At 48.0% G+C, this 70,727-nt stretch overlaps 2 protein-coding genes across 15 annotated transcripts; both read right to left on the bottom strand.

The window, feature by feature from the left end:
* Positions 1-1,073: 1,073 nt before the first annotated feature.
* On the bottom strand, positions 1,074-39,896 carry L3MBTL1 (L3MBTL histone methyl-lysine binding protein 1). 14 transcript variants are annotated; one of them, XM_081257351.1, is made up of 22 exons: positions 39,871-39,896; positions 33,532-33,677; positions 33,134-33,360; positions 32,658-32,799; positions 32,186-32,336; positions 31,922-32,057; positions 31,163-31,247; positions 22,668-22,756; positions 21,843-21,947; positions 20,847-20,982; positions 20,417-20,508; positions 19,005-19,156; positions 16,880-16,956; positions 16,232-16,317; positions 15,938-16,048; positions 15,346-15,460; positions 14,452-14,551; positions 14,073-14,270; positions 13,933-13,982; positions 9,311-9,468; positions 8,816-8,878; positions 1,074-1,716 (listed from the first exon to the last, which is right to left on the bottom strand). In XM_081257351.1, the coding sequence occupies exons 2-22, from the start codon at positions 33,665-33,667 to the stop codon at positions 1,519-1,521; spliced, it is 2,607 nt and encodes an 868-aa protein (XP_081113477.1). In that variant the 5' UTR covers positions 33,668-33,677; positions 39,871-39,896; the 3' UTR covers positions 1,074-1,518. The 14 variants fall into 14 exon arrangements, with proteins under 14 accessions (XP_081113477.1, XP_081113483.1, XP_081113485.1 ...); XM_081257357.1 differs by having other exon boundaries at positions 20,417-20,643; XM_081257352.1 differs by having other exon boundaries at positions 1,591-3,876.
* A 9,013-nt stretch (positions 39,897-48,909) lies between these two features.
* On the bottom strand, positions 48,910-54,783 carry SRSF6 (serine and arginine rich splicing factor 6). Its single transcript, XM_081257879.1, has 6 exons — positions 54,522-54,783; positions 54,147-54,295; positions 52,729-52,853; positions 52,370-52,578; positions 52,046-52,129; positions 48,910-51,949 (listed from the first exon to the last, which is right to left on the bottom strand). Exons 1-6 carry the CDS (start codon positions 54,626-54,628, stop codon positions 51,586-51,588), a joined length of 1,038 nt encoding a protein of 345 aa, XP_081114005.1. The 5' UTR covers positions 54,629-54,783; the 3' UTR covers positions 48,910-51,585.
* Positions 54,784-70,727: the final 15,944 nt, after the last annotated feature.

Here is a 70,727-nt window from a genome sequence, read left to right on the forward strand (position 1 = left end):
CCCCTGCATCGGCAGGCAGACTCTCAACAACTGTGCCACCACGGAAGCCCCTCATCTCTTTTTTTATTCCACTTTTGCAGCAATATCAACTTTATCTTTCAACCCTTGTATTGAAGTATCTCTGCAATCACATTTGAAATTTCCAAAGGTCCCTACTTGTCACTCAGTGTTTCTTTTCCTTTTATAGCAGCCATGGCTGGTAGACGATTAACTTTGGACAAATGGAAGGATCAATTATTCCACTATGATAGTAGAAAAGAAGTAGGGATGGATGTAGGTAGGAGGGGGCTGGACGATGAGGCGGCTGGAAGGTGGGGTATTCCTTCTGAGGACCCCCATTTTCTCTGTGACATAGATGGTGAGGACATCTATTGAGACAACTAGGAAGGTGATGGGGTAGGTTTGAGGAGCATGAAAAGGGAAGTCAAACCTAATCCACCACCCGCCCCCCCAATTCCAGCTGCTTCCTGGGCAGCCCTAAGGGTTGACATTGAAGCCAGAGATCATCAGTCAACCATGGCACCAATCGACTCGGTAAGTTCCTGGTTAAGGCGTGGAGACGATGGGCTCTTGGACAGCTCCATGGTTGGTATTCTAGCCAAGTAGTCTGGCTACAGCAGTGGGGCAAAGGAATTAGGGATGTTGACAGAAAGGCATTGATGTGATTGAATATTTCTGCCACTTCCCCATCAGCTCATACTATCTCTGGGAACCTTAACAAATTCTAACTGTTCAGCTTGACATTTCCCCACCCCAAAATTTGAGGTTATTTTAAAAACCAGAGGCTTCATTGAATTTTCTGCCCTTGACCATTTATAAACTGTCAAGGATCAGGTCATTTTCACACTGTTTTCACGGGGTTCCCATTGTTTACATTTCTCGGTGTTGACAAGTATACCCATTTATCTTTATCCTTTGTTTTTTATCTTTAAAATAGAATAAAAATCAGTTTCTTTAGGACCCCTAACAGCAAACAGAATGCTTTATCCTCTTCAGTAATGGCACAATATTCATTTTGTGTTTTCTGGATGTTGGATCATGAAAAGAGAAACAGACTCTGATAGCAAATCATCCCGTTCTTCAGGTTTATTTATGTTGTTTCAATACACTGACAAAATACACCACATTTTGTTTGTCACTTTTGCTCTCTCAAGAGTGACTTTATCTTTAACCAGAGGATTCTCTTAAAGAACACGCACATGTGTGTGCATGCACACACGAACACTCTCACACACACACACACTCTCTCTCACGAGGCAAGTACAAAAAACATTAACTCCACCAAAGTGCATGTGAATGAAAGTGCAAACAGGCTTCATTTTTGAACTCTGGGATCATTCTCTCTGCTTCATAAATTAAACAGAAAGCGTCTCACTGCCCTAGGCCGGGGCTGGGCAAGGGCTGGGAGAGGCTGCCGGGGCCAAAGGGTATGTGGTTCCTGCCGCGGGAGAGCAGGGCGGAGGGCACAGGGCAGTGGTGCCAACTCCCTCCCCTCACCCCTCACCGCGCGCCCCCAGGTCAAGGTGCAATGATCTCATTTGGGGAAGGGATAGGGGTGAAGGGGCGGCGGGGTGGACAGAAGGCAGATTTCTTTCCCCCTTTTTTATGATTTGGTTTCTTTCCAGAGTTTGATGTTGGCGCAGACAGTGCTGAGGCCTCCAAGTTCGGAGGCTTGGGGGTCCTTTTCTCCAAGGCCCTTGGTCCATCCTGTCTCTCCTGTAGACAAGCATTAGGATGGTGGTGGACAGACCCACATGGCACAGCCGTCCCAGCTGCGCTCCTTAGAAGCGGAGAGGCCCCACAGCACAGCTGTGTGTGCTTGCTGTCTTCTCCTCACACCAGAGTCAACGAGCATCTCTCCCCAGCTTCACAAGAAGCACACGAGGCCACGGAGCTGGTGGGTTTTACTGCCACCCAAGCAACCAAGAGAGAGAGGCTCAGCTCGCTCCTCCTTACTCCTGGCCAAGGGGGCCCCAAGCCTCTGTAAACCCAACCCCCAGCCCGAGGCAGGGCCCGGCCGAGCCCTCCCAGGAAGGCAGGGCCTCTGAGGACCGTCTGCAGCCCTGCGGCAGCTCAGCTGGGAGAGCTGAATGGCTGCCCTGGCCAAGCTGCCTCTGTGACAGAAGGTTCCCTCCTGGACTGGGGCAGGGACTCAACAGAGCTTTGGGTTTCCCAAAGATAAAGCTTCATATTTTAACAATAATAGCCCTTGACATTTTCCCAGCACCGAGCCTCACACCTGCACCCTGTCAAACACTTCCAAGGGTGCCCTACACGCACCCGCACAAACACATCACATGATGGACAGGAGGGGTCTGGGGAAGGCCCCCGGCTCCACAGGAGCTTGGCGGTGGCTCCGCACCTCCATGTGTGGGGCTGGCTCTTGCCGTGGCCTCTGCCCCCGCCCCTGTAGGCTGGGAGGCGGGTTTGGCCATGGCTCAGTGGAGGCTAGGCCCCCTCTTGGACAGAAAGGTCAAAGTCCCAGAGCGCTGGCAGGCACCTGGCTGGCAGTGCAAGACAGATGGAGAGTGGTAAGAGAGGCTTAAGGGGCATGGAGACTTCGAAGATAGAATTCACCTTCTTCCCAACTCCCAACTTCAAGGGGTGTTTGTAAGACTCCCCAGGAGCAAGACATTTAAGGGACAGGTTGAATGTGATGCCATGGGGTGTATGTGCCAGGCAGAGTGCTACATCCCCACGGCAGGAGGCCTGGCAGGCATAGGGCCCTTACCCCCCGGGCAACACATTGGCTGAGACCCATGGCTGCAGAGAAGGATGCTATACCCAGCTTTGAAAGCCACCATGCCTGCCGGACTGCCCTGCTGGCCCAAGGCCCGAGGTTATATGATGTATCCTGGGGCTGGCCTCACCCACCTAGCCAGCCAGGGTGCCTCCTCTCCACACTTGACACAGAAGGGGTGTAAGGGGGACATCGTGGAACCTTAACCTCTGCTACAGAAGTTAAACAGGTTCTAACCACCCACTCTACTGGAAACAGGATGGGGCGTGGGACACTAAAATACCATGTGGTCCAGAACTGGGCGTGTTGAAGAAGGCATCCTGGCTCAGAATCCCCCACTTCCAGGCAAAAAAGAGAAAGGCAGCCAAAGCCTCCCAGTGGATCCTATGAAGACATATCTCTGGGGCTCACCCATCTAAGGGGTAAGAGCCAACGGGGTCTGGCTGGGCTGTGCCCAGGAAACCAGGCAGCAGGATGTGGGCAGCAAAACCAGCAGACAGAAAGAGGGGAGGTGTCTTTTTGAATAAATACATTTTCGGCAGGGTCGCTTCCTGATAGGAGGAAAGGAAGCAAGAGCGTAGAGAGATGGCAAAGAGAAAAGGGCCTGAGATTGGAGGACTCCTGTTCTACCAGACTGTTCTTAACGGCTGAGAGAAAGACCCTTTGGTGATGAAACAAGTCGCTGGAGATGCGGGGCCGCCATGGGTGGGGCACCTTCAAACTTCTCCATCAGTGGCGCCCCACCCCCCCCCGCCCCGCCCAGTCTCACCCTCACCGCTGTGCCCGGTGGCAGATGAGCTCTAGGACTCGGGGGCTAGGACTCCATCCTCCCCAGGGTTCCTCTGCTTCCGTGTACCTCGTACAAGGCAGCCCCGGAGAGAAGGACCACCCCTGATAAGGGACAGAGGGTGGCAGGGGCACGGATGGGATGTGAGGAGCTCAAGCCGGGAAGGAAGCAGCCGCTGCAGAGGGAGATATTTAAGAGACCGGCCCCGGGCCAGTCACTTTAAGGTGTCGTCGGCGTTTTTGAACATGAGAATGGCGTTATAGATCTTCAAGGCTGGGCCCAGCTTGACACTCATGATCTTCACAATGTCCGCCTGTGTCAGCAAAAGGAAGGCCTCGCCGTCAATCATCTGAGGAGTTGCGGGAGGGAGGTGGAAAGCGGAGAAGGTGGGGAGGGTCACGGGGAAGGAGGGGGTGTGCGTGGGGAGTGGAGAGGGAGAAAGAAAACAGGAGTAAAGGACAGATGGGGGGAGGGAAACAGGAGGGAGGGGGAGGGGAGGAGGAAGGAAAACAGGGAGAAGCAATGGGGAGAGAGAAGGAAAGAAAGATATCCACTGGTTTCCCCACGTCCACGCGCGCGCGCACACACACACACACACACACACACACACATGCACGCACATGCGCTCTAGCTCTCTCTCTTTCCGCTGGCTGGTCTGGATTTCAGTATATGTTTACATAATGTCCTCTGAGTCCTCACTGACAGCGGCTTCAAAATACCTGCTGTTGCTGTCCCCACATAAGGGACAACCTTGGCACTGCGAATAGTAAATAAGCAGACACCGAGGGCATTCCCACGTGCTGCAGGCTGAGCGCTACCATGTTACCTGTGAGCTATTCTTGAGAAGGGAGGGGGGGCGGGGAAGGAAGAGAGGAAGAGAGAAAAAGAGAGATTAAATCTGAATCTAACCAACCTCTGCACCTGACATCCAGTTTATAAGAAACACAGGGGAGGGCTTCCCTGGTGGCGCAGTGGTTGAGAGTCTGACTGCCGATGCAGGGGACGCGGGTTCGTGCCCCAGTCCGGGAAGATCCCACATGCCACGGAGCGGCTGGGCCCGTGAGCCATGGCCGCTAAGCCTGCGCGTCCGGAGCCTGTGCTCCGCAGCGGGAGAGGCCACAGCAGTGAGAGGCCCACGTACCGCAAAAAAACAAGAAACACAGGGGAGAGTGGGCCTAGTTAAACGACACCACAAGGAACCAGTGAGACAGATCTAGAAGTTCACATTCACCAAGACTGTTTCCAATGTTGCAAAAAAAATAAAAAATAAAAAATAAATTAAAAAAAGGAGAGGAAACTATTCTAGAATAGAAGATATTTAAGAGACATAACAACCGAAACCAACTGTGTGGACCTTGCTTGGGTCCTGGCTCAAAAACACCAATTGCAAAAGATACTCTGGGCATGAGCAGGGAAATTTGAATACAGGCTGGGTATTAGGTGATATAAAGGAGCTACTGTCCACTTGTTCAGTGGGATAACAAGGTTGTGGCTATGTGGAGAAAGACTTTAGTTTTTAGACATGCGTGCTGAAGTACTCAGGGGTGAAATGTCAGGATGGCCATTATCTACTTAAAACTACCTCATCTGGGACTTCCCTGGTGGCGCAGTGGTTAAGAATTCACCTGCCAATGCAGGGGACATGGCTTCGAGCCCTGGCCCGGGAGGATCCCACATGCCGCGGAGCAACTAAGCCCACGAGCCACAACTACTGAAGCCCGTGAGCCTGGAGCCCGTGCTCCACAACAAGAGAAGCCACTGCGATGAGAAGCCCATGCACCGCAACGAAGAGCAGCCCCTGCTCGCTGCAACTAGAGAAAGCCCGCGTGCAGCACCAAAGACCCAATGCAGCCAAATAAATAAATAAATAAATAACCTTTCTTAAGAAAAACAAAACAAAACTGCTTCATCTAAAAATAGGTGAAGCAAATAATTGTTAATTCTCCGGGATAGGGAGATGGGTAGGGAAAGGGAGGGGAGAAGCCCATTGTGGAGGAGGGAAAGAGATGCAGAGAGCCAGGGCGGGAGATGGGGCTGGGGTGGGGTATGGTGAGCACAAGCACCTTTTCTCTCAGCGGGTGGGCCTGGCTGGGCTGCGGAGCCTCTGGGCAGGAGGGCCATGTGGCTCCTGGTCCCACCATTTGGCTTGAAGAATCCCCTCCTCTGGGTACTGGGACCCCTTTTTTGAAAAGGTATCATCCCTCCTATGCTCCCTCCTTAAGAATCATGGCAAACAAAACACTTCTATGGTGTTTCTTACGTGGCCAACACTGTTCTTAAACACTTTTCGTATATTAACTGATTTAATAATTCTCACAACACCCCTCTGAAGCAGTACCAGTATTAATTACCCCCATTTTACAGATGAGGAAACTGAGGCAGAAAGACTAAGGAATTCGCCCTCATCACATGATGCTGGGCCAGGCACACAGCAGACTTCAATAATTATTTGCCAAGTAAATTAAACAAATGCATGAGAGCTACCATAAAGGTGACAAAGGGAGGACTGGGCAGACTTTTCTTAGGCCCATCAGTGCCAACCACCAGACTGAACAGACTACCCCTAAGACCGTCGATCCGATATGCTCTGATTTCTCACTCATGAAGCATCCCTCTAATGAATGGTCTGTGTCCCGGCTGGAAAGAATCCTGACTCTTTTCCCTGAAAGCATCAGTTCAGCCAGAGAAAGCCCATTCCTTGGAGCATGGTCCTCCCTGGGGAAATGGATGACATGGACCAGATCCCGGAGAAGGTAATTCTCAGACCCTGCAAAGGTCCTCCTCTACCCTGAGACTCTATTTGATGCCGGTGAACCACCAGCACACCTTCCCCGCTTTTGCCATTGCTTTTTTGTTTCACAGATCATGCTGAACTGAGATACACAGCAGATGTTCCTGGGAGAGATAGACCTTTTCCTAAAAAGGGGAGGATGCCCAAGGATCAAACTCTGGGGTGATGCCACAGCTGGCTAAACCACTGCACTCAAAGAGCGTTGATTTGTGACCTGTTGTCACCTACAGGAAGATCGCTAATGGGTGTCACGTGCTTCTGCTCTGTCACATTATACACATGCAGTGAAGACTTGGTGGAAGACACAGAAAGCTTAGTTTTCAAATGTACAAGTTGGATGAGGCTGGAAAGCCCTATGAATATCAGAGATGACAGAATCAAGATTTAAAACAATGAGACTATGAAACCAACGAGAGAACATTTAATAGGGATAAATGTAAAGTTTTACATTAGACTGAAAAAAAAAAACAAACCCAGTGGTACAAGTAACACACTGGAAAATTTGGTTAGACTATAATAGATAATCGACAGAAAAGGCACTTGGGGGACTTTGATGAACTCCAAACTGGTGTGATGTGGCTGTAATAAAGCTAGTGCAAACTTAAGGTTTGCCAACAAAAACTTAGGGTTCAAATCTGGAGAAGGAGAAAACAATGCAAATGCCCACTAACAGAACTGTGGGATTTTCACAAAACAGAGCACGGCTCAGAAATAAAAAGGAGCTAATTACTGGTGTACACTATAACATGGATGAACCTCCAAAACATTACACTGAAAAGAGACAAACGCAAAAGAGTACGTGCTGTATGATTCCACTTATATGAAATTCAAGAACAGGTAAAACTAATTTATGGTGCTAGAAATTAGAACAGTGGTTGCCTGTGAGAGCTGACGAAAGGGGCCAGGAAAGAACTTTCTGGTATGATGGAAATGTTTTATATCTTGATTGACATATTAGGTTCAGGGTGTATACAGTTCACAAAACTTGTAGGATTGTACTTTTAAGATGTGTGCATTTCACTCCATGCATATTTTAACTCCATTAAGAAAACAAAACATCTAGGTGTCAGTTCATAGGTTGTAACAAAGGTCCCACTCTGGTGGGGATGCTGATAATGGGGGAGGCTGTGCATGTGTAGGGGGCAGGGGGTACGTGGGAACTCTCTGTACTTCCTCTCAATTTTCCTTGAACCTAAAACTGCTCTAAAAAAAATAAAGTCTTTTTAGAAACAAAAGCATCAGACATACAGGGGAGCAGCAGCCCAGTGTGTTCTGTGTTGGTCAGACGGCATCTGAAACTCGGGGCATAGACACATTCTGATAAGATCATCAACCCAGAAGGCAAGCACCCAGAGTGGGGAGGAGTTTGGGAGCGCCACCACCCAAGGGTCGATGAAGAAACTGTCTGTGTTGGGCCTGGATAAAGAGATTCTTCCAGGGAAAGAGGAATATACTTCTTTCTCCTGGGCACCTGACCTGGAGGTGGCATCTATGGGGAGCTGGAACTATGCTCTCTTGGGTTAAGGGGTGTGTGTGTATTCTTTGGAAGGAAGACCTAAACAAACTGAAAGGTCCCTTCCAATTTCAAACTCTACGAATTAGGAGAGTCATGATAAAGCCCTTTATTTGAGGACAACTACACATTGAAAGCCAGAAACACCATGGATTGAGCTCTCCCTGTATCAGGCATGTGGCTACAGTGATGTGATTTGTATATTACTCTACAGCATTGGTATATAATAATATAGATGCTGATGATATAGTTACACTAGACATTCTGGTATAGTGATCCACTCATCATTTCCAGCACTCACATGGCCCTGCAAGACAGTCATCATTATACCCATTTTATCTCTATTTTTTTGGCCATGCTGCATGGCTTATGGGATCTCAGTTCTCCAATCAGGGATTGATCCTGGGCCATGACAGTGAAAGCGCCCAATCCTAACCACTAGACCACCAGGGAACTCCCCATCTCTATCTCACGGATGAGAAGATGCAGACTCAGAAGAGCTCCAAGCAGCAGAAATGGGATTCAAATCCACCTGTCCACAAAACTAGTGGTCTTTCACCTACAGCTCACTGCTTCTCAACTTTGGTAAGCTTTTGGGTCTTAATTTTAAGTGTGTGTTAGGGTCCTTGCAGTAAATGGCAATAGCTGTGCCAGTCAAAATACACTTTAATTGACTGCCATCGAGGAAGTTAAGTTTGGAAAACAAAAGTTCGAGCAGAGAGCACAATTTTTGTTGTGAATGGAATCCTGTTTCCAGGATGGTTTCCTTCCTGAGGATGGTCTGAACAGAGGGTTTGGTTCCCAAGCTGGGCCATGGTGCGTACCAGATTTTTCCCAGAGACGTGGGTCACTATGACTGGTCCCCCTAGGTGGGACGACAGAGGGCCCTCTCTAGCTGGGGGCAGTGCTGGGGAGGGCTCCTGCGTCCTGCTATCTCAACGATGGTGACCCTCCTCTGTCCCCACACTGCGCTTTGCACCTTACCTCATCTTTGAAGAGCCGTGCTTGGTCCTCACAACCTGTCAGGGTCTGAACAAAGCCGAAGACCTTGGAAACCAAAGAAGACGTGTTGCCAAGGGGACGGGGCTCGGGAGAGGAGGGAGGAGGCGGGCCTACCCGGCCTTGGTGCCTCCTGGGCTATGGCAGTGTTGCTTTTTCCTATCAGCCTAAGAGGATCTTGCATCTCTATGCTGCTGGGTGAGGGAGGTGAGGCCCCTTGCTCCCGAGGCCCAGGCCTGAGCCTGTCTCTCCTGCTCGACTAGCAGCATGCCCTCCTCCCTGTGCACTAGGATGGGCCTATCAGACAGTCCCTCAGTCCCCCGCCAAGGCCCCCACTGAGCAGCTGGGAGGGACTGTGGACCGCAGGAGGTTGAGTCAGGAGCGGTGTGGGCCTCTGCCCGACAGGGGCCTTTCCTGAGCCCTCCTGCCAGGGTGCGGTGAGGGCAAAGCAGAGGGGGAGGAAGAGGGAGGGGCCCTCACCTCATTGATGGTCCACTTGGCGACTGTCGAGGCCGAGATGCCCGCCACTCCTGGCAGGAGCTTGCAGTGCTGCTCCCAGCACGCTGACAGCGACCGGTCAGGGTGGGCCGACAGGGCCGACATGAAGAGGGACTGGTGCATGACGTCAGCGGTCAGTGCTGGAAGGCAGAGGCAGAGGCAGAAGCAGAGGCTGGCGGCCGAGGCCGAAGGCTCACCTGGTCCCCGAAGCCCGCTCATCCCCAGGCCACCTGAGAGGCTGGCTGGCAGAGTGGGCAGGACCATGGCCCCTTTCGGACAGCCCTGCAGAGCCAAGGCAGTGATCCAGATCTCCTGACTCCTCATCCAGTGCTCGCCCCTTGGGGTAAAGTGGGTTCCTCACGTTACAGACTGTGTAGAACGACCCCACCCCCATCCTTCTGAGGCTGTATCACCCTGGGCCCTTCGAGGACGCTCTTCTCTCCTGGATCTGCTGCAGCATCCCAGAAACACCGCTCTCTAGATATCGTGTATCAAAACGGCCCCCAACATCCAAGCAACCTCAGCCCGGACACCAAAAGTCCATTCTGGGGCTTTCCTGGTGGCGCAGTGGTTGAGAGTCCGCCTGCCGATGCAGGGGACACGGGTTCGTGCCCCGGTCCGGGAAGATCCCACATGCCGTGCAGCGGCTGGGCCCGTGAGCCATGGCCGCTGAGCCTGCGCGTCCGGAGCCTGTGCTCCGCAACGGGAGAGGCCACAGCAGTGAGAGGCCCACGTACCGAAAAAAAAGTCCATTCTGCTTGCCCTCCTTTTCCTAAGTCCTTTTGGGCCCCCATTCTTGCAGCCTCAGGGGGATCCTGTTTGAGAATCAGGATCAGCCTGCCCAGTCTGACACGCACCCCCTACCCGCTGCCTCTGTCTCGAGCTCCACTCCTCCCCGCTACGTCCCCAGCCGGGTCTAGTTTATTCTCTGCGTACCAGACCCCGGTCTACTCAGGCACATCTGGGGTGACCCCTGACCCACTCGCCATGCTTCCTGTCCCTCTGCTTCCTGATCTGTACCTGGAACCCCTGGCTCCCGACTCCAGCCTCCAAGCGGCTCTTCGATTTGGTGAGTGACCCTGTTCTACCTGGCTTCCTCTTTGGCCAGGCTTGGTGGCTGTCTGATTGGACTTCATCTACTTCTGGCCACTCTGGCAAACCTGGCCCCTACCCACCTTACCTGCCTTGGATGGGCCACATGGCCACTGTCCCGTGGGGCTTGCCCTGCCTCTGCCCAGAACCCAAGACAGCTGGCTCTATCCTGTTCAGGTGGTAATTCTAGACTCCCGTGAACGCGGTACCCCACTGCCCTCCTCTTGCAGGCCCACCATGCTCATCACATCGTCCTTGCATCCCTCCTCTTCGCTTCAGCCTTTCACCCTGACTCCTTGCACCTCACAATCATCCTCAGAGCCTCTGGGATCCCGTTTCCAGCCCCACTGACTGTTCTTCTGTAACTCGGCCCACCTGCTGCCTCTCTGCTCATCAGCCCAAACCCGTTTGGGGTGCACCCCGGATCTCCCATGACAGCTACTGCCACCAGCGCTTCATCTACCTGCCCTCAGGTCTGGCCTCCTGTCCACCCAGGTGTCCCTCTTTGAAGCCCTGTGTCTGGTGCTCCATGTACGCTGGCGAGGAATCTGGGAGCTGTGCTGCTCCTTATCTTTCTTCCCCAGAGCACAGGACAGAAGCTTTTGCAGGCACCCGTGATATCTTATCTAACTGCAAAACATCTAGCTGCAGGTCAGAAACAGCTCCTCTTGTTCTTTTTTTTTTTTTTTTTTTTTGGCTTAAAAGCAACAGAAATGTATTCCTCACGGTACAGGCTGGAAGTCCCAGATCAAGGCACCAACAGATTCGATATCTGGTGAAGGTCTGCTTCCTGACCCACAGGCTGCCATCTTCTCACTGTGTCTTCACATGGCAGAAGGGGCAAGCGGTCTCTTATAAGGGCACTAATCCCATTCTCAAGGGCTCCTTCCTCATGACCTAATCACCTCCCAAAGGCCCCACCCCAAATACTATGACACTGGGGATTAGGTTTCAACATATGAATTTGGGGGGGGATACAAACGTTCAGTCTATAGCACTATTATTATTGGAGGTTAATAACGGTGTGCTGAATAGGCACTGCGGAAAGGCAGGGGGACCACAGTGGCAGGGGGGCAGTGGGGGTAATGCAGTATAATAGAAAACACAAACTGGACTCAGAATCAGGAAATGGGGTTAGTTCCTTACTAACTTGCTCTTTAGTCCCGGGCAGGTCATTTAACATGGGCCTCAGTTTCTCCATCTGTAAATAAACTGCTTGGGGAAGGAAATCACTGCGGTTTCCTCATTCTTTCCAACTGCTGACACTCATGGGGCGTGAATGGCCCTGTGAACAGAGTGAGCACAGCTGAGGCCTGTCCTCTCCAGGCAGTCTCCCCCAGGGAGCTGTTTCCCAGCAAACCCACAGGGAGGAGGTCTACCCACGGATGCGTGAGAAGTCTCCTCCGGAACGAAATCCAGAGTGACAAGTGTCCCCTCTGGGAGAGCCAGCTGGTGGAAACGGGAGAGGCCACAACAGTGAGAGGCCCGCGTACCGCAAAAAAAAAAAAAAAAAAGAGGGAGTCAGGCAAGACATCAGGACTAATAATTCCTGCAGTTTATCAAGCACTTCACATGGACCACCTCATTTAAGCCTCTCATCACCTTTTAAGATTGGCACTATTATTTTTTTTATTTATTTTTTTTTTTTGCGGTAGGCGGGCCTCTCACTGTTGTGGCCTCTCCCCTTGCAGAGCACAGGCTCCGGACGCGCAGGCTCAGCAGCCATGGCTCACGGGCCTAGCCGCTCCGCGGCATGTGGGATCTTCCCAGACCGGGGCACGAACCCGTGTCCCCTGCATCGGCAGGCGGACTCTCAACCACCGCGCCACCAGGGAAGCCCGATTGGCACTATTATTATTAGCATTTTACAGATGAGGAAGCTGAGGCTCAGAGAGGTGGCTTCACCTGCTCAAGATCTCACAGCATGTAAAAGGCAGTCTGCCTCGAGGTTGTGCTTTAAATCTCTGTGCTAATACTGCCTGGGTTACAGAGACTGTTCCTGAAGAACTGGAATAGTCTGGGTCCTGCCCAGAAATTGTGCATTGATCCAGGTGATTTCTCAAGGTCTCTTCTTGCCTTAAAGTGATGTGCATTCAGGGACTTCCCTGGCGGTCCAGTGGTTAGGACTCTGTGCTTCCACTGCAAGGGGTCCAGGTTCGATCCCTCGTCGAGGAACTAAGATCCCGTGTGCCCCCAGGCGTGGCCAAAAGAATTATCTATCTAACAAAAAAAATGATGCGCATTCAACTCAACTGAAACAAGATCCCCAGCATCACTGCTGTGTATCAGGACCTATGCCAGTGGCTGAAGATACAGATGAATTCATCATGCAGTGGAGGGCTCGGTCACCTTGTCCCTCCCCTTGGAGCCGTGGGCTGAGCTGTGTCCCATGCCCCTTAAAATTGATATGTTAAAGCTCTAATCTCCAGTACCTCAGAATGCGACTGTATTTGGAGAAAGGGCCTTTAAAGAGGTGATTAAGTTCAAATGAGGCTGATAAGGTGGACCCTAATCCAATCTGTCTGGTATCCTTATAAGAAAAGGAATTTTGGAGACATGGAGAGACCCTGGGGGCACACAGGCATAGAGCAAAGACCATGTGGGACACAAGCAGGAAGGTGGCTGTCTGTACGCCAAGGAGAGAGGCCTCAGAAGAAACCAAACTTGTTGATCCTTTGAGCTTGGAGCTCCAGCCTCCAGAAGTGTGAGAAAGTACACTTCTGTTGAAGCCACCCAGTCTGTGGTACTTGGTTGTTGCCGCCAAGCTAAGACAAAGGAGGTGGAAAAGCGAACTGACGTGTAGGTCAGATAACTTACATCTGTTGTACCAGCAGCGATAGCAGGAGAAGTCAGACCCGAGTTTGAAGCCCAGCTCAGCCCCTTATGAGGCGAATGACCTTGGGCAAATGACCTCACTCTACCAACCTCTCACTCCTCTTCTCTCAGCAGAGAATGACATCTATGTTACAGACCACTTGTGAGAGTCAGCAACGGTATAGGTAAAGCATCTGAAACGGTGCAGGGCCCATAGTAGGTGCTCAATAAACAGCAAAGTAGCCATTATTATTTCAGGTAATTGACACCGGAAAGGCAGATACTATTCATGTTTTCAAATGAGGAAACTGAAGCTCAGAGATGTTAACTAAGTTGCTCAAGGCCACACAGCTAGAAAGTGACAGCCATGGCCTCCCTCCCTGGAAGCCTAGATTGAGAAAAGCAGAGCTGGAGGCATCATCCCACCTCACAGTGAACCAGAAGTCCAGAGAGGCTCTGTGTCTTTCCTGGAAAATCACAGCAAAACCAGGGATGAAAAGGGGCTGGAATCTGAGGTCGCTCAAGGCCCTACCCTGTGGTCTTGCCACTGCTCTGTATCCCCAAGTATCTCGAATGCAGAGGTGGCCTGCCTGCCAGCTTCTCCGGCCCTGGGCACCCCTGGTGACTCCTCCCACCAATTACTAAGTACTCATTGTGAACGCGGCGGAGGACACAGGAATAAATGACCCAGGACTCACTCGGGAAATCTTCCTGTGGGAGCTTCTGATACTTTGGAGGGCGTCCGATCCTGGAGAGAGAGGGACCAGGTCCGTGGCAGGGAATCAGGGCCTGCCCTGGCCCAGGAGGACTCGAGGCCCTGCACCCTTGCCCTCCGCACCGGCTGTGATGGCGAGGCTTCTTCCTTAGGGAGAAGCCCGAGAGGTTCCTCTTACGGGCCAAGGCCTCCGTGTCGGACAGCTCTGCCTTCAGCCGGCTCTGGTTCCTCTCGGCCAGTGGGCAGCCCGAGAGGCAGTGGTGGGCTGTGAACTTGCCTGTGACGTGGCCAGAGCCATCACAACCAGGAGTGGGGCACTTTCTGGAGAAGAAGAAGGCTTAAGATGGGCTGAATCTGACTGTTCCCACTTAGCTCTTCCCAACCCTGGCCCCAGTAGGAGAGCGGCTGGGTGGGCCCTGGTCGGCCACCCGTAGTGGGTATAAAACAGACCCTCTCTGAGCAACAATGCCCGAGGGTCTCTTAGCAGGAGCCCTTCGCTCACCGGTGGTGAAAGCTGTACTTGGAGGTCCTGGTCTGTGGCAGGCTTCGACAGCTGAGAGGGGGACAGCCCCCAGGGGAGGCAGACCTGGGCTCTCTGGGTCCTGGAGGGGCAGGAAGAAAAGGGTCAGCACAGGGTCCTGGCGGTGGGGGCAGGGCTGGGAGAGGAGTCATGCAGGGCAGGGAAGGTCAGCACTAGGAACCAGTTCCCCAGGTACAAGGGGCCCTGAACCAGGCTGGGACACCACTTCCTGGATGGATATGGATGTCAGCCCCTCTTGGGGGAATGAGGGCTTGTCTCTCATATACTTTGTGGAAACCTGCAGGCCATACTCTCTGAAAGGAGGAGAACCCTTGGGGAGATCAACTCAGAGCCGGTGTGGGCACAGCTGCCCCCGGAAGCCACATCAGGCAGATTTTCATGGTACTCTTGTTTCTCAGTTTTACCCCCAAGACTTTGGTGATGTTTTTTAGGCTCTGCCCACATGCAGAGAACAATCAAGAAGAATCAACACCACATGTGAAACAGATGTGGGTGACCTCTAACCCCTGCCTGCTGAGGGGACCAGGATTTGATTTAGGGAGCCACGCTGCCTTAGCAAACACAGCGCATGCTCTGTGTGGCTCTGCTACTCGCTGAGAGAACTCCCCAGGGGTACACCTACCTCCTAAGCATATGCTCCCAAGTGAGCTTGGCCCTCCACACCTCCAGGCTCCAAACCCAGCAAACTGGGGAGGCCAGAAGCACTGCTATGTGTAGCAGAGACCCCCGGGGTAGGGAGGATGAGGGACCCCAGAGCTCACTGTGGGCACGCTATAGAAGGGAGAGGGGTGCCAGAGCTCGGGGGCAGGGCTGGACATCAGGAGGAGAGGGTCAGAGGGCCCTAGGGGTACACACGGAGAGGAGGCTGCAGGGGATGCCCTGTCTTGGAGCACCAGCCCGCGGGGTGGATGTCAGGGTGATCGGCATCGATCCAGAAGTCATAGGTGTGACTCCAGCCATCAAAGTGGAGCTGGGGAGGAAAGGCCCTTGGAGGTCAGGTGTTCCTCGTGGAGCCCAGCTCAGCTGGGAGGTCCTCCAGGCTCCAGGAGGCTCTCCCCATCCCTGGGGCCTGTCAGAAGCAAGATCCTGGATTGGAAGAACCAAGGGGCCAACCCCACAGGAATCTGTCTTGGCCACCACACTTGCCAAGCGTTTCACCCTTTAAGTTAGTGGCATCTCCCATCAATCCTTGGATAGGACAAGGATTATTAGGCCCATTTTATAGGCTCAGAGAGGGGATGTGACTTGTCCAGACTCACAAAAGTAAGTCACAGATGAGGCCAGACTGAGACCCAAGATCTTCGGCCTCAAGTTTAGAGCTCCCTTCCCTGCAACGCACAGCCTCCCTCAAGTCTGGCTCATGCTATGCCCTTGACCTCAACGCAGCCTACAGAAGTCCTGCCCAACTGGCCTGTCCACTCTCCCAGCCCGAGGCGCCCAGAGCCACCTTTATCCGATGGTCCTCCACATCCTCCACGCTGGCCACACGAATTAGGGCTGGGTTCCTGCGGTCCACGGCCTCCAGTTTCATGTTGACCAGGAAGCTGTGCGGGGGTCGCTGCAGGGGGACAGCGGCCTTCAGGCCAAGGCCCATCTCAGCAGAGCTGAATCCCCAAGAGGGGAGCTCAGGTGCTGTGCCTGGGGAAACCACAGCCAAAGGGGGAGGCCAGGGCCCCATCCTGGCTGGCCGAGGGCTCCTCGCCTTCCCGAGCTCAGCTCAGGGCGGGGAGAGATGACTCACCACCTTGAAGGCCCAGGCGGGCACAGCAGAGGCCCCAGTTTCTTCCAGATATTTCTCCCAACAGAAGCTGTCAGGGTCTGGGTAGTCTGGAGGAGAGGATGAGCACAATGTCCAGGCACCCAGGTGTACTGGGGGAGCTCTCCCCTCCAAGCAGGACCAGGGGCATGGAAAGGACAAAGGCCCGTGGAGAGAAGTCCCCTGGCATCACCACAGCCTGCTCCTTGCAGGGGGCTCCTGAGGCAGAGGGGTGCCAGGCAGAAGCAAGCACACCACCTCACAGTTCACAGGGCTTTCTGGGAACCCTGGCCCCTAGCCCCCTCCTCGGCTGTTGCTCGAGCCCCGGTCCCATCTGAACCCCTACTGCATGTGGGCCAGCGTAACACCCCGACAGGGAAGGATACACTTTCTTTGCTCTGGACTCCTGCTCCCTTGCTGAGGGGGGTGGTCAACTAACTTCCTTCCCTTCAACCTTAACAGAGTCAGGGTTTGACAGGCCTCTCCTAAGATCAGAGGGTTCTCAACTCCCAGGCAAAGAAGCTAAGGCTCCAGGCCACATCTGTCCCCTTACCCTGCCCCCTAAAGACCGAGCTAATGAGATACTGGTAAGGGACCAGGGAGAGGGGGGCTTGGCTCAGGCTGCAGGGTCACCTTGTGGAGGGGTGAGGGGCTTTCCTTGCTTCTGGCACCAGCCCACCGGGTGGATGTACGGGCTGCTGGGATCACACCTGAAATGCAAGCATTATTCACTGTCCCAAGAATCAATCTTGTGAAAATGACTCTACTACCCAAAGCAATCTACAGATTCAATGCAATCCTTATCAAATTACCAGTGGCATTTTTTACAGAACTAGAACAAAAAGCTTTAAAATTTGTATGGAGACACAAATGACCCCGAATAGCCAAAGCAGTCTTGAGGGGAAAAAAACGGAGCTGGAGGAATCAGACTCCCTGACTTCAGACTATACTACAAAGCTACAGTAATCAAGACAATATGGTACTGGCACTAAAACAGAAATATAGATCGATGGAACAGGATAGAAAGCCCAGAGATAAACCCACGCACCTATGGTCAACTAATCTATGACAAAGGAGGCAAGGATACACAACGGAGAAAAGACAGTCTCTTCAAGAAGTGGTGCTGGGAAAACTGGACAGCTACATGTAAAAGAATGAAATTAGAACACTCCCTAACACCATACACAAAACTAAACTCCAAATGGATTAGAGACCTAAATGTAAGACCGGACACTATAAAACTCTTAGAGGAAAACATAGGAAGAACACTCTTTGACATAAATCACAGCAAGATCTTTTTTGATCCACCTCCTAGAGTAATGGAAATAAAAACAAAAATAAACAAATGGGACCTAATGAAACTTAAAAATTTTTGCAAAGCAAAGGAAACTACAAACAAGATAAAAAGACAACCCTCAGAATGGGAGAAAATATTTGCAAACGACTCAATGGACAAAGGATTTATCTCCAAAATATATAAACAGCTCATGCAGCTCAATATTAAAAAAACAAACAACCCAATCCAAAAATGGGCAGAAGACCTAAACAGACATTTCTCCAAAGAAGCCATACAGATGGCCAAGAAGCACATGAAAAGCTGCTCAGCATCATAATTATTAGAGAAATGAACATCACAGCTACAACGAGGTATCACCTCACACCAGTTAGAATGGGCATCATCAGAAAATCTACAAACAACAAATGCTGGAGAGGGTGTGGAGAAAAGGGAACCCTCTTGCACTGTTGGTGGGAATGTAAATTAATACAGCCACTATGGAGAACAGTATGGAGGGTCCTTAAAAAACTAAAAATAGAATTACCATATGATCCAGCAATCCCACTACTGGGCATATACCCAGAGAAAACCATAATTCAAAAAGACACATGCACTCCAATGTTCATTGCAGCACTATTTACAATAGCCAGGTCATGAAAGCAACCTAAATGTCCACCGACAGACGAAGGGATAAAGATGATGTGGCACATATATACAATGGAATATTACTCAGCCATAAAAAGGAGCAAAACTGGGTCATCTGTAGAGACGTGGATGGATCTAGAGACTGTCATACAGAGTGAAGTAAATCAGAAGGAGAAAAACAAATATCGTATATTCATGCATATCTGTGGAACCTAGAGAAATGGTACAGATGAACTGGTTTGCAGGGCAGAAATAGAGACACAGATGTAGAGAACAAACGTATGGACACCAAGGGGGGATAGTGGCGGGGGTGGTGGTGGTGGGATGAATTGGGAGATTGGGATTGACATGTATACACTAATATGTATAAAATGGATGATTAATAAGAACCTGCTGTATAAAAAATAAATAAAATTAAATTTAAAAAAAAAAGAATTATTCACTGTCCCAGATGAAACTTTGAGGTCCTAAGTCTGCTGTCCTATGAGATCATGGCGACAGGGCACACCCTCATGTTACTTCTGAATGAGTGTGAGACAGATGAGGTGAGAGAGTCAGAAAATTCCAACAGTAACTAAAAACTCTAACAGAACCTTAATATCTCAGGGACAATCATGGGTCACAGGGGTTTTCTCATCTTAACCTTGGTACTTTTAGATGAAATATTTAATTGCCATCATATTAATAAATGAGGTAGATCAAATCCACAGGGCAGTCAATTGTCCCCCGAGCAATATGTCAGGGCTGGGCTGGGTCTACGTGAAGCCTCCCGCCCCCGCCATCCCCTCCCCATCCCCGTCCCCACCCCCCAGGGCCAAGACTGGGTCCTCCAACTACCAGTAGTCATAAGTGTCATCCCAGTTGTCAAAGTGCACCAGGAAGCGGCTGTCCACCACGTCGGTCACACTGGCCACACAGATGAGGGATGGGTTCATGCGGTCCACGGCCTCCAGCTTCATGCCCACCTGGAAGCCCAGGGGTGGGGGACTCTGGGGGCAAGAAGAGGGGCTGCCACGGCCAGGTCCAGGCTGGCTTGTGCTGGCCCAGGACCCACTGGCAAAGGAAGAGAGGTAGGTTCCCTGAGGGTCGTGCCTGGCGGGTGGGCAGGGAGGAGGGCGGGAGAAAGAGGCTGAGAAAGAGGGTCCCTCCGGGGTAGAATCATAAACCCCAGCCCTGAGCCACTCAGGGATTTCTGGCCTCCAAGGGACTCTCAGAGGAAGTCTCACTGTTGCAGAAGATGACTGACTAACATGAGGCTACACACTCACCCAAAGAGTCTGCCAGGCTGAGCACAAGCCTCCCCTCCCCAGACAAGCCTGGCCCAGGTTGGCCTGAGGCAGGTGGGTCCACAGTGGGGTGGCCAAGAAAGAGGAGTTGACATGTGAGGCAGGGAGCGGGGAGGGAGGGCAGGGAGGCACCTGCCACGTGTCGGGCATGAACTCCAAAAACCATCACCTCCCTCAATCTTTACCACAGCCCTAGGGAGATGGGTGTTATCACCCCCATTTTATAAATTAAGTGACTTGCCCAGGACCACAAAGCCGGTCAATGGTGGGGACAGGACTTAAACAGTTTGATTTAAAAATCTGCATCCCCCGTCACAATAGCTGGTAGAAGCCCACCGGTCACATGGGAACCTCTAAGTATGATCTCTGGGGCTGGACTGGGGCTGGGGGTACCTGCCCATTCCTGGACAGCATGGTACAGCCCCTGGCCCACGGGGACCCTGGGCTTTCCATATGGTAACAGTTGTACTGGGAGTTCCCTATATATCTCTCAAACCTTTTGCTTGGGATTAGGAGATATTTTAGCTGCGGGATAAAGTTGCTGGCTGCCTTGAACAGAGAGAAGGACAAAGGGGTGAGTGTTGGAACCAAATGGGAAAGCCTCAGTGTTGGTCAAAAGGAAGGAAAAAGCCACTCCCAGAATAGAGGCTTGGACCTGACACCAAGAACTTCAGAGAAACCCAAGCCAAAAAGAAGAATGACACCTCAGTGCCCAGGCTCGGAGGGGGATGTGCGGAGGAGAGGATTTCAGCGGTAGGGAGGAGGGAGGAAACTGAGGGAACCCCGTAATCAGCTTCCTCCTCTGGCCCTGGGCCTGCCCAGTGGGCCCCTCCCATCTGGTGAGGTCCAGAGCCCAGCTGGGGGCACCCGTAGATGAGTGCTTGTCTGCTGAGTCAGAGAGCCTGGCTGGCTGCAGTGACTCTATCCTGGGAGGCACATGTCCGCTCGCTCAGGGGCACTCACGTGGCTCTGGTTCACAAACAGGTGCTTGGGGGCAGCCTGGGTTCTTGTGCTGCGCAGGTAATGGCTCCAGCTGAACTCCTCCTCCTTGTAACCTAGGCCCCTCGGGGGGAAGAACAGAGCGCCGTGCAGACAGAGGCTGGGCCATGGCGTGCGCACCCCACACTGAAGCAGCAGAATCAGGCAGGCCTGAGGGCCCCACAAGCCTCGAGAACCTGCCCAGGGAACCCCTGCCGAAGCAGGACACAACCTGGGTGGATGTCTGCTCAAAGGGCAAGGGCAAAGCAGAAGCCCTGGGGCCGAGGCATAGCAGGATGAGATGCAGAGAGGCTGGCTGTGCAATGGGAACAGGGAAGGAGGCACCACCAGGAAGGGGTGGGGGCAGGTCTGGGAGGCTCACTGCCTCACTGGGACCAACCCAGCTAGGCCTTACCTTTGGGGGGTTGCAGCTTGTGCCCCGTCTTCTCGAACCAGCCAGCGGGATGAATGTCAGGGGAACTGGCGTTGATCCAGAAGTCGTGGCACTCCGAATACCCATCGAAGTGCAGACGTAGGCGATAGCCACATACCTGGCCCCATGAGGGGGAGGGAGGGAAGCAGTTGCTGCACTCCCCTTCCCTCACCTCTCCTGGCCCAGCCTGGCGGCTCAGGGGCTCTGGTGCTAGCAGGTTCCCCACTCCACCCCTCCTCACCCCCAGGTTTCCCTGCATCCTGCACTTTGCCCCACACCCTCCCATCCTGCAATGAGGATGGTTCACATACTCATGAGCCCTGAGCTCTGGGCACAAGACAGGTAGATTCTAAGGCACTCTCTGGTCCCTTTGAACCCTGGAGAGAATCCCAAGGGCAGTGACCAAGGCTCAGGCCTGCTCAGGGCCCCCGGGGACCTTTCCTTCTGCTACCTTCTCTCACTGCTCAGACCTCAGCAAGCTGATGGCGGCTCCTTGAGCATGGCGCCCTTGAACGTGGCATTCCACGCCCCAGTGCTTCTGCTCGCTTTGCCTCTTGTGCCTGGAACATCCTATCCATTCACAACTCATCTCTCAAGACTCAGCAGTGGAGGCCCTTCCTCTCTGAAGCCGCTCCTGTCCCCTCAGTGCCCCCCTGCTCACATCTGTCATCACCCCTGCGGGCTGTGGCTGTTTATCTGGCTGATTCCCACACAACTGTGAGCTCCTAAAAGGACAAGGGCCTTGTTGGACTCATGCCACCATCCCCGCCCTCAGGAGCGCACCTCCTCAGTAATTTCACCACCCCGACCCTTCGCCTGCTTTTTGTTCGATTTTTAGCTTTCTGCGCATTCCCCTCTCCTTTCTGAGGGCAGTGCAGTGCCCCGCTCATCTGAGCCCGGGCCCTCCGTGCCCCTGGCTGGCTCCTTCAAGCCATCCTGAGAGGCATCACCAGGATGGGGGTGCCAGCCTCAGCTCACCTCAGCCACGGTGAGGATGAAGTACATGCTTGGGTGCTGAGGGTCAATGCCTTCCAACTTCATGCCCGGTTTGAAGCCATTCTTGTTATGAGTGACCACCTGGTACTGTCAACGCACAGATGGGAGAGGGCTCAGCTTTCCTCCAGCCTTACCCTTGCTTAGTGCGCTTGGGGCAAAGGAACTGCCTTTGGGCTCCACCTGCCCTGTACTACCAAAGGGGTAACTTATTTGGGGCTCTTTAGTGCAGGGATCCAAAGCAGGACAGACTAGCTCCTAGGTCCCTCGAAAAATGGATTTCAGGGCTTCCCTGGTGGTGCAGTGGTTGAGAGTCCGCCTGCTGATGCAGGGGACACGGGTTCGTGCCCCGGTCCGGGAGGATCCTACATGCCGCAGAGTGGCTGGGCCCATGAGCCATGGCCGCTGAGCCTGCGCGTCCGGAGCCTGTGCTCCGCAACGGGAGAGGCCACAACAGTGAGAGGCCCGCGTACCGCAAAAAAAAAAAAAAAAAAAAAAAAAAGGGATCTCAGGGCTCTCTCTTACCCAAGTCATGGAAAGATCAGAACTGATTAGAAAGCACCAGAACTCAAAAGTCTGCAGGCCCAGTGATGGGTGAGCCTGGGTCCCACTCCCCTATTTCTTCCCACCGAGGAAGCCCCTTACAGTGAGCCCTTTTCTACTCTGGGCCCCTAACGAGTCTTTCCACCTTCCATTCTGCAAGTTCTTTGAGGGATGTCAGACACAGAAGACACCAGAAGGCCTGAGTTTGGTGGTGAGTCCCTGGACTGGGAAGACAAGCTCTTCCTAGGGGGAAAGTACATGACTCACGTCCTGGAAGAGGCTGACGGGGGCAGTGACGGCCTTCTGTTCCTCAAGGTAGGATTCCCACGACCAGCCTTCCTTCTTCTCCCCTGAGGCTGTGGGCAGGAGACAGACAGGCTGACCCCTGGGCTGCTCCTCAAATACTATCTTCCAACCCAACTCTACCTTAACCTCCAAAACAAACTTTTGTCTGTGATTACGTGCTGCCCTCGGGAACCACTCAGCCATGAGGCGCCGCACACAGCGGGCTGTACCAAATTCTGTCCGCCCCGTCCCACCCCAGTCCACTGTCAGCAAAAGCACTTCGGATTAGGGAGCGACTAACAGAGGTTAGAGTCTCAACCACAGAGGGACGAAGCTGCGTGACAAATCTTGAGCCAGAGGACTTAATCACAGCAACACCTAAGCTCACCGGGAAAGAAGAGGAAAAAGGGAGATGGGAGGAAAACATGCAATGAGGAAGAAACAGAAGAGACCACACAGAAAGAAGAAACCCCCTGTTCCCGATTCTTCTTCCTCTGAGCACTGATAGGCTCACACAGAGACAAAATGGATGTATGTGTGCTTGGCGTGCCCACAGAGTAGAGACTGATTCCACACACACACCCCAGACATACACACAGAGTGCACACAAACACACACTCACACACACGTACTTTGGTCAGAGCCTACAGCCCTCGGAGTCTCCAGGTCCTGGGGAGGGGGAGCTGAATCCCCCCTGTGGGACCTTCAATTTAGCCTGAGATGGAGTCCTGGCCTCCAACACAGAGGCGAAACATCCTTTAAAGATGGGAAAAGCTGGCAACATGTAAGGTAAGCTCCCAACGTCAGCCTGAAAAAATTTGCCACAATCAATTCATATCGCTTGGGTGAATAGCTCCAGCTTCTTCTAGAAACTTCCGTGCCTCAATTTTGTCATCTGTCACATGCAGATCACTTTGTCTACCAGAGAGGGTCATCAGGAAGAGCAAGTGAGATGCTGTGCGTAAAAGATCCTTATGAAATACTGGATCCTTCCTAGGTCTCCACGACGTCTGTCTGATCTGGATTCTCGCTCTGCCTAGCTCTGGCTCGCTTGGCTATTGCTCTGGGTCATTCTGGTGTGGAGTGGTTTGTCACTCAGGAAGAAGCTTTTTTTTTTTTTTTTTTTTTTTTGTGGTACGCAGGCCTCTCACTGTTGTGGCCTCTCCTGTTGCGGAGCACAGGCTCCGGACGCACAGGCTCAGCGGCCATGGCTCACAGGCCCAGCCGTTCCGCGGCATGTAGGATCCTCCCGGACTGGGGCACGAACCTGTGTCCCCTGCATCGGCAGGTGGACTCTCAGCCACTGCGCCACCAGGGAAGCCCTAGCACAGGGTTTTCACACAGAATAGATGCTCACCAAATGTTTGTTAAATGAACGACTAGAAGGATAGTTGGATGCATAGGTGGATGCATGGATAAGTGGATTGAATTCACCCACCTACCCCGTAGAGCCTTCCTCGATTACATGAGGAGGTGTTTCTTCTTTGAAGGTCCTTTGTATCTACATACCACTATTACAAAATAGCTCTCTCTGCAGCTAGACTGTGAGCTCTTTAAGGGCTGGTATTGTGTTTTGCTTACTCTGAACTCTTAGTACCTAGCCCAGTGCCTGATACATAGTAGGCACTTAGTGTTTGTTAAACAAAAGCACAATAATGGAAATACTACATATCAAAAACTATGTGGGGATGTAATGTACAGCATAGTGACTATAGTTAATAACACTGTATTGTAGGGACTTCCCCGGTGGTCCAGTGGTAAAGAACCTGCCTTCCAATGCAGGGGGCCTGGGTTTGATCCCTGGTCAGGGAATTAAGATCCCACATGCCACGGGGCAACTAAGCCTGCCCGCCCCAACAAGAGACCCCGTGTACCACAAACTACAGAGCCCACACACCCTGGAGCCCGCGCGCCATGACTAGAAAGAGAAAACCCGCAAGCCACAACTAGAGAGAAGCCCCGTGCCTCAATGAAGAGCCTGCACCACCGTGAAAGATCCCAGATGCCTCAATTAAGACCCAACGCAGCCAAAAAAACAAAGAAAAAAAATCAAAACACTGTACTGTGTATTTGAAAGTTGCTAAGAGAGTAGATCTCAAAAGCTCTCATTACAAGAAAAAGAATTCTAACTATGTGTGGTGATGGGTGTTAACTAGACTTATTGTGGTCATCATTTCACAATATATACAAATATCAAATCATTAGGTTGTACATCCAAAACTAATATCTCAATTAAAAAAAAAAAAACCTCTGTGAGATGCAGCCAAAGGAGTATTTAGAGGGAAATGACAGCCATAAATGAACATATTAAAAAGAAAGAAGGCTGAAATTAATTAAATCTGAAAATTAAAATTAATCTGTCTCATGAAGTTAGAAAAAAAAAGGTAAATTAAGCTCCAAGAAAATCAAAGAAGGGAAATAAAAAAGAAAAGACAAATAAAATTAATAAGGCTCTGGCCAGACTGATTAAGAATCTTTGGGGGCTTCCCTGGTGGCACAGTGGTTAAGAATCTGCCTGCCAATGCAGGGGACATGGGTTCGAGCTCTGGTCTGGGAGGATCCCACATACCACGGAGCAACTAAGCCGTGTGCCACAACTACTGAGCCTGCGCTCTAGAGCCCGTGAGCCACAACTACTGAGCCCACGTGCCACAACTGCTGAAGCCCGCGCACCTAGAGCCCCTACTCCACAACAAGAGAAACCACCACAGTGAGAAACCCGCGCACCGCAACGAAGAGTAGACCCTGCTCGCCGCAACTGGAGAAAAGCCCGCACGCAGCAACAAAGACCCAATGCAGCCAAAAAAAAAAAAAAAAAAATCTTTGGGAAAAAAAAAAGGAATCTTTGGGAGGGGATAAGGGGAAAGGGAAGATGTTGGTCAAAGGATACAAACTTTCAGTTATAAGATGAATAAATTCTGGGGACCTAATATATAGCATAGTGATTAGAGTTAATAATGCTGTATTATATACTTGAAAGTGGCTAAGAGAGTAGATCTCAAATGTTCTCACCATAAAAAAGAAATGGTAATTATGTAATGTGAACAGGTAATGCTATAGTGGTAACCATTTTGCAATATATGAATATATCAAATCAACATGTTGTATACCTTAAGCTTACACAATGTTGCATGACAATTATATCTCAATAAAGCTGGGGGGAAAAAGAAACAGAGAGAAGGCACACGTAATAATAGGAGAAATTTTAAAAGGGATATCACTACATATCCTGCAGACTTCAAAAAGATAAAGGGATATTGTGAAGAACTTTAACGTTCTTTTGACGAATTCCCTTCTTAATCTCCCAGTCTTAAGCCCACTTCTACACATGAATGAAATTGCTCTCTTGAGTCACCAGGGCCACAATCCAATGATCTTGTCTTATTACTCAACTCTCTTGATCTCCATGTGCTACCAACCACCTGTTCCATCTCAGCATTTCCTTCTTGCTGTACCTTCTTGGCTGTATCTTCCACCTCTTCTACTTCCATTACCGGTTTTTCTTTCTCCCACCCTAACCCTGCTCATTAATGGTGGATCCCTAGAAATCAATATAGTACTTCCCTCCCATCTTCTCTCTGGAAGCTTCTTCAGCATGGTTTCAGTTTTTTCAGTAGAGATAATTCCCAAATTAATGGTTCTAGCCAGACCTTCCACTGGAAGGTCAACAGGAAAGACAAAAAAATGTAAAGAGAAGAACAGAACACCATGGTTCAAGAACAACTGATGGGGGCTTCCCTGGTGGCGCAGTGGTTGAGAGTCTGCCTGCCAATGCAGGGGACACGGGTTCGTGCCCCGGTCTGGGAAGATCCCACATGCCATGGAGCGGCTGGGCCCGTGAGCCATGGCTGCTGAGCCTACACGTCCAGAGCCTGTGCTCCACAATGGGAGAGGCCACAACAGTGAGAGGCCAAAATATCGCCAAAAATTAATTAATTAATTAATTAATTAAAAAAAAAAAAAGAACAACTGATGACAAGCAGTCATCAGGATGCCACCATTGGCTGGGTCTTTTCATTTTAAATTGCTACAGATACATCTCTGTATTTACCTACTTCTTAGAGAGCATGGTTAGCCAATTCATAATCAGTTCATTTTAAGACAGAATGCTTAATGAAGAACCTGTTACTTGTGTTCCAAAAGTATAAGGGATCTATGCCTGGGAATACCAAACTCAAGAGGCTGGGCTCCATAATGCTGTGCTCTACTGTTTATCCAGCCCTCAGTTTCTACGGAGTATAAATGGACTCTGTGGGCTTCCCTGGTGGCGCAGGGGTTGAGAGTCCACCTGCCGATGCAGGGGACACGGGTTCGTGCCCCAGTCCGGGAAGATCCCACATGCCGCAGAGCGGCTGGGCCCGTGAGCCATGGCCGCTGAGCCTGTGCGTTCAGAGCCTGTGCTCCGCAATGGGAGAGGCCACAACAGTGAGAGGCCCGCGTACCGCAAAAAAAAAAAAAGGACTCTTTTCAAAATCTAATGAAAGCCATGGACCACCTCCCCAGGAAAATGAGCAATTCACAGAATTTTGCATGTAAATTTAAGAGGGCACTGCTGCAAGCGGCATACTGATCAATGTCTTGTACTGAATCACACACTTATATTCTCAACTTGTTCCCCAACTCTGCATGGCACTCCTTGTATTTTGATAGGAAATGTGTTTCTTATAACCAATTTGAAAATGGCAAGGATCTGAATAAATATTTCTCCAAAGAGAATATATAAATGGCCAACAAGTATATGAAAAGATGTTCAACATCATTAGCCATCAGGGAAATGCAAATCAAAACCACAAGGAGAGGAACTTCCCTGGTGGTGCAGTGGTAAAGAATCCGCCTGCCAAAGCAGGGGACATGGTTCAAGCCCTGGTCCGGGAAGATCCCACATATCACGGAGCAACTAAGCCCGTGCACTGCAACTACTGAGCCTATGCTCTAGAGCCTGTGAGCCACAACTACTGAGCCCACGTGCCACAACTACTGAAGCCCACGCACCTAGAGCCCGCGTTCCGCAACAGAGAGAAGCCACTGCAATGAGAAGCCCACGCACTGCAACGAAGAGTAGCCCCCACTCGCTGCAACTAGAGAAAGCCTGCGTGCAACAACGAAGACCCAACGCAGCCAAAAAGAAACAAACAAATAAATAATTAAATTTATTTTTTAAAAAACCACAGAGATACCACTCCATACCCACTAGGATGGCTATAATCAAAAAGACAGTTAATAACAAGGCTTGGTGAGAATGTGGATAAACTGGAACGCTTATATGCTGCTGGTGGGTATATAAAATGGTACGGCCACTTTGGAAAACAGTCTAGCAGTTCCTTAAAAGGCTAAACATAGGGTTACCATATGACCCAGCAATTCCACTCCTAGGTATATACCCAAGAGAAATGAACACTTATGTCCAGACAAAACTTGTACACAGATGTTCATATCAGCGTTATTCATAATAGCCCCAAAGTGGAAACAACCCATATATCCATCTATTGATAAATAAAGTGTGATATATCCATACAATAGAATATTGTTCAGCAATAAAAAAGAGATGGAAAAAAAAGGGATGAAGTACTGATACATGCTACAACATGGATAAACCATGAAAACACTGTGCTAAGTGAAAGAAGCCAGTCACAAAGGACCACATGTTATATGATCCCATTTATATGAAATGCCCAGCATAGGCAAATCCATATATACAGAAAATAGATTGGTGGTTGCCTAAGGCTGGATGGGAATTGGTGGTTTGAGGGGAATGTCAATTAATGGGTACAGGGTTTCTCTTTGGAGTGATGAAAATGTTTTAAAATTGATTGTGATAATGGCTATACAACTCTGTGAATCAACTAAAAACCACTGAATTGTACACTTTAAATGGGTGGACTATATGGTATGTGAATTATATCTCTATAAACCTATTAAAAAGCTGTTTCTTGGGAGTTCCCTGGTGGCCTAGTGGTTAGGATCCCAAGCTTTCACTGCCATGGCCCGGTTCGATCCCTGGTCGGGGAACTGAGATCCCACAAGGTGCGCATCGTGGCAAAAAAAAAAAAAAAGCTGTTTCTTGTAAAAATATGTATAAAGCACTAACTGTAAAAAAAATGGATATGTTAGACATCATCAAAATGAAAACTTTCTGTTCCTCAAAAGACATCATTCAGAAGAAAACAAAAAAGCTAGCCAAAGACTGGGAGAAAATATTTGTAATATAATCTGACAAAGGACTTGTATGCAGAATATATAAAGAATTAATAACAATTAATTCAAATAATTAAGACAATAACTCAATTCAAAATGGGTAAAAATATATGTCTAAAGTAACTATAACGAAATAGAACAGGATGCTTGTAGCATTGCTCTGAATCTGAAAAGGCTATAACAAGTTGACCCCAAAGAGTGCCACTGCAGATACTTGACCTGGATATGGGCAGGTGAGAGATGAAATGAGAATATCAGTAACTGTTAAAATTATCAGAATAGCTATTAACGACTATATAAATTATAAAGACTTTTGCAATGGTGTGTTAGAAAATGATGCTTCATTGGACTTCCCTGGTGGTGTAGTGGTTAAGAATCTGCCTGCCAATGCAGGGGACATGGGTTTGAGCCCCGGTCCGGGAAGATCCCACATGCCATGGAACAACTAAGCCCGTGAGCCACAACTACGGAGCCCACATGCCACAACTACTGAAGCCTGCGCACCTAGAGCCCGTGCTCCACAACAAGAGAAGACACAGCAATGAGAAGCCCACGCACCGCAACAAAGAGTAGTCCCTGCTCGCCGCAACTAGAGAAAGCCCACAGGCAGCAACAAAGACCCCAGACAGCCAATAAATAAATACATTTAAAAAAAGAAAATGATGCTTCACACAAAACAATTGAAAAGGTGAAGGAGATATATGGGAGATAAGGCTGAGTGTGTGTACGTGAGTTACATGGTTCTAACTCTTAAACTATTGGAACATTCCATCAGGTCTAGATACGTCAGGTCTGTAGAACATGAATCCAATAGGGTAGCCATCAAACTGCCAAACAGAATGTAGATAAAGTACAGATTATCCACACACACAGGACATGCAAGCAGCCCTGCCACCTCCACCTCTACCTCTATTCTTCTCCCCAAAGATCCCAAAAATGAGTGGGAAAAGATTTTAGCCATAAATGCAAACTTCTGTCTACTGACAAAGTTTCCTCCCTTGAAAAAAGGCGGAAGGGAGAAACTATCCAGAAACCAATGCCACACTAATGTTCACAGTTGAGATGGTGAAATGTACGAAGCAAAAGATAACTTTAGACTGGTCAACAGGACCCAGCTAAACAAATGCTGGGTTCAGAATGTATTTCTGGGCAGGGAATTCCCTGGAGATCCAGTGGTTAGGACTCCACGCTCTCACTGCCGACGGCCCAGCTTCGACCCCTGGTCGGGGAACTAAGATCCCACAAGCCACACAGTGCGGACCCCAACAGCAAAAAAAGAATGTATTTCCTTAAGAAAGATAGAGCAGTTGAGCCAACAGCAGTTAGACACTCACTCCTTCCTCTAGTTAAGACTTAAGATGCCATAAACCAATGAGAGCTAAGACTTTGGCTTCTGATACGACAGCCTCGGGTGAGAGAGACAGCGGTGACAATCTGGTTTGGCTAAGATGGGCAAAATACGGAATAGGCACCATAGTGTTCAGAGCCCTGGACACAGACTGCGCTCCTCTGTGTGGCACTGGATCCATCAAGGCAGAATGATGTCCTAGAACTGACCTCGCTCTCTGGTTCTCCCTGGGACGGGAAAGACAGTGAACTCATGCAACGGAGCCATGGTCCAAGGGGAAGCACCAACATACAACTCCTCCATTCACCCACTGAACAAACATTTATTGAGAGGGTACTCCACACCAGCCTCTGGACTAAGGACCAGGGATACAAATGCTTAGCGGAAGAGATTCGGTTGTGAGGGAGGAAGACAGACATTGCTACCCAGTATCTAGGTGATTATAAGTGTGATAAATGTTACTTGTTTCCAGTTGGCTGTTGTAACATGGCAATGTGGAGATGGCAATGGAAAAGACCTGAGGGCCAGAGCTAACTATGAATGATCTTTGTTCCACTTTTCTTAGAACTGAAGGGTCAGAATGGGGGCCCAAATAGCAAGGTCAGACCAAGGACCAGTACAGACTTGCTCACACCACCACATGGTGTCATTAAAGGCTGCTCAAGTCTTTGGATATTGTGAGGCCTACTCACAACTGGATAAAAGAGGATAAACAAACACATGGTATAACCCCCAAGAACACACATATACTGATGCACAAACCAAAAACACTGTCTCTCTCTCTCTCTCTCTCATTCTCTCTGTCACACACATGTTAACTCATGGTCATCTGTATATGTACAACACACCATCACAATGGTAACCCACACTCCCAGCCTCACGCTTCCAAAGGTGTACACACACATGAATATAATATATACACAGGCCATCATACCAGGCTGGCTGCTGTTCCACTCCTCACTTTCTGGGGTGCTAGTGGTGGGTTGTCCCTCTGGATCCTTTCCTTCTTCTTGCTTCTCCTGTGGAAGGCAAGCCAGATCCCAGCTTCCTGTCCTCATGGATTGGCGTGAAGCCTTAGCCTCTATTCCTGGCCCCTGCCTAGCTCTCTGGTCACATGGTGTTCTTCCCCAAACAGATGGATATTCTTCTAGGCTACGAGCAGGAACACAGCTCTGGCAGACAGTCCCTTACCACATGGGCAGAGACTCACATTCGCACCCTCCCCCTAGTTACACAGCCTGACTACAATTCTCCTCATTCCCAGGTGGGGAAACTGAGGACACAAATACTTGCCCTGTGCCAATTTTGCCTGCCCAGTGGAACTTTCATGCTCTGTGTTTTCCAGCTTCTCTGCAACTAAAGCCCTGTGCTCCCTGGCCTCTGGCTCAGAGATGGGGCTCCAGTGATGAAGCTTTCCATCTGCCTGCACATCTACTTGGTTACTGATTCGTGTCAATGTGACTTAGCCCTGCCACTAGACTGAGATGGGAGCTCTAGAAAAACAGGAGAGCGGTTTATTTATTTCCCTCCAACCAAGTACAGGATCTGACTCAGGATGGGACCCCAAAATATGATGAGTGAGTCACTATGTGTCTTCTCTAGCCCAGCCCCACGATCTGGATTAATGGAGGGGATAGTGGAATTGAGGTATAGCCTCTAGCCTCCCCCTACCCTCCCCATGCCCTCTTCCTACCATGGCCTCCGGCTCCGACTCCTCCTCAGATAGGCTCTGATATTCCCTGTGCTTCCTTTTCTTCATGGGTTTGAGGAGCTCAGAAGCGCTGGTGCAGGAGTTGTTCTGGCCTGAAGAGTTCTCCACTATGACTGACCTGAGGGAGGGGCAGCCTGAGGGAAAGAACTACCCACCCTGCACCATCCACACTCTCTCCTAAGCCCTGAACAGGCGTGGGGCTTTGAGGCCCGAAGGCAGAGAAGAGGTGAGTTCCCTCCCCCTTACCGCTCCTGGAACAGCTGGGGGCAGCCATCATTGGAGGCACCAGGATCTGGACCAGCGCCTTGCTGAGGCCCACACGCCTGGCATTGGCAGGTGCCATCATCCTCTGGCGGGTCCTGAGGGTTATCTTCTGGAGGGTCCTGGGGGAGGTCTTCTGCAGGGGGCCAAAAGGGTCTCAGGCCTCCCACCCATCACTTCCACACTCAGGCTCCGCCCACCTCGGAGTTCACGCTTGGCCTCCCCTTTGGTCCCCCCACCTTGGGCTCCCCTACTGGACAGCCCCATCTACTTCCCCTCCCACCCCGCCCCACCGGCCCACAGCCTTCTCCGCCCCAAGACCGACCCGTGGGCGTGGGCACATCTGCTGGCACCCGGGCCACGCCCCCTCGGGCCACGCCCCTGGCCTTGGCTCCTCAGGGAGTTCAGGGCTCCTCCTAATCCCGCAGGGGCCCAGCTTCGGGCCTGGGGCTCCTACCCGGCTGTTGGGGGCCCGCATCTCCACCTCCCGCCAGGGCCTCGCCATCTTCGTACTCGGCCACGCCTTCCCGCCGCAGCTCGGGGCTTGAGGGCTGCTCCGCTCCTACCATGTTCGGCGGTGAGTATTCGCTTATCTGGAACTGGAGTGCGGAGGGTCAGAGGACCACGGCTCCTGTACTGGCCCTTGACCCACCCCTACTCAGCATGGTCCCTCTCCAGCCGCCTCACTGCAAGCCACGCCCCCGGAACCCATTCCCCATAAGCCACGCCCCTAGGGCCCCGCAAATGTCTCGTTTGGGGAGGTCTGCACTCCAAGCCACGCCCCCAGAGTCCCTCACTCCAAGTCCCACCCCCAGAATCCTCCCTCTCGTCCAGCTTCCCCACCTTCCGCCTCAGGCCCCGCCTCCGGGCCCGCAGGCCCCGCCCCTCAGCTGCGGCTCGCTGGACCCCCCCCCAATCCCCACAGATACTGACCCGCAGGCCACTCCGAGAAGGCGGGGCCGCGGCCTCGGTCCACTCCAGGAGCCGCACTGTGCTGGCGCTGGGGCTGGCCGCCGGCCCAGCGCTTAACTGTGGCAGAACGGTGGCGGTGACAGGTACGCTGCCAGCCACTCGCTCCGGGGTGCCCACATGGATCTGCTCCCGCGGAAAGCAGGACACATCCAGGGCACTGCTGGGCAGACCAAGGGTGGCCGAGCTGGCTGCGAACAGATACACGGACAGACGCAACACAGATGAACCTGGTGGCCCTGCCCCAATCCTGCCATGCATGTGTGCAGGCAGGTGAAAAGTATCATCTCCTCCGCAGGACCCACACCTGCTTGGGCAGGTATGTGGGTGCTTCTCTTCCCCAGACCCGTGGCTATGCCCACCTGGAATGATAAAGGCAGCAGCGGGCAGGTGAGAGCCCGAACCTGGGCTGTCTCTGGCCACCAGGTGCACGCTGACCTCCCCTGTGGAGGGCCCCTTCAGTGTCCTCAGCATCTCTATTTCAGCATGGCCCTCCATCCTGGTAGGCCTACAAAAGGAACACAGCCCCCAAGGCGATCAGGGAGGTAAGAGGCCTCCTTGAGGAGGAGCCGCCCACCCACAGAGAAAAGCCTCAGTGCTGAGGGGAGTAGGGTGTTTTAGGAGCCCAGCATCAAGTTTGGCTCCTGCCTCTATCCAGGTCACTCAGGTGAGGGCTCTGGCCAGGCCCTGCACCTCCCCCAGTCTCTGTAAGACGGGCATGTGTGAGGATGCTTTATAGACTGATGTGCACACTCCAGGGAGTCTCAGGCAGTGTGTTTCAGGCCAAGGTTCTGTCTGGCCAGCTGTCTCAGCCAGCTGTCTCATGGCACAGCCCAGGCCAAGTCCAAACTCCCCTCTTTCTCAACCCCCACCTCCATCCCCAATAGAATCACTCCCTTCTCCCTCTGGGGATTCAGAGCCTTCAAGTACCAGATTCTCCTTCACTCATATACGTTCATTTTCCTGGGAGATGAAATTTCCTGATCGTGTTCTTTTATGCCCCCTGTCCACCACTCCCTCCAATCCCAAGCACAGAGTAGGCACTCAAACATCTGCTTAAGAAATGTATGCATCTGAAGAGCAAAGAGGTAGTGTATGAGAACGCAGGCAGTGCATGATTTTGCTTTAATAAAGCCAGGGCAGTAGAGACATTTAATTAAGAGTTAGTTGAACAGGTAAGTTTATAAGAAAGAAGACCTAGTGACATAACAATGTGCTTAATACCTATCATTTACTTAACTCCTAAAATGTGTCGGCCACTGTCCTAGATGCCCTCCCAGCACTGTCCAGTAGAGTTTTCTGTGATGATGGAAATGTCCTATACCTATACTGTCCAACACAGTAGCCACTAGCCACATGAGGCTACTCAGCACTTGAAATGGGGCTCATATGTCTGAGGAGCTGAATTTTAAATTTCGTTTAACTGTACTTAATTTTAAGTAGCTACCAGGGCTGGCCATAGCTATTGTTTAGCACAGAACAACTTTATACATTTTCTTTTTTTTTTTTGGCTGCGCAGCACGTGGGATCTTAGTTCCCCAACCAGGGTTCGAACCCGCACCCCCTGCAGTGGAAGCGAGAAGTCTTAACCACTGGACCACCAGGGAAGTCCCTACATATTCTATTAGCCTGTCACCTCCACCTCCAAAACACATCTCAGAGTCTGACCACTTCCCCCATCTCCATCACCACCATGCTAGTCCCAACCACCATCAGCTCTCCTTGGACTTCTGAAATTGCCTCCTAATTCATCTCCCTGCTTCCTCTCCAGCCCCTGCTACAGTCTATTCTCCACTAAGAGCCATCTTTAACAATGTAAACCAAATCACATAATTTCCCTATCCAAAATTCCCCAAGGGCTCTTGGCTGCCCTTAGAATAAAATCGAAGTGCTTTACAGTGTAGAATCCAACCTCTGCCTTCCTCTCTGACCTCATCCTCCACCACCCTTCACCTTGTTCTCTACCCTTGATAGATTCTGGTTTCCTTCTATTGCTTGACAAACGTTCGCACCTCAGAGCCTTTGCCCTTGCTGTTCCTTCCACCTGGAATGCTCTCCCCCAAGCTCTATGTTTGGCCGCCTCCTTCCCCTTCAGCAGGCCTCGGCTCAGCGGTCACGTCCCCAGAAGAGGTCTTTCCTGATTACTCAGTTTAAAGCACCACACCCATCACCCTATCTCTTATCTCATAACTGTGTTGATTTCCTTTATGTCCATCACTATAATCAATAATGATCTTCATTTATTTATTTGTGTTTGATCAGTCATCCCCACATAAATGTAAGTTCCACAAGGGCAGAGACTTTATCTGTCTTGTCCATTGCTATATCCCTAGCACTTAGAATAGTCCCTGGCACACAGTATGTACTGTGTTGGATTTCAGTAATTTGAACTTGTTAATAAAAAGCAGTATGGGGGGCTTCCCTGGTGGTGCAGTGGTTAAGAATCCACCTGCCAGTGCAGGGGACACGGGTTCAAGCCCTGGTCCGGGAAGATCCTACATGCCGTGGAGCAACTAAGCCCATGCGCCACAACTACTGAGCCTGTGCTCTAGAGCCCGCGTGTCATGACCACTGAAGTCGGCACGCGTACAGCCCGTGCTCCGCAGCAAGAGAAGCCACTACAATGAAAGGCCTGAGCACCACAACGGAGAGTAGCCCCGGCTCACCACAACTAGAGAAAGCCCGCGTGCAGCAACGAAGACCCAATGCAGCCATAAATAAATAAATTTATTAAAGAAAAAAAAACAGTCTAGGGAATTCCCTGGCGGTCCAGTGGTTAGGACTCCATGCTTCCACTGCTGGGGGCCGTGTTCAGTCCCTGGTCGGGGAACAAAGATCCCACAAGCTGGCGGTGCAGCCAAAAAAAAAGGAAAAAGGTGTGTATGAGTAAGTGATACTTGGTTTCTTTAAGGTGTTAAAGCAATGGCTGTTGACAATGGCTTTTGACAATGGTTTTGACAATGACAATGTTAAGGTGTTGACAATGGCTTTTGGCATACAGCTTAAAGGAAAGAACATAGATGTAGGCTTAAGACACACAAGTCAGTTTGAATCTCAGCTCCCCCTTAATACCTGTGATTCTGAGTAAGTAGCTTACCTTCCCTGAGCCTCAGTTTCCTCATGTGTAAAATGAAGGGGGTAATGGTATCTATCTTGAAGGGCTCTGATGAAGATTAAATGGAAAAAATATGTAAAGTCTTGATACCGGCAGGCCTTCAATAAATACCAGTTCACTCCCTTTTAACAGAAATTTTGAGGAGCTTGGTAGCTCCAGTAACAAATAAGCTGCTTGCTGGCAAAATCAGCTTGCAATGGTTGCTATCTTTCCCACCTTTCATTCCTCCCTCCTGCTGTTCTTGAGCACTGATTTATCTTCCAGCTTTTCCTCCCTAAAATACAGAGTAGGTCCTATATAGTAGATAGAGAGTGTATATTCAGGTAGGCAAAGGCTTAGACATATAACCTGATTAATTAAGGCAACAGTCAAACCAAGGTTTGTTCTCCCCCCTTCCCCCGCTTCAAAAAAATGTTAAAATATAATAGCATTCCCTGAATTTCAATTCCAATTATTTTGCTTTGCACAGCTGACATAGTTGTACCATTTTAAGTTCTTTTAAATAGAGTTAACCATTTTATTCAAAACATTGGCAGTCTTTAGGAGTGAATATGGTTACTCCTGAAAGAATTCCATTCCGTCTGAAAGCCTATCATATATTTCAGGTCTATGAAGGGAGGGTGGTTGAGAGAGTTGCCCTTCTGTTCAGGTTTCTGCCTTTTTTTCAGCAGACATTGGAGGGCCAACTAGGTATCAGCATCCTTCTGTGCCCTGCGAATAGTCTCAAACAAGAGAGTGCTCTCATGAAGCCTACATTCTAGAAATAAGGGATAAAGTTAAGGCTGGAGTTATAATTTAAAAACCATCCTGTACAGACGGGGGGAAAAAATTATAGAACCCAGTATAAAGAAAAAGGTGGGAGCCTTGGAGCTCACCAAAATTTATAGGTTGGAAAGAGGAAGAAGATCTAGCCAAAGAGACTGAGAAGGAGCTGGCAATGACATCAAAGCACAACCAGAAGCATCTGGGCTCCTGGAGGAATTTCTGGAAGAAAGTTTTCTAGAAAGTGGGACTGCTCAGTGGTGTTCAACGCCACTGACAGATCAAGTCAGATGAGAGCTGAGCGTTGACCATTTTAGCAATAAAGAAATCACCAGAAATCTTGACAAGTGCCATTTCAGAGGAGCTGTGGGCACAAAAACTTGATCAGAGTGGGTTCTAGAGAGATATCATTGATTAGTTCGATATTTATTGAGCATCTACTATGTGCCAGGCACTGTTCTAGGCAATGCAGACTTGTAATGAACAAAACAGACAAAAACCTCCATTATGGAGTCTGCATTCTAGTGGGGAAACTGACAGAAAGAATTGGTCCTTGTAGGGGGATGGGAGAAAAGGTAGTGGAAACAACAGGACTAACAACTCTTTCAAGGAGTTGTGATGGGAAGGAGAACATGGATGTGGGGGATGGTATTTGGAGAGTGATGAGTTCTCAGGGAAGGGGGAGTTTGTTTTGTTTTTTTGTTTTTTAAATAGAAGATGCTACAGCATGTTTGTAGTTGATGCAAATGACCCTATAAAGGAAGAAACTGACAGAGCAGGGGAAAAAGAATAATTCTAGAAGACAAGTCCTTGACAGTGCAGGAGGGGAGAGGATCCAGCGCATCTGTGATGTTTGGGACCCGTCGCATGTGGCTGTGGGCTCCTGGCTAGCAGCACCAACTGTGTGTGTGTTTTTCCCCAGCTGGACCATTAACTTCTCTGAGACCTGGAACTACGTTCTCTGTGATTTGAATTCACTTCTCCTCTACCACTACCAGCCCCCAAATTTGCAGCTCACACAGAATTTTCATAAGCTTTGTCCCTCTAGGTCCACACAGCAACACAACCAGTCTGACACGGCTCCCAGGCCTGAGCCAGATGCCAGGAATCCATCCACTCCCTGCTGCAGCTTGGTCACAGATTCAGAACCCCACTTCTGTGGCCTTCTATGTGCACATGCTGATCCTTCTGCTTGGTACCTTAGCAGATCCCATATGTCTGGAAAATTCCTGATCATCCTTCAAGATCCAGCTTGATACCTCTTCTGTGAAAGGTCCAGAATCCACCCCCCAAAACAAAGTTCATCGCTCCCTCTACTGTTCTCCACTACACCACAATCTAACTATACATTAACTTGTGTCTTCCCCGGGACAGAACAAAGCACCAAAGAGCCTGATCCAGAGCCTGCACCCACACATAGTCAGTGAATGAATGAATGAGAGATGCGAGTAAAGAGTGATCAATAACATAAGAAGAAACACATATTTCTGAAATCCATAAATGGCTTAGCCATTCTTGCCTTAGGGGCTAGAAGACTATTTCCTCCTTCTGTGTCTCTCAGAGCCTGGAAGAGGAGGGGATAGAGTGGGAGGCCCGGGCTACTGCGAAGGTTGTCACTGGCAGCCCTCAGCTGTCAGCTCCTCTCTGAACTGCCCTCAGCCAGGGGAAGCAAGTGCCCTCTCCGGGAAGCAGCCATCTGCCCACTAGTTGATACAGGGTATGAAGGCCCCGCCCCCTTGGCTCAATTTGGGACATCTCTGCAGGGCCTTCTTCCCTCCAGAACTTCCCTTGGGACAGGCGGAGCCCTCTGTTCAGACTACATCAGCAGTTCAACTTCTTCCTCCGCCCAACCAACCTGCTGTCTTCACTCCCCTACAGGTGATGTTCCCAAGGGCACCCCGATAAACCTACACTCAAACCTCCCTCTCAGAGTCTGTTTCCAGGGAACCCGACCTAAAACGACCATTGGATTCCCAACCCAGATTAGTGTCTAGAACATAGCAGATGTTCAATAAATATTTATTGAGTGAATGTGTCCGTGTTTATTTTCTCTTGGACTGTCTGCCAAGGCATCTCCCACCCCTTGCCCGTCAAGACCTCACATACAACAGACCCTCAATAAATGCCCTCGCTCTAGGTGTTGGGGGTGGCGAGCTACCGCCCCAGACAGATACCCACAACACACACTCTGAGCCCCAGCGAGCCTGAGCGCCGCAGACTTGGGGCCTCGGCCCCGCCCCCCGCTGCAGCTGCGGCCAGAACTCGGGAGGATGGATGCGGGCTCCAGGGTACCCGCCTTCAGGGACTAGTGTAGACGGCGGCGGGCGTGGCAGTCACTGACCAGTCAGCCCAGCAGAACGGTTACTTTTTAAAACGCCAAAATGGCGGAATTCTTTTTATTCTTTCCCTTTATGGCAAAATAATAATAATAATTCAATTTTCCGTTATAAAAATTGGAAATTAACGGTAGGAAAGAGAAAGTTTGCCAAATGACCCATTTCAAGAAAACCAAAGCCCCGCCCTCTACACCCTCTCTTCTATTAATGAACAACTCTTAATTGACTGCATTTCTCTAAAAACCAAGCCGCCTCCCTCCCCACCCTCCCGATCGCCGCCAGCAGCAGCACAGCGGACGCGCTCGCCTTGCCCTCGAGCCCCGCACCCGCCCAGACCCCCTTGCACTCAGGCTCCCCGAACCTCCTCCTGGGCCCCTGCACCCCGCCGGAGGCGCTCTGGAGGAGCAACGCCCCGCGGCCGCAGACCCGAGCGCTCGCTTTGCCGGGCGGGGCCGGGCGGCGCGGCGCCCCGCACCCGGGGTCCCTACCTGCAAGGCCCGCGTGCGGCCGCCCAGCGCCGAGCTGCGGTCCGAGCCCCGCGCGGCGCGCGCCTGCGCGCTCAGGGGGGCGGGCCCGCCTCCCCGCAGGACGCGGAGCGCAAACCGCGCGCGGAGCCCGTTTGGGGGACGCCGGCCGGGGGCCCTCCTGCCAGGCCCCGACTGCGTGGGCCTAATGACCCCTAGCCCCGGGGTCGGATTGCTGCGCGGGCGGGGCGGGTCGAGATTCTCCCTGTCCCCCACCCCCTGCCTCACAGCTAGCAGCCCGCAGCGGGGCGCGGGGACCACGGCGCCGGAAGAGAGAGCCTGGTGGGCCCCTGAGCTGAGTGGTCAGTGGTCTTCCAGGCTGCACTCCCGTACGCACCCCGGCCGGGTCGCTGCGCTATCCAACGCCTTCCCACGGCGCCTGCTCCTCACCTGAGGAAGGAGAGCCAAGGAACGTCAGAAAACCGTCTCAGGGCGGGCGAAGGGCCATGCGACCAGAAGAAAGGAGCCCCCCGCGAGGTGCGGGTTCCGATCCTGGCCCGATGGCCTAAAGGGCAGCATCAGCCGCGCCTGCGTTTGGATGACCACATTGCCATTGGCTGCTGCTGTGACCTGGGGCATATCACTTTATCCTCCTGGTCCTCCATTTCTCCATTTATAAAGACTATAACCTACTTCATGGCGTAGGGTTTTTGTTTTGGGGTTTTTTGTTTGTGTTTTGTTTTGTTTTGAATAATGGGTTCCCGTGGTGGTGCTGCCTTGGGTTCCCGTGGTGGTGCTGCCTTGTGCAAATCATTGCCTGTCTGGGCTTCGATTTTCTTGGTTGATCTAACTAGTCAAATCTCCGTTACTGGTTCTTGTAGCACAAAATGCCTCTAAACGTACTGCAGCTGTAACTTCACATAGATTTGTGTTATTGGAGAGGTTAAGAGACTGCAAGCTCCGAGAGGGAAGGAAACACACTAGTTTGTGTATCCCCAGCACCTAGCACAGGGCTGGACACTTGAGTGGGTGCTCAATAAACGTTTGTTGACTAATGATGTACTGCATGCAGATGAAAACAGGGCAACTCTTGGTACAGTCGAGTTGTGCCCCACACCCACATTAGTGATTTAATCTAACCTCTTATTTTACAGAAAAGGATACTGAGGTCTATCTGGCCTAAGGTCATGGCCACAGGTCAGACCTCCAGGCTCCTGATTTCCAGTGCAGATGAGAAAAGAGTTCCTAATTAATTGTAGGCAAATTCCCCTAATTGTTGTGATCGTCAGGTTTAAATTTATGCAGACTTTATTCTGGTTGCCACACCAACGCATTACATGTGTCCCTCCTCGCTGCAGTGTCGATTTTTAATCACAACTCGTATTATTGGGAACAGGATTACATCAGTTGAGGATGCTGGTTGCCATAACAATGGAAGTCTCTTTATACACACCAACATACACACCATCCACTCATTTTTCTCTCATTTCTACCCAGACTCTGCTTGTTCTAGATTCCAAAAGGTTTATTTTAGGTATTCAGAAGATTAAAAGAAAGTGACTGAACTACACAAACACATAACTTCTCAATAAGGAATGCGTCTTTTAGACTAGTGGAGTCTGAGCTAGTGGGACTCAGGAATAAACAATGAATGCGGGTGTGAGTTGCCGATATATTGTTTTTTTCTGCTCGTTAACAGTATTTTGGTGGTCTTGATACCTTTGGTGGGCCTGCTTTCCTCCACACCTTCAGGGATGGAGAGCTCCTCCCAAGTGGATGTGTTTGGGGAAGGTTCTCCCTCTAATATAGCCAGAGTTTGCTCTGCTGGTCCAATCTGCCCTCAGGAGAAAGTGATCAAGTCCAATTCTTCCCTCAAGAGACAGCCCCCTCTTCTACAATAGCCCCCAGTGTCTTCTCCAAGTCAACCCCCTACCCAAGAGTGGACCCAAAACTTTTTGAAATGTTGATGAATAGAAGCACAGAGAAAACTGTTGTTTGTGAGCAGCCCACACCTTTCTGTTCCTACAGGAGATTTTAAATTCAGCATTGGGGCAGTCCATGTATTTTACGAAAATCATCAGGATGTGCCCTTTTGTAAGTGGGAAAACACTTCTGGTTTCAGCGGTATGGCACATTTTGCTAATAGGGAGCATTCTGTAGCACAGACACCCCAAAATCCTGGATAAAATATTACAAGGAAGGAAGGAAGGAAGGAAGCAGGCAAGCCAAGAAGGAAGGAGAGTAAATTCATGGCTGAACTTGAAAGAAGGGGAAGTCAGCAGGAGTCAGAAACAAAGATGGAAACAGAGCAACCAGGGGGTGGCCTGATGTCTCTCTTGTTCTGGAGGTGGTTGTTGGATAGGGATTTGGATTTCATCACACACATAATGATAGAAGATGGGATCTTGGGTCCATGTGGTACTGGGAGTTGAAACTGAATCCCCTGTATAAAGACTGGATACCCCTGACCTGGGGGGTCCCACGGTGGAAAAGGCAGGGGAGGTGCAAGTTTCCAAATATGATTAGCTTCAGGTCCTGCTTTCCCCCTGGACATAGGTGTATGGGTGTATGTTTTCCAAAGCATCAGAAGCTGAAAAAATTTATATTTGGCTTTGGGAATTGAAGCTTATATTTGCAACCACTAGGTAAATTTGTCTCCGTGAGGGCCAGAGCCTCGGCTATTTCTGTTACCCCAACCCTGCTAAATATCTGAATCTTGTTCTCAACATACTGATAGAATTCATTTCTCATGATGCTACTGAAAAACCCAATGGGTGGGCTTCCCTGGTGGTGCAGTGGTTAAGAATCTGCCTGCCAATGCAGGGGACATGGTTTTGAGCCCTGGTCCACGAAGATCTCACATGCCATGGAGCAACTAAGCCCGTGCACCACAACTACTGAGCCTGTGCTCTAGAGCCCACGAGCCACAACTACTGAGCCTGCGCACCACAACTACTGAAGCCTGTGCACCTAGAGCCCATGCTCCGCAACAAGAGAAGCCACTGCAGTGAGAAGCCTGAGCACCACAACGAAGAGTAGTCCCTGCTCGCTGCAACTAGAGAAAGCCCGCGTGCAGCAACAAAGACCCAACGCAGCCAAAAAAATAAAATAAATTAAAAAAAACATTAAAAAAAAAAACCAATGGGAAAAAAATCACTGGATTAAGCTTTTTTTTTTTTTTTTTTTAACTTTTTGGTTGTGTTGGGTCTTCGTTGCTGTGTACGGGCTTTCTCTAGTTGCGACGAGCAGGGGCTACGCTTTTGTTGTGGTGAGCTGGCTTCTCATTGTGGTGGCTTCTCTTGTTGCACAGCACGGGATCTAGGCGCGTGGGCTTCAGTAGTTGCAGCACACAGACTCAGTAGTTGTGGTGCACTGGTTCAGCTGTTGTGGCTCACAGGCTCAGTAGTTGTGGCACATGGGCTTAGTTGCTCCACGGCATGTGGGATCTTCCCGGACCAGGGCTCGAACCCGTGTCCCCTGCATTGGCAGGTGGATTCTTAACCACTGCACCACCAGGGAAGTCCTTACTAGTTTTTAATTGGTGCTGAACAAATGACCACAAAGTTAGTGGCTTGTAACAATACAAATTAATTATCTTGTAGTTCTGGAGGTCAGAAATCCAAAATGGTGGTGCTGAACTCTTTTACCTTTTGCTTGTCCCTAGAACTCTCTCTCTCCTTCAAATTTAAATGATAGACGTGCTGGGTAGAGTATTCTTGGTTGTAGGTTTTTTTCTTTTCATCACTTTAAATATATCACACCACTCCCTCCTGACCTGCAGCTTCTGCTGAAAAGTCAGCTGATAGCCTTACGGGTGTTCCATTCTACTTCCCTTGCTACTTTTAAGATTCTCTCTTTGCCATTTTAATTACAATGTGTTTTGGTGTGAACCTCTTGGATTGATCTTGTTTGGGATTATCTTTGCTTCCTAGACCTGGATGTCCGTGTCCTTTCCCAGGTTAGGGTAGTTTTCAACTATTATTTCTTCAAACACATTCTCTGCCCCTTTCTCTTCTTCTCAGACTTAGTACATCTGATGTTGACCCAGAGGTCTCTCGAACTATCGTCACTTTTAAAAATTCTTTTTTTCTGTTCAGCTTGGATTTCCACTACTGTCTTCCAATTCACTGATCTGTTCCTCCATATCATCTAATCTACTGTTGATTCTTTCTAGTGTATTTTTATTATTGCATTCCTCAGCTCTGGTTCTTCTTTATATTTTCTAACTCTGTTAAACTCCTCCCAGTGTTCATCCATTCTTCTGCTGAGTTGGTTGAGCATCTCTATGATCATTACCTTGAATTCTTTATTGGGTAGATTGCTTATCTCCACTTTGCTTAGCTCTTCTTCTGGAGTTTTGTCTTGTTCGTTTGGAACATATTCCTGTGTCTCCTTATTTTACCTAAATCTCTTTTTTGTTTCTTTGTATTAGGTAGATCAGTTACATTTCCCTTTCTTGGAGAAGTGGCCTTATTAGATGTCCTATGGGGCCCAGCAGCACACTCCCCTCTGGTCACCAGTGCTATATGCTCTAGGGGTGCCCCCATGTGGGCTCTGTGGCCCCTCTGTTGTGGCAGAACTGATTACTGTGGGTGCAGTGGTAGGTGAGGCTGACCCCTGGGCCACAGTTGGCTGTGGGGCTGGGATGTTCTGGGACTGATGCTGGCCTGCTGGTTGCTGGGTTAGCACCGGGCACTAATAGGCCACAGGGAGGACTCCAAAATGGCGCTTGCCAGCACCAGTGACCTCATGGTAGAACGAGCTCCCCAAAATGGCTGCCACCCATTTCTGTATGCCCCGGGGGGAGTCCCTTGCCTCTTGCCTTGCCTCCTGCCTCTCTGGGAAGCTCTCCAAGGTCAGCAAGTGGGTCTGACTCAGGCTCCTGGGAGCAATGCCTGACTGCAGGTTTGGGACTAGATATATGAGCCTGGAAATCTTATACCAGAATGCAAAAAAACTGCTAAGATTATTAGGGTTGTTTCAAAAGAACTCAGGAAGCAACTTAAATTGACTCCCACTGATCAAAGATAGAATAAAGCAACATCAAAAAGAACTGCAGTGGGTTGAAAAAAAAGTTTTAACATCAAGGGTTCATGGATTAACGGATCTTGACAAAGATCCTGACAAAGATCAATGGCTGCCAATATGAACAACAAGAGATGAATCAGAATCTTATAAAAAGCCTCCAGAATAATGGGTCTCAAATTTGAGCGTGCCTCAGACTCACCTGGAAGGCTTGTTAAAACACCTATGGTTGGGCTCCACCTACATACAGTTTGATTCAGTGAGTCTGGGGTGGGGCTTGAGAAATTCCATTTCTAACAAGTTCCCAGGTCATGCTGATGCTACTGATTCAGGAACCACACTTCCAGAACCACTGCTCTAGGTTTATTCACAGGGAATGCAGGGGACAGAATATGCTAAAGGATGCCACGAGAATGCAGTCAGCGAAATCAAGACAGGAAACTACTCAACAGTGACCTTCAAGAAATACACTGCAAAAACAAAAAACAAAAAAACTCCAAATACATTGCAAGGAAAAAAACCTGGAGGACCCTATAGATAAATGGGACTTAAGATGTCTTTTTAGAGGTACATATTGAACCATCTTCAGCTGAAATGTCTAGGATTTTCTTCAAAAGTATCTATAGGGGCTTCTCTGGTGGCACAGTGGTTGAGAGTCCGCCTGCAGATGTGGGGGACACGGGTTCACGCCCCCGTCCGGGGGGATCCCACATGCCACGGAGCAGCTGGGCCCATGACCCATGGCTGCTGGGCCTGCGCCTCCGGAGCCTGTGCTCCGCAGTGGAAGAGGCCACAACAGTGAGAGGCCCGCGTACAGCAAAAAAAAAAAAAAAAAAAAAAAAAGTAGCTATAAAGTGGATAAGCATATAGATAGTTAAAGCTGGATGAGTGCACAGGAGGTCCATCACACTATTCTCTAGCCAGTGTTTGAACTTTTGCATAAAAGTAGCAGCACTATATTTAAATAGTACACGCAAGGCTGTTCGTGAATGACTGGAAAGGGGTAGTGACATTTCTAATACTTGGGCACCATATTCAGCAACTCTGCTTTACCTTTTTCTCACCTGGCTAGAACAACATTAAGGTTTGACTATTCTAACCATGGAAATTTTTATTTTATCTTTGGCTGCAGTGCGGGATCTTAGTTCCCCGACCAGGGATCGAACCCGAGCCCTTGGCAGTAAAAGCACAGAGTCCTTAACCACTGGACCGCCAGGGAGTCCCCTGGAATGGTTTACAACACAGGCAGCTACTATTTCACAAGTGGCTATGCCAGCTGCTCTGATGATCACACTCAATGCCTACAATGTGGGAAGACACTGTTTCATAGCTGAGGACAGTTTTCTATTGCATATTCCTCTCATCTATGTAAAAGTTACCTCCAGCTCCCTTTCGGCCCTTGGCCAGGGGAAGCACTGTCCTCATTTCCACAATAATGGAGTACAAATTGATGCCATCAAAGCTCTCCCTTCAGCAACTTTGTCAGTCTCCAAAAGGATTCCTTCCCCTCCTAAAACCCAAACACCCCTTCTTTAGATCTGACCTTTAAAACAGTCTACCCCCCACAGAAAACGCCCCCTGACAGAATGCCAATGAACAAAACTTAGAAAATCAACAAATGTTAATAGTGGGTGACAGTTTGATAGGAAGTGGGTATTTAATAGGCTCTAGTTATCTCCCACAAATTATTGACTCTAAAGGGAAAAAGCAACTTCATAAGTGATTCAGGTTATTATCACAATGTGCCACTAGATATAATGCACTGAGGACAGTCTCATTCTTGTGATATTTCTGCCAAAAATGCAATCATGAGGAGACACCAGACAAACCCAAATTGAGAAAACTTCTACAAAATAACCACCCTTGGGCTTCCCTGGTGGCGCAGTGGTTGAGAGTCCGCCTGCCGATGCAGGGGACACGGGTTCGTGCCCCGGTCCCGGAAGATCCCGCATGCCGTGGAGCGGCTGGGCCCGCGAGCCATGGCCGCTGAGCCTGCGCGTCCGGAGCCTGTGCTCCGCAACGGGAGAGGCCACAGCAGTGAGAGGCCCGCGTACAGCAAAAAAAAAAAAAAATAAAAAAAAAATAAAAAAAAATAACCACCCTTTACTCTTCGAAAATGGCAAGGTCAAGAAAGGCCAAGGACCTGTTCCAGTTTAAAAGAGACTAAATAAAATCATGACAACTAATTGCAGCAAATGATCCTGGGCCAATTGAAAAAAAGTACAAAGGATGTTATTAGACAACTGACAAAATATAAATACTGTGGATGAGACAAGATTATATCAAAGCTATTTTCCTGGTTTTGATAGGCAGACATTATAGTTATATGAGAATGTCCCTGGAAATACACAAAATTTTAGGGATAAAACAGAAAGATGCAACTTACCTTTGAGAGGGTTTAGGAAAAAACAGCATAAATGAAACAAAATATTATTGGTGAATGGCAAAGGGTATGTATTTTTTGTACTATACTGCAAGTTTTTCCTAATTTTGAAATTTTATCAGAATAACTATAAAAGAAGCCTGCTCATTCATGCCTCTTCAATGCTTTTCACTAAGAGGAATTGAGTATCTTAAATAGATATTGACACTTTAGGGCTGTTAAGAACTGAACCAGGATTTAAATCCTGCCTCTGTTAACAACTTCCCATACAAATACCATACCTTTCTCAGTAATGATCTCAAAAATGGGTGCAAGTTTCTGGACATTAACAATAAATAATGTAAATTACACATGAGAATTTCTTAGTAGAAGGTATAATACTTAAATATCACTTGACTTTGTAAAATTCAGATGAGCTATGATCAAACTACCTGGGAAACATTAATTTTACCAGGTTAGCATCTCCAGAAAGATGCATAAAAAACTAGTAATCCTGGCTTCCTCCAAGGGGTCAAGGATGGAATTTTCTGTTTATTAACTTTTTGTATTTACCTTCTGATTTTTGAACCATGATTCTTTTCTATTCACTTTATCACTTTATTAAGTACTATGCTGGGGGCCCATCTGTGAAGTTGTTATAAGAGCCAGGCAAATCTAAACAAGCTATTTAGGATCTAGAAGACCAATTACACAACTGCAGATACACATCCTTTTAGTGAATGGAAGCATACATGGTGTCAGGGACACAAAGATGTATCTTGTTCAAGATGTGGTTGCTGCCTCAAAAAGCTCAATATTTTGGGACTTCCCCGGCGGTCCAGTGGTTAGGACACCTTGCTTTCATGCTGAGGCTGCGGGTTCGATCCCTGTTTGGGAAACTGAGATCCCACAAGCCGCACAGCTTGGCCAAAAAAAAAAAATGCAGGTCGCAGAACACACTCATGGTATGAATAGCTTACTGAAGCACATAGGAAGTACGACTGGAGAAGTCTGGGCAAATACAGTGTGTTAGAAGCAGCTACCTTAGTAAGTGGACTCTAAAAGAGTGATACTTTATATTCCAAGTACATACTACTTTTGTAATTAAAAATTAAATCAGGAACTTAAAACATTCCACAAGGTTTGTGTACAACCACAAAAACTGGATGAAGTGTAGAAAACAATGCTTTCTGAAAGCAAGGTAAATAATAAAAGTGAAATTAGGTGGGAAAAGATGACTGAGCTCCCTAGTTTATATGAGTAATTGTCACAGAAAATGTTCAAACTGCTACAAGATAACAATGGGTAAATTCTGTGTGAAAACTAAAGCAGGGCAATAGGAGAAACTTAGCATGTTTAGACCTTCGTAACAGCACAGTTACTTATTATGGTATTGTTCTAAGTACTTCTTACATATTAACCTTTCATCTTCACCACCCATGAGGGGTTATCCCTACCACTTTGCGGATGACACTGAAGCACGAATGTTAAGTACCTGCCCCAGTTAAGCCATCTACTATGTTGATCCTAACCTAATGTTTCTGAGGAGCTAAAAACAAGACCTTTCCTCATACTCAAATCAGGAATGAAACTTGCCAACGGCAACTCCAATTCAAAAAACCATCTGCCAAATATCTGGCGGTAAGTGGGAATACACAATAAACTCAAAACAAGCCTTTCCCTCAGTGAACATTTTATTGAAGCAATAAAGCACAAAGCAGGTTAACAAAGTGGGAGAAAGAAGATACCAAGAGAAAAGATGGTAACAACACAGGAGTGGAACGTTAAGTCACAGGAGCAGGAAGGACTGGAACTGGCCATAAAGGCACCTATGGCATGTCCACACGCTATCACATAAAAGAAAGGGGGATCCAGTTATCATTCACTTCTAGTTTGCTCTCCACCAGGTTAATACTCCATCTAGCCACAGATGAACATGTGGCAAGTTGTAGAGACTCAGATTCTACTTCAAAGTTAGCAAGGAACTAAACATTTCACTGGTCAAGTGGGCCAGTGTTATAAATACAGTGGTTTAGCACGTCCAATGATGTAGGTCCACAGGTGTGGGATAGGAACCAGAATTTTAATAAATTGGCCTTTGCTGCTAAATTCTTATGGGTGCAGACATTTACCTATACAATTACCCACGGCGGAGGGGAGCTAACAATGCAAACAAACCTGCCTATTACCATGTGATGGAATATCAACACAAGAAAGCCCAGTTGAAGGATGCTACATACTTTTAGAAAGCCTAATATCACATTGTAGTACTCCCCTCATTCATTTTAACAGGCTGTGGTTTTAAAAGCTTTTGTTCTTTCGCTGAAAACAAGAGAACTTTGGTCAAGGCCAATTCTTAAAAGTAACTTGTCCTTAAATGTAACTTGAAAGGCAGTGGAGTCTTGCTTCCTCATGTAGGAGTCCTAACTTTTGTTCTTTCAAACAGGCAAAGCAATGAACTATAATTACAGATACCAGTTTCTTCTCTCAAAATCTAAAGTTTATATTGAAAAAAAAAAAAAAGCCAAACAAACCATATTTCTTATGAACATCTAAAAAAAAATATATCAAAAGCATTAAAGAAAATAAGGTCTTGGAAGAAGCATCAACCTTCTGGGGCACTATGTTCCTAAGATTAGGCTCTAAGATTTCATAACAGGAAGCCCCGAAATTATTAGAACAAGTCTTTTTACATGAGCAAACACTAGCAGTTACAGTGTCATTTTGGCATCTAGATCTTTGACTCAACCTTTTCCACGCAGTCTCAATTTTATTAGGCTTGTCCTCCTGGATTATCTGAACCTACAAACCAACTCTAGATTATGATGCTTTCTAGTCCCCCCTGCAGCACAATGAGTGGTACCCACCACACCCTAACACTACCCAGCCCTTAACACCTTATATAGAGTGACAGCTCCCAGGAAGATGTTAGAGCTGAGCCATATAACCTACATCTTGATTTCAGGCTAAGATTAATGAGTGCTTTTAATGAAATTACCTTATTTAAGGAATCTGGACAAAGATATATATATATATATATATATAAGGTAATTCATTTCTCAAACTGCAATCTCAACTAACTAGGCTTAATGGATGTATGGACTAATTGGTAACCCAGTAACTCCTACAAATTTGCAGTATTATAAAATTTTGTTTCCACAGTATTCATTACCCTTCATGATGAAGTTCAAAAGTTTAGGGTTAACCCATTTAAACTTTTTCCAAGCCAACCACGTAAAGTTTTACAAGGATGATCTAACCAATTATCACAGAACCCCACTAACTAAAGGGGACTGTTAGGTGGAATTTTACTTTAATCAGTAAAACTGATTTATCAAACGATCTGTTTTAAGTGCCTGTTAAGGATCTTTCAGTAGAAAATGAAATATTTGCTTTTCCATTTTGAATAACACACGAAATTTCTGATCAAAGAATGGTTACTTCCATTTTTACATGACAAACATTAAAGACCACGGAACCTTATTCTAACAAAACACTAATTACAATCACCACTTCCAGAAAGTGGGATTACCAGGCTAGATAAGATCCCAAGTAACAGGAACTATTTTTTTTAAAAGTTCAATCAATTTAAGTTTGAAAAAGATTTCATTATTTAAAAAATCTATTAACTTAGGCAGAATTGTGTAACAGATCGACTATAAAATCTTTTATTTTTAACTTAACCTGTTTAGGGGGCCAATATGACTTTGGCAAATTTGAATAACAGGACAAAATAATGTTATCCAAATTGAATAATTTATTGCTGGTCTGAGACTTGCCTTGTTTTACACTTAAGTAGAATTTACATTATTTCCACAGATAGCAGATAATCAATATTTAAAGGAATTTAAGAGTGACCTATTCAAAAAGGCAATCATCTTGGTAGCAAACTTTTATTGAAATCTTACATAACTCAAGCTTTATAAAAAGCCAACATAATTGGAAATTGGGTTCTCCCTCTAAAGCCTTAAGTGTTCAAAGCTTGAAACGGTTAATTTAAAATTAAGCAAACAAATATAACAATGACAGAAACCCCTGCAGCAGATGCTGCTGAAATACTTAAAAAAAAAAAAAATCTAAATGAGCTTAATCTTTACAAAAGTTATTTTAGCTCAAAAGCTATAAAATCAAAGTTATCTTAATTCTACAAAGGGAGAGGATCTTTGACTTCATGCCATTTCTTTAGTACCTCATCTTTTTCATCAAATTTGGCTACAAATCCAATTTTTGTATGCCCCTGTTTTCGGGAGACTCTTCTTGCAGAAGAGGCCAAGTACAAACGTGGAAGAGTAACTGCCTAAGCAAGTAGGAAAGTGTTCCGTAATAGTGTGCAAAGAATGTAGAGTTCTGGGTTAATCTCTGGAACTCGATCTGGATCGTGACCTTGACTTTGAACGAGATCTAGAATGGGATCTTGAAGCTCTTTTTGGTGGAGGGGACACAGAACGGGCCTTTGAGGGTGGAGCAGGTAGGGGTGAATTGGAACGAGACTGGCTCCTTGATCTGGATTTTGACTTTATATCACCTTTCCCATTTTCTTTGGGGGAACGAGATCGAGAACGAGACCTGCTTCGAGATTTCTCATATTCATCCTTCGATCTGCTCCGAGAGCGCGAACGGGAGCCTCGATCAGACTTAGGTTTAGATTTGCTTTTTGATCTAGATTTCCTGCCTTTTGAACGAGAACGTGATCGACCTTTGCTCCGAGACCTGGATCTAGACAATAAAAGCCAGATTTTTTTTCAGTACCTTGCCAAACACATAAGCACTCTACAAAGTATGTAATTCAGAAAAACACTCAAGGACATTTACCGGGAGCGACTTTTTGAGATGCTTCGAGATCTACTGCGGCTGCTCCTACGACTCCTACTTCGTGACCTTCTTCTAGACCGTGACCTGTAACAAGAAATATGACAATAAATCTTTATCTCAAGACATCCTGATGTGAATGTTTGTACAATTTACGAAAAACAGACAAACCAACAAAAAAACCTTAATTGCTCCAATGATGCAACAAAAGAATCTAAGAACTGACCTAATTTAAATTAAGCAGCAATTGAAATACTGCTGTTTGAATTTTCCTTTATTTGTGGCAAATACTGTTTTCTCCCTTCTCCATATCCTTCAATAAATTACCTTGATCTGCTTCCAGAATAAGACCGCCTGTGGCTTGTTCGTGGTTTATCTTCAATTAGTCTAATATTTCTCCCATTGATTTCCGTACCATCCAGCTTATCCAAAGCACGCTTCATGTCAGAGTAGGAGCGAAACTCAATGACGCCTTCATTTGTGCGTTCTTTGTGAGCATCCGCATAGGTTACTTCACCTGCTTGTCTCATGAAATCCTAAAAAGAGCAACAACACTGGTCAGGCTCAGAAATCTAAAGAAAAAACAACTATGCGTTAAATCCGATCCTCAGAAATAAAAGAGCAATACAAACCCCTACCTTTTAACCATTAGTCATATCTTTTTTATCTTACATTATAGCACTTACCTTTAAATCTTGCCAACTGCAACGACTAGAAAGATTTTCTACAATAAGCCTGAATTCTGTGCGTACAGGTGGTCCATATTTGTCTCTGCCAGAGGTTCTCCGACTGCTGTATCCACCTCCACCACCTTTATCACATGAAGAGAACAATTAGATGCTTTGTAGTGATAGGGATACATGTTTTTGAAAGTTAGTACAAACATATCAACTTTTATTTACTGGAGTAGGACTTTGCTACTATATTGCTAAACCTTTGATACAGTTGTGATTTGCCATAAATTAAATTAAGGGCAAGTCAAATAGACTAAATCCAACTAAACTCTCCTACATTCTGTTAGAAAGTGACTGCTCCTTTATTCAATTTACCTCGCTAAGTTTTATTTTACAGAACATTGTAAAATATAAAACTTAACTGATTACATGCATTTCTACATTTTACAAAAATGTTTACTAGTTACACTAAGTACTTACATCACAGTGTGAGGTTTTTGGTGGTGGTTTGGCCACAAAACACGCAAGGTAACAGTCACCTAGTTCAGATTAACCAGTTTTGTCTAACCCTTGGAATCCTCACCATCACCCTGCGTCTAATGGCAAAAGGCTGCTGTCGTCATGGCTTCCGGTAAGGTCAGCCAAAGGGTCATAGGGCAAGGGTCACACAATGTATGGAAAAGCCAAGGCCAATCAGGAAAGGCAGTCATCTTAGCCTCAGTGGACACAGCCTCAGCCCCATTGGTCACTTTCAAATTGAAACATCAAGGACTTGTTAAAAAGTTTGAATTCAACATGCAACAATTTCAACATCAAACATTTAACATAACCAAACTCCCCCCACCTCCTCCCAATAACATGCCCCAACTAGTTCAAATACAGCATAAAGCTCATTTAAATCTACTTTGTGGTAGACTACCACATTACTTCTAAAGCATATTTCCTTTGGCCCCCGCCAATTTGAATAACACTAAAATCTACTCTTAAAACCCCACCCCCTTTCCCGCCCTGACCCCACCTCCACCCCAGCCTGTCCCCAAACTTCTAGGCTAAATCATTCACATTCCCAGCTAATGCACTGACAGGTAAGTAAGGGGCATTCAACAAATAACAGCCATCCCTCACTTCCTCCGTAGGCAGAGCCCACGACAGTGCTGACAGGGGCCCAGCACGTCACCCCCTCCCAACTTAGCAACCCCGCCCCCAAACATCCAAACCCTGGCTAGGCAAAACCCACCACCCAATCCCCGCGCTCCGGCGTCCCGTGTCTTCACCGGGCAGGCGTGAAGGCAGCGGGGCCCGGGGACACCCGAGTCAAACGACCCTGGCCACCGCGCCTGCCCGGCAGGGAGGCCCCACCCCGCCCCCCCTAAGCCTGCGCCCGCCCCCCGGGGTCCCAAGGACGCGGAGCGCGCGGGGGTGGGACTCACTGCGGCTTCCGTAGCTGTAGCCGTCACGATCGCGGCGCGGGCCCCGGGCGTGCTCCACGATCACGCGCTCGCCGCAGAGCTCCTTGCCGTTCAGCTCGTAAACGGCGTCGTCGGCGTCGCGGGAGTCCTCGAACTCCACGAAGCCGTACCTGGGGGGCGGTGCGAGGGCGGGAGACCGGCGGGAATAGTTAGGCCGGGGGCGCGCACGCACGCGCCCCCGCTCCCCCCCGCGCGCTCCCACAGCCCCGCGCCGCCGCCATCTTGGCGGCCCTGCCACGCGGCGCCGCGGCCTTGGCCGTCTCCTCCTTCCGACGGGCCCTGCCGCCGCAGGCCCGGGGCGCTGCGGACGGACGTGGGCACCCAGGCCCGACTCACCCATTTTTAAGGTCTATTTCGAGAAGGCGGCCATAGCCACTGAAAAAGCGCTGGATGTCCTTCTCCCGGACGTTGTAGCTCAGGCGTCCTATGTAGACGCGCGGCATGTCCGTGGCGGGCGAGGGGCCCGAGGGCTGGCTGTCGAACGGCGGACCGCAAGGCAGAAGCCGCGGTGCGGGTGCGGGGACGGCGAGGGCCCGGACACACACCTCCCACCGCAGCGGCGGCCGAGTCCAGCCACACAATGGTGCGCGCGCGCCTGGGCTACGCTATAAGGGCGCGCGGATGGGGGTGGGGCCCGGCGTGTGGCGTCAGCGCGCTGCACCTACCCTCCCGCGCTTTAACCCGGAGCGCTGGGCGCGATGGTGACTTGCGAGTTCTTCGCCCGCCAAGTTTCGGGGAAGTGAGGTTCTACCAGCTCATCGAATTTTCTCCACATATCCTTGTAAACGTCGTATTCCGTCTCCAGCCGCGGACTTGTTTTCTAATTTGTACTTAAAATAAAAAAACGAACCGTTCCTCTGTGTGATCTCTCCAGGACTGGCGCTAGGAGAATCCCTTTTTTCATTGGTTCTCGTGGTTGTCATCATAGGCCTCCGCGGTCTCTGATTGGTCCCGGGAGACGAGGCTCGAATTTTCTCCGCGGGTCTCTCGGCTCACGCTCGGCTGGTGGGGAAGGTGCTTTCGGACACAGTCGATTAGGTACCCTTTTCCACAGCGTCCGAGGTTTGCGCTCCGAGGTCGTGGGGACCCGGCCGGGCGCGCACGGCCCTGCTGGCTTCTATCCCTCTTGGTCTCACAGCCGTCATCGTGGTCTCACTTCACCGCCTCCCTGTACGTCCACCTCTCCTTCCATGGGTCTTTCTTGGAGCACTGGCACCTGGAGTCACCTATAGATTGAGGTGTATATGGCAGTCCCACGCTCGCTGTAACTGCCGACAAAAGGAGCAGGGCCAAGGCCTCTGGCCCAAGAAAGTTGAGCAAGACCTGGCAGTCCTGCCCCAGAGGTACGCTCATGTTCTCCCCACTGTGGAGAGTCCGTTGTCCCAACGCGATCCCTTCCCTCATTGGTTTGGAAGGCATCTTATCTATGTGGCAGAAACGCACATTTTGGAGTTTATCACTAGAGATGCCATTTAAAGCTGGAGAACTAGATGAAAACCACAGAGGAATAAGTTTAAGTGGAGAGCAGAAGACCCTGGAGTCCTCTGAAACTTCAGTTTAGGAAAAGGTGCTGGGAAGAAGTGACCAGAGAGGTGGGAAGAAGAGCTGGAGGGCATGGTGTCACACAAGCTGAGAGGAAATGGCATCACAGGGATAATACTGGCTGTTTAGGTATCTCCGTATATTCCAGTTCTTCGTGAGTGGGGCAGCCTTGATATTCTACAGGTTCTGTTGAAAGGGGGCGATTTTGCCCCCACCAGGGGACATGTGGCAAAGTCTGGGGGTCTGTTGGCTGTCACGACTAGGGGAAGGGGAGTGTTAATAACTGGCATCTGATGGTAGAGGCTACACTGTGCTTAAAGTTAGGTAAGTAAAATATATAGGTGGATCTTAAAAAAATTGTGTGTGTGGCATATAGTAATTAGGGAAAGAAGAATTAATGGGATAACATTTTTTTCCACTCATTGAATTGTCAATATTTTAAAGTTTGTTCAAAGTCATTGTTGGAGGGAAATTCCCTGGCTGTCCAGTGGTTAGGACTCCATGCTTTCACTGCCTTAGGGCCCAGGTTTGATCTCTGGTTGGGGAACTAAGATCCCACAAGCCATGCAAAAATTCATTGTTGGCAAGAGGTGAACCAGGAAATGCCACTCTGAACATTCCCTTTGGGAAGGTAATGGGGTGGTATTTAGTAAGAAGCATATGGGGAGTGGGGTGTCACCTCCTCTCTCAGTTCATTTGCCCAAAGAGAAAGATGCAGCTGACGTTGTCCTCCACACTCTCTCACCTCTCTTTCTCCAGAGCCCAGTGACTACTCTCTTTTTTTTTTGGTCATGCAGCAGCATGCAGGATCTTAGTTCCCTGGCCAGGGATTGCAACCATGTCCCCTACAGTGGAAGCACGGAGTCCTAACTACTAGACTGCCAGGGAAGTACCACCCACTGACTACTCAACAAAAAATTTGAATTGCCCAAGAGGAAACAGTCTCAAATAGCATCATTGAAGGGAGTGTTGGGCCATCAGCTTTCTGTGGAGTCTTGCTGATAATCTAACTCACCTCTGCTGATATTTTGGAAGAACAACTCAAAGGAGAAATGATGGATGTACAGCATGTGGCGGTGTCTGAAGTGTCTATGAACATGGTGGCAGATAAAGATCACTGCTCATTTGAAAGTTGTGGAGCGCTGACAGGAGTCTGTCAGAAAGAGTGGGAGAGGAGCCTCAATCTGATACAGAAGAGAGTTAATAACTTCAAATCCATAATTACCCAGATTGTAAAGTACAGTCTGGAGCAGGGCATAGTTGTGATTTTCAATTCAGTGGGTATTCTTACTTTTGGAAACCAAAAGTACTTCCCAAGTTTGAAGTGATGTAAGCTGGATTCTGATAGGCTGTCTTTTTTTATTTATTTATTTTTTTATTTTTTTAATTAGTTTCTGCTTTATAACAACGTGAATCAGTCATACATATACATCTGTTCCCACATCCCTTCCCTCATGCATCTCCCTCCCTCCCACCCTCCCCATCCCACCCCTACAGGCGGTCACAAAGCACCGAGCTGATCTCCCTGTGCTCTGCGGCTGCTTCCCACTATCTATCTACCTTACGTTTGGTAGTGTATATATGTCCATGCCTCTCTCTCACTTTGTCCCAGCTTACCCTTCCCCCTCCCCATATCCTCAAGTCCATTCTCAAGTAGGTCTGTGCCTTTATTCCCGTTTTGCCCCTAGGTTCTTCATGACTTTTTTTTTTTTTAAATTCCGTATATATGTGTTAGCATACGGTATTTGTCTTTCTCTTTCTGACTTACTTCACTCTGTATGACAGACTCTAGGTCTATCCACCTCATTACAAATAGCTCAGTTTCATTTCTTTTTATGGCTGAGTAATATTCCATTGTATATATGTGCCACATCTTCTTTATCCATTCATCCGATGATGGACACTTAGGTTGTTTCCAGCTCCGGGCTATTGTGAATAGAGATGCAATGAACATTTTGGTACATGTCTCTTTTGGAATTATGGTTTTCTCAGGGTATATGCCTAGTAGTGGGATTGCTGGGTCATATGGTAGTTCTATTTTTAGTTTTTTAAGGAACCTCCATACCGTTCTCCATAGTGGCTGTACCAATTCACATTCCCACCAGCAGTGCAAGAGTGTTCCCTTTTCTCCACACCCTCTCCAGCATTTATTGTTTCTAGATTTCTTGATGATGGCCATTCTGACTGGTGTGAGATGATATCTCATCGTAGTTTTGATTTGCATTTCTCTAATGATTAATGATGTTGAGCATTCTTTCATGTGTTTGTTGGCAGTCTGTATATCTTCTTTGGAGAAATGCCTATTTAAGTCTTCTGCCCATTTTTGGATTGGGTTGTTTGTTTTTTTGCTATTGAGCTGCATGAGCTGTTTATAAATTCTGGAGATTAATCCTTTGTCAGTTGCTTCATTTGAAAATATTTTCTCCCATTCTGAGGGTTGTCTTTTGGTCTTGTTTATGGTTTCCTTTGCTGTGCAAAAGCTTTGAAGTTTCATTAGGTCCCATTTGTTTATCTTTGTTTTTATTTCCATTTCTCTAGGAGGTGGGTCCAAAAGGATCTTGCTGTGATTTATGTCATAGAGTGTTCTACCTATGTTTTCCTCTAAGAGTTTGATAGTTTCTGGCCTTACATTTAAGTCTTTAATCCATTTTGAGCTTATTTTTGTGTATGGTGTTAGGGAATGATCTAATCTCAAACTTTTACATGTCCCTGTCCAGTTTTCCCAGCACCACTTATTGAAGAGGCTGTCCTTTCTCCACTGTACATTCCTGCCTCCTTTATCAAAGATAAGTTGGCCATATGTGCGTGGGTTTATCTCTGGGCTTTCTATCCTGATCCACTGATCTATCTTTCTGTTTTTATGCCAGTACCACACTGTCTTGATTACTGTAGCTTTGTAGTATAGTCTGAAGTCAGGGAGCCTGATTCCTCCAGCTCCGTTTTTCGTTCTCAAGATTGCTTTGGCTATTCGGGGCCTTTTGTTTTTCCAAACAAATTTTGAAATTTTTTGTTCTAGTTCTGTGAAAAATGCCAGTGGTAGTTTGATAGGGATTGCATTGAATCTGTAGATTGCTTTGGGTAGTAGAGTCATTTTCACAATGTTGATTCTTCCAATCCAGGAGCATGGTATATCTCTCCATCTATTTGTATCATCTTTAATTTCTTTCATCAGTGTCTTATAATTTTCTGCATACAGGTCTTTTGTCTCCTTAGGTAGGTTTATTCCTAGATATTTTATTCTTTTTGTTGCAGTGGTAAATGGGAGTGTTTTCTTGATTTCATTTTCAGATTTTTCATCATTAGTGTACAGGAATGCCAGAGATTTCTGTACATTAATTTTGTATCCTGCTACTTTACCAAATTCATTGATTAGCTCTAGTAGTTTTTCGGTAGCATCTTTAGGATTCTCTATGTATAGTATCATGTCATCTGCAAACAGTGACAGCTTTACTTCTTCTTTTCCAATTTGGATTCCTTTTATTTCCTTTTCTTCTCTGATTGCTGTGGCTAAAACTTCCAAAACTATGTTGAATAAGAGTGGTGAGAGTGGGCAGCCTTGTCTTGTTCCTGATCTTAGTGGAAATGGTTTCAGTTTTTCACCATTGAGGACAATGTTGGCTGTGGGTTTGTCATATATGGCCTTTATTATGTTGAGGAAAGTTCCCTCTATGCCTACTTTCTGCAGGGTTTTTATCATAAATGGATGTTGAATTTTGTCGAAAGCTTTCTCTGCATCTATTGAGATGATCATATGGTTTTTCTCCTTCAACTTGTTAATATGGTGTATCACATTGATTGATTTGCGTATATTGAAGAATCCTTGCATTCCTGGAATAAACCCCACTTGATCATGGTGTATGATCCTTTTAATGTGCTGTTGGATTCTGTTTGCTAGTATTTTGTTGAGGATTTTTGCATCTATGTTCATCAGTGATATTGGCCTGTAGTTTTCTTTCTTTGTGACATCCTTGCCTGGTTTTGGTATCAAGGTGATGGTGGCCTCGTAGAATGAGTTTGGGAGTGTTCCTTCCTCTGATATTGTTTGGAAGAGTTTGAGAAGGATGGGAGTTAGCTCTTCTCTAAATGTTTGATAGAATTCGCCTGTGAAGCCATCTGGTCCTGGGCTTTTGTTTGATGGAAGATTTTTAATCACAGTTTCAATTTCAGTGCTTGTGATTGGTCTGTTCATATTTTCTATTTCTTCCTGAGTCAGTCTTGGCAGGTTGTGCATTTCTAAGAATTTGTCCATCTCTTCCAGGTTGTCCATTTTATGGGCATAGAGTTGCTTGTAGTAATCTCTCATGATCTTTTGTATTTCTGCAGTGTCAGTTGTTACTTCTCCTTTTTCATTTCTAATTCTATTGATTTGAGTCTTCTCCCTTCTTTTCTTGATGAGTCTGGCTAATGGTTTATCAATTTTGTTTATCTTCTCAAAGAACCAGCTTTTAGTTTTATTGATCTTTGCTATCGTTTCCTTCATTTCTTTTTCATTTATTTCTGATCTGATTTTTATGATTTCTTTCCTTCTGCTAACTTTGGGATGTTTTTGTTCTTCTTTCTCTAATTGCTTTAGGTGCAAGGTTAGGTTGTTTATTCGAGATGTTTCCTGTTTCTTAAGGTGGGATTGTATTGCTATAAACTTCCCTCTTAGAACTGCTTTTGCTGCATCCCATAGGTTTTGGGTCGTCATGTCTCCATTGTCATTTGTTTCTAGGTATTTTTTAATTTCCTCTTTGATTTCTTCAGTTATCACTTCGTTATGAAGTAGTGTATTGTTTAGCCTCCATGTGTTTGTATTTTTTACAGCTCTTTTCCTGTAATTGATATCTAGTCTCATAGCATTGTGGTCAGAAAAGATACTTGATACAATTTCAATTTTCTTAAATTTACCAAGGCTTGATTTGTGACCCAAGATATGATCTATCCTGGAGAATGTTCCATGAGCACTTGATAAAAATGTGTATTCTGTTGTTTTTGGATGGAATGTCCTATAAATATCAATTAAGTCCATCTTGTTTAATGTATCATTTAAAGCTTGTGTTTCCTTATTTATTTTCATTTTGGAAGATCTGTCCATTGGTGAAAGTGGGGTGTTAAAGTCCCCTACTATGATTGTGTTACTGTCGATTTCTCCTTTTATGGCTGTTAGTATTTGCCTTATGTATTGAGGTGCTCCTATGTTTGGTGCATAAATATTTACAATTGTTATATCTTCTTGGATCGATCCCTTGATCATTATGTAGTGTCCTTCTTTGTCTCTTCTAGTAGTCTTTATTTTAAAGTCTATTTTGTCTGATATGAGAATTGCTACTCCAGCTTTCTTTTGGTTTCCATTTGCATGGAATATCTTTTTCCATCCCCTTACTTTCAGTCTGTATGTGTCTCTAGGTCTGAAGTGGGTCTCTTGTAGACAGCATATATATGGGTCTTGTTTTTGTATCCATTCAGCCAATCTTTGTCTTTTGGTGGGAGCATTTAGTCCATTTACATTTAAGGTAATGATCGATATGTATGTTCCTATTCCCATTTTCTTAATTGTTTTGGGTTCGTTATTGTAGGTCTTTTCCTTCTGTTGTGTTTCTTGCCTAGAGAAGTTCCTTTAGCATTTGTTGTAAAGCTGGTTTGGTGGTGCTGAACTCTCTCAGCTTTTGCTTGTCTGTAAACGTTTTAATTTCTCCATCAAATCTGAATGAGATCCTTGCTGGGTAGAGTAATCTTGGTTGCAGGTTTTTCTCCTTCATCACTTTAATTATGTCCTGCCACTCCCTTCTGGCTTGTAGAGTTTCTGCTGATAGATCAGCTGTTATCCTGATGGGGATTCCCTTGCGTGTTATTTGTTGTTTTTGCCTTGCTGCTTTTAATATGATTTCTTTGTGTTTAATTTTTGACAGTTTGATTAATATGTGTCTTGGCGTATTTCTCCTTGGATTTATTCTGTATGGGACTCTCTGTGCTTCCTGGACTTGATTAACTATTTCCTTTCCCATATTAGGGAAGTTTTCAACTATAATCTCTTCAAATATTTTCTCAGTCCCTTTCTTTTTCTCTTCTTCTTCTGGAACCCCTATAATTCGAATGTTGGTGCGTTTAATGTTGTCCCAGAGGTCTCTGAGACTCTCCTCTGTTCTTTTCAGTCTTTTTTCTTTAGTTTGCTCTGCAGCAGTTATTTCCACTATTTTATCTTCCACCTCACTTATCCGTTCTTCTGCCTCAGTTATTCTGCTATTGATCCCATCTAGAGTATTTTTTATTTCATGTATTGTGTTTTTAATCGATGCTTGATTCATCTTTAGTTCTTCTAGGTCCTTGTTAACTGTTTCTTGCATTTTGTCTATTCTATTTCCAAGATTTTGGATCTGGGAAATAGAATCTTGGATCATCTTTACCATCATTATTCTGAATTCTTTTTCAGGTAGACTGCCTATTACCTCTTCATTTGTTAGGTCTGGTGGGTTTTTATCTTGTTCCTTCTCCTGCTGTGTGTTTTTCTGTCTTCTCATTTTGCTTATGTTACTGTGTTTGGGGTCTCCTTTTTGCAGGCTGCAGGTTCATAGTTCCCGTTGTTTTTGGTGTCTGTCCCCAGTGGCTAAGGTTGGTTTAGTGGGTTGTGTAGGCTTCCTGGTGGAAGGTACTAGTGCCTGTGTTCTGGTGAATGAGGCTGGATCTTGTCTTTCTGGTGGGCAGGTCCACGTCTGGTGGTGTGTTTTGGGGTGTCTGCGGACTTTTTATGATTTTAGGCCACCTCTCTGCTAATGGGTGGCGTTGTGTTCCTGTCTTGCTAGTTGTTTGGCATAGGGTGTCCAGCACTGTAGCTTGCTGGTCGTTGAGTGAAGCTGGGTGCTGGTGTTGAGATGGAGATCTCTGGAAGATTTTCGCCGCTTGATATTATGTGGAGCTGGGAGGTCTCTTGTGGACCAGTGTCCTGAAGTTGGCTCTCTCACCTCAGAGGCACAGCACTGACTCCTGGCTCCTCAATTTGGGATGATTTGTTGTCTATTCATGTATTCCACAGATGCAGGGTACATCAAGTTGATTGTGGAGCTTTAATCCGCTGCTTCTGAGGCTGCTGGGAGAGGTTTCCCTTTCTCTTCTTTGTTCTCACAGCTCCTGGGTCTCAGCTTTGGATTTGGCCCCGCCTCTGCGTGTAGGTCGCCGGAGGGCGTCTGTTCTTCGCTCAGACAGGACAGGGTTAAAGGAGCAGCCTCTTCGGGGACTCTGGCTCACTCAGGCCGGGCGGGAGGGAGGGGCACGGAGTGCGGGGCGAGCCTGCAGCGGCAGAGTTCGGCGTGACGTTGCACCAGCCCGAGGCGCGCCGTGCGTTCTCCCAGGGAAGCCGCCCCTGGATCCCGGGACCCCGGCAGTGGCGGGCTGCACAGGCTCCCGGAAGGGCGGTGTGGACAGTGACCTGCGCTCGCACACAGGCTTCTTGGCGGCGGCAGCAGCAGCCCCCGCGTCCCACGCCCGTCACTGGGCTCCGCGCTTTCAGTCGTGACTCGCGCCCGTCTGTGGAGCCCCTTTAAGCAGCGCTCTTAATCCCCTCTCCTCGCGCACCAGGAAACCAAGAGGGAAGAAAAAGTCTCTTGCCTCTTCGGCAGCTCCAGAGTTTTCCCGGACTCCCTGCCGGCTAGCTGTGGCACATTAGCCCCCTTCAGGCTGAGTTCTCGCCGCCAGCCCCAGTCCTTTCCCTGCGCTCTGACCGAAGCCCGAGCCTCAGCTTCCAGTGCCGCCCGCCCTGGCGGGCGAGCAGACAAGCCTCTCGGGCTGGTGAGTGCCGCTCGGCACCGATCCTCTGTGCGGGAATCTCTCCGCTTTGCCCTACCCAGGTATGTGGGGAGTTTCTTGCCTTTTGGGAGGTCTGGGGTCTTCTGCCAGCATTCAGTAGGTGTTCTGTAGGAGTTGTTCCACGTGTAGCTGTATTTCTGGTGTATCCGTGGGGAGGAAGGTGATCTCTGCGTCTTACTCTTCCGCCATCTTACCCGGAAGTCCCGAAACTTGGTATTTTAAAAAGAGCTGATTGGAAACCTTCTTGTCCTCAATTCATTGGCTATACTGGATTATTTTTCTTGGGTCAGACTTCCAGAATTCTACCAGAAATCGTTCCTTTGGGGAAACCAGGCCTTCCCAGAAACTCAGGAAACTTGAACAAAGTAGCTTCAGGTGCTTCCACTTTTGAAGCTGGATAAATATCAGACAGGAACGAAGTTCACTTTAGTTTGGTCCAGGAAGAAAAAAGATTCACAGCTCTTTTAGGACCTGCACCTGAGAGACGAGCCCCCAAAAGCCCTAACTTGGAAAACCAACAGGGCTCACATCTTCAGACGCAGAGCTGTAGCTATCTGAGCTAGGCTGTCTTATGTTTGAAAAATTTATCATTCCAGAGGCTGTCAATTTGAATGGATTTTGGGAAACCATGGCAACTCCAGAGGGTGGAGTGCAATGACTGTGGCAAACTATGGCCCCAGGCCAAATCAGGCCTGCTTTCGGGTTTTGTAAATAAAGTTCCGTTAGAGCATCGCCACACCCTCTTACTTACCTAGTGTCTGCTCTTAAGCCACAACAGCTGTATTGAGTAGCAGAGACTGCCCGCAAAGCGTAAGATATACACTAGTTGGTTCTTCACAGAAAAAGTTTGCCTACCCCTGGTCCATGTTAGGGACTTGGAAAGATGCCTGTGGTATGTTGTTAAGTGAGAAAGGCTAGTTTTAATATATGCATGACCCTATTCTTTTTTTTTTTTGTTGTTGTTGTTGTTGTTGTTGTACGCGGGCCTCTCACTGTTGTGGCCTCTCCCGCTGCGGAGCACAGGCTCCAGACACGCAGGCTCAGCGGCCATGGCTCACGGGCCCAGCTGCTCCGCGGCATGTGGGATCTTCCCGGACCGGGGCACGAACCCGTGTTCCCTGCATCGGCAGGTGGACTCTCAACCACTGCGCCACCAGGGAAGCCCTGACCCTATTCTTATAAACAACAACAATCATCCCAAGCCTCAACCCTATATATGAACATATATGTGTGTAAGGGTTGGGTTTTGGTTGTCTTTGAGCATCCGTGGGGGTGAGTCCTACCCAGTCATGTCCCCGCTAATCCTCTCCTAGCATTCCTCACTCCTCCTCCCACTTGCTTCTTACTGTGCCTTGAATGTGCTAAGCACCCACCCACCACAGGGCCTTTGTCCTGACTGTCTCCCAGTATCTGGAGCTCTCTTTTCCAATGGTTTGTTCCCTCATTTCTGGTTTCTGCTCAAAATCACCTTATCACTCTAACCACTCACTTGATTTTATTTTTTCCCAGTTTTATTGAGATAGTATTGACATATAATACATGTAAGTTTAAGATGTAAAATGTGATGATTTGATACATGTATATGTTGCAAAACGATTACCACAATAAGGTTAGTTAAGACCTAAATGTAAGGCCAGAAACTATCAAACTCTTAGAGGAAAACATAGGCAGAACACTCTAGGACATAAATCACAGCAAGATCCTCTTTGACCCACCTCCTAGAGAAATGGAAATAAAAACAAAAATAAACAAATGGGACCTAATGAAACTTAAAAGCTTTTGCACAGCAAAGGCAACCATAAACAAGACGAAAAGACAACCCTCAGAATGGGAGAAAATATTTGCAAATGAAGCAACTGACAAAGGATTAATCTCCAAAATTTATAAGCAGCTCACGCAGCTCAATAGAAAAAAAACCAAACATCCCAATCCAAAAATGGGTAGAAGACCTAAATAGACATTTCTCCAAAGAAGACATACAGATTGCCAACAAACTCATGAAAGAATGCACAACATCATTAATCATTAGAGAAATGCAAATCCAAACTACAATGAGATATCATCTCACACAGGTCAGAATGGCCATCATCAAAAAATCTACAAACAATAAATGCTGGAGAGGGTGTGGAGAAAAGGGAACATTCTTGCACTGCTGGTGGGAATGTGAATTGGTACAGCCACTGTGGAGAACAGTATGGAGGTTCCTTAAAAAACTACAAATAGAACTACCATATGACCCAGCAATCCCACTACTGGGCATATACCCTGAGAAAACCATAATTCCAAAAGAGACATGTACCAAAATGTTCATTGCAGCTGTATTTACAATAGCCAAGGGATGGAAGCAACCCAAGTGTCCATCATCGGATGAATGGATAAAGAAGATGTGGCACATATATACAATGGAATGTTACTCAGCCATAAAAAGAAACGAAATTGAGTTATTTGTAGTGAGGTGGATGGACCTAGAGTCTGTCATACAGAGTGAAGTAAGAAAGAGAGACAAATACTGTATGCTAACATATATATATGGAATCTAAGAAAATAAAATGTCATAAAGAACCTAGGGGTAAGACAGGAATAAAGACACAGACCTACTAGAGAATGGACTTGAGGACACGGGGAGGGGGAAGGGTAAGCTGGGACAAAGTGAGAGAGTGGCATGGACATATATACACTACCAAACGTAAAATAGATAGCTAGTGGGAAGCAGCCGCATAGCACAGGGAGATCAGCTCCGTGCTTTGTGACCACCTAGAGGAGTGGGATAGGGATGGTGGGAGGGAGGGAGTTGCAAGAGCGAAGAGATATGGGGACATATGTATATGTATAACTGATTCACTTTGTTATAAAGCAGAAGCTAACACACCATTGTAAAGCAATTATACTCCAATAAAGTTGTTTAAAAAGAAGGTACAGGGCTTCCCTGGTGGCACAGTGGTTGAGAGTCCGCCTGCCGATGCAGGGGACACGGGTTCGTGCCCCAGTCTGGGAGGATCCCACATGCCGCGGAGCGGCTGGGCCCGTGAGCCATGGCCGCTGAGCGGGCGCGTCCGGAGCCTGTGCTCCGCAGCGGGAGAGGCCACAACAGTGAGAGGCCCGCATACCACAAAAAAAAAAAAAAAAAAAAAGGGTACAAACTTCTAGTTATAAGATAAGCACTAGGGATGTAATGCACAGCATAATGAATAGAGCTAACACTGCTGTGTGATATGTAGGAAAGTAGTTAAGACAGTAGATCCTGAGAGTTCTTATCACAAGGACGAAACATTTTTTTCCTTTTTTCTTTTTCTTGTACCTTTATGAGGTGGTGGATACTAAATAAACTTATTATAGTAATCATTTCACAATATATGTAAGCCAGAACATGATGTTGTACATCTTATTAAACTTCTACAGTGATGTATGTCAATTATATCTCAATAAAACTGGGGACAAATGAAGTAAATTAGAAACAAACAAAAAAATAAGGTTAGTTAACACCTCCATCCTCTCACATAGTGACAATTTTGGGGGAGTGTGTGTGGTGATAATTTTTAAAGTCTACTCTCTTAACAACTTTCAAGTTGTTAATACAGTATTGTTAATTATTAATTATAATCACCATGCTGTATATGAGATTCCCCAGAACTTATTCATCTTAGAGCTGGGAGTTTGTAACGTATGACCTACATCTCCCAATTTCTCCCACTCCCCAGCCCCTGGCAACCAGTATTCTACTCTGTTTCTATAAGTTCGACTTTTTTGGATTCTGTGTATAAGTGTGAACACGCAGTATTTGTCTTTCTCTGTCTGACTTACTTGGCTTAGTATAATGCCCTCAGGGTCCGCCTATGTTGTAGCAAAAGGCAGGGTTTCCTTCTTCTTTATGGCTGAATAACATTCCACTGTGTGTGTGTATATATCACGTTCCTCACATTTTTTTTTTTTGGCCACACAGTGAGGCACGTAGGATCTTAGTTCCCCGACCAGGGATCAAACCTGCGCCCCTGCAGTGGAAGTGCGGAGTCTTAACCACTGGACTGCCAGGGAAGTCCCTCCCCACGTTTTCTTTTTTTTTTTTTTAATTAATTAATTAATTATATTTATTTTTGGCTGTGTTGGGTCTTCGTTTCTCTGCGAGGGCTTTCTCTAGTTGCGGTGAGCGGGGGCCACTCTTCATCGCGGTGTGCGGGCCTCTCACTATCGCGGCCTCTCTTGTTGTGGAGCACAGGCTCCAGACGCGCAGGCTCAGTAGTTGTGGCTCACGGGCCTAGTTGCTCCGCGGCATGTGGGATCTTCCCAGACCAGGGCTCGAACCCGTGTCCCCTGCATTGGCAGGCAGATTCTCAACCACTGCGCCACCAGGGAAGCCCCCCTATGTTTTCTTTATCCTTTCTTTCACTGATGAACACTTAAGTTGTTTCTATGTGTTGGCTACCGTGAATAATGCTGCAGTGAACATGAGAGTACAGTTATCTCTTTGAGACAGCACTTTCATTTCTTTTGGATATACTGTATACCCAGAAGTGGAATTGCTGGATCATATAATAATTCTATTTTTAATTTTTTAAAGAACCTCCACATTGTTTCCATAGTGGCTGCACCAATTTACACTCCCACCTTCTCCCCGCATCCTCACTTTTTGATCATAGCCATTCCAACAGGTGTGAGGTGATACGGTGATCACCCACTTGAAAACAGCATCCCTCCCTGTACTTTCTCACTCTGTTGTATTTTTCTTTATCAAACTTTCACCACGTGACATGTATTTATTTACTCTCTCCCCACCCCCACTAGAGCATAAGTGTCATTAGCACAGGGATGTCGTCTGTCTCTTCACTGCTGTATCCCCAGTATGGAGGAAAGTGCCAGGCCCACAGTAAGTGCTCAGCGTGGTAACTGTTCAGAGCCCAGGAAATGAGGCTGTCCATCCAGCAGATACCTGCGCTGAAAGGCTTACTGGGACATGCTGGTGGGATGGAATCTTCCTCCTTCTGGCTCGTGCTCACCCACTCGTGTTGCCCCTACACTCACCCCCTCTGAGGGCTGAGAGGTGTGCAGAGATGTCCACTCCAGGTCCCACACTTCCTCCACCCAAACTTATCTAGACAGAGGGTGGAAGGCTGGGGTGCCCATGGAGACGCCAGAATTCTCATACATTGTCAGTAGGGATGCAACTTAATACAGTTGCTTTGGAAGACTGGTTGGTAGGGTCCACTAAAGGGGAAAGCTGCTAGTGCTTACCCCAAGACCTAACAATCCCACACGCAACAGAACCATGTACATTTGCTCTCCTTAGGGAATGTGCTAGAAATTCATAGCAGCATAATGTGTAGCAGCCCCCAAATTGGAAATCACTCAGATGCCATCAACAGGAGAATGGACAAATTAGTTGTGGTTTATTCACACAGCAACGAGAAGGAATCACAACCATACACAGCAAAATCAGTGGCTCTCACAACGATGTAACCCTCTAAGCGAGATGCACGGGAATCCATACTCTATGATTCCATGTATATAAAACTGAAAAAAACAACCAAAACTAGGCCATGGTGTTAGAAGTTAGGACCGGAGTCTGGGGAGTGACTAGAGAGGAGGCTTCTGGCATTCTGGTCATATTTTGTTTCTTGAGCTGGGTGCTAGTTACACAGTGTGCTGTGTTTGTGAGAATTCATTAAGCTGTACGCTTATGATTTGTGCACCTTGCTGTATGTGTGTGGTACTTCAATGGAAAATTAAAAAAAAAAGATCATCTCTCGCAAAGAAAATTGTAACTTACTTGACCTGGAGCCCTCTGGATCCTGCTGGGGACTAAAGGTCTACTGAGGACTTGATTCATAATTTTTGCCCATGAATGTTGATTTGAATCCATTAGTTGCTGTGTTTGCTTCCAAATGGTTTTCTGTAAGCTAAGCGCTCCTTGGCTGGGAAGATGTGGCTCTGTCGCCACCTGGTGGCTATTTGTTATTACAGTGGTAGATAAATTCCACCTGCTGCGTCGTCCACGCGTCTTGAAGCGCAGTGACAAGGTCTTTGAAGGTCCCTGAATCCAAATCTTCTAATTGTCAAGCCCTTACCCAGAGGTTTTCTGACCCTTACTTGAACACCTCCCCTGATGGAGAGTTCACTGCCTAACTGGGCAGCCGAGTCCATTCTTGGACATCTTGCACTGTGATTAAATTCTTTGTAGAAAGTAAAAAAGTTGCTGCCTTGAACTGTCTACCCACTGGTTCTGATTGTGCCTCCGAGGCTGTTCAATAACCACATCTGTTTCCCACACATAGGTCTTCCAGATATTTGGGGGCAGCACACAGACCCTCTCCCTGTTCATGCCCCCTCTTTTGGCTAAATGTCTACAGTTTCCACCAAATCTTTCCTGGAGCCTGTTTTCAAGTCCATTTGTCACCTTGGCTGCCAGCTGCTCATGTGTTGAGACTCATCTGTGGTCCTCTTCAGGTGCGGCCCTAAGAGCCAAGCTCGCCCCCTTGGGCTTGTCTGGACGTGCCCATTGCTGCTGCCGCCATACTGTTCTCTGGGCCAGTCAAGAGCTGTGGCCGCTGTTGGCATAGGTGGCGGCTGCTGTCTTATTCCTCACTCAGCCCTGCCTCTCTTGCTGTGCGGAACCAAATGGGGATTGAGAAGCTCCTGGAATAGCCCACTGTGGCAGAAAATGTTTGTCTTGGGAATGGAAGCAGGCTAGGCAGCAGGATGGAAATCCAGTGCTCATAGGCAGGTGGACTCAGAATCATTGCTCCACTTTCTGGGGCAGCCGGGAGGCAGAAGTGCCGATGAGAAAGATCCAAGTTGGCCACGTGTCCGGTGAAGAGCACGAGGCCGTGGAGGAAATCCGAAAAGAATGACTACAGAACCCACAGCAGACTTCAGCCAGCACTGTGGGCTCCGAGCCTGTCAGAGTCCCATGAGAGGCAACGCTGGGTCCCCTCACAGATGTTCCCCGAGGCTGCTGCATGTAGGTTTCTGTTCTTTCACCTGGCACTGAGCTTGGCTTGCAGACATTTTACCCATCATTAGGTCCACATGCTGTTATTTGGAAAAATTTAAGCTGAAGCTGATTGCCTTGTCAGTGCTCATGCTTATCACTACAGCTCTTACCCTGGCAGCAAAAGCTGCATCGCATGGTGGCCCTCTAACGTCGTAGGGCAGAGAATTTGAGTGGAACATGCTGGAGAGCATCCAGGGGTGTGCCCAGCGCACGAAATCTACTTCCTAGCAGAG

Source organism: Mesoplodon bidens (assembly GCF_964165515.1).
Source record: "Mesoplodon bidens genome assembly, chromosome: 15".
NCBI classification, from domain to species: Eukaryota; Metazoa; Chordata; class Mammalia; order Artiodactyla; family Ziphiidae; genus Mesoplodon; species Mesoplodon bidens.

What these genes read in the sequence shown, in the direction of transcription:
- L3MBTL1 (XM_081257349.1), bottom strand. Translation starts at nt 33,667, where the DNA reads ATGGAGGGCCATGCTGAAATAGAGATGCTGAGGACACTGAAGGGGCCC. An exon ending in TGTTTGTGAACCAGAGCCAC is followed by an intron (nt 19,157 to 20,416) that starts GTGAGTGCCCCT and finishes TCTTGCCCCCAG; the next exon opens with AGTCCCCCACCCCTGGGCTT. An exon ending in TCCCCTGCAGCCTCCTCTCC is followed by an intron (nt 14,552 to 15,345) that starts GTGTGTACCCCT and finishes CTGCCCCTCCAG; the next exon opens with GACCCAGAGAGCCCAGGTCT.
- SRSF6 (XM_081257879.1), bottom strand. Translation starts at nt 54,628, where the DNA reads ATGCCGCGCGTCTACATAGGACGCCTGAGCTACAACGTCCGGGAGAAG. An exon ending in GAAATAGACCTTAAAAATGG is followed by an intron (nt 54,296 to 54,521) that starts GTGAGTCGGGCC and finishes ACCGCCCCCCAG; the next exon opens with GTACGGCTTCGTGGAGTTCG. An exon ending in TATTCTGGAAGCAGATCAAG is followed by an intron (nt 52,130 to 52,369) that starts GTAATTTATTGA and finishes TTCTTGTTACAG; the next exon opens with GTCACGGTCTAGAAGAAGGT.